Source organism: Coregonus lavaretus, assembly GCF_964263955.1.
Source record: "Coregonus lavaretus genome assembly, chromosome: 28".
NCBI classification, from domain to species: domain Eukaryota; kingdom Metazoa; phylum Chordata; class Actinopteri; order Salmoniformes; family Salmonidae; genus Coregonus; species Coregonus lavaretus.
Genome location: NC_140015.1, coordinates 23,166,213 through 23,238,301, shown reverse-complemented (window position 1 = coordinate 23,238,301; position 72,089 = coordinate 23,166,213). Strand labels below are relative to the sequence as shown.

At 43.0% G+C, this 72,089-nt stretch overlaps 3 protein-coding genes across 3 annotated transcripts; 1 reads left to right on the top strand and 2 right to left on the bottom strand.

The window, feature by feature from the left end:
• Positions 1-11,307: 11,307 nt before the first annotated feature.
• On the top strand, positions 11,308-11,976 carry LOC311103457 (noggin-3-like; the record flags this gene model as incomplete). Its single annotated transcript, XM_084145026.1, has 1 exon — positions 11,308-11,976. The coding sequence occupies one exon, from the start codon at positions 11,308-11,310 to the stop codon at positions 11,974-11,976; it is 669 nt and encodes a 222-aa protein (XP_084001152.1).
• Positions 11,977-33,654: 21,678 nt separating this feature from the next.
• On the bottom strand, positions 33,655-37,700 carry LOC311103689 (chromobox protein homolog 2-like; the record flags this gene model as incomplete). The annotated part of the gene is made up of 5 exons (XM_084145304.1): positions 33,655-35,260; positions 35,358-35,427; positions 36,217-36,282; positions 37,499-37,542; positions 37,629-37,700. The coding sequence occupies 5 exons, from the start codon at positions 37,698-37,700 to the stop codon at positions 33,806-33,808; spliced, it is 1,707 nt and encodes a 568-aa protein (XP_084001430.1). The 3' UTR covers positions 33,655-33,805.
• Positions 37,701-43,138: 5,438 nt separating this feature from the next.
• On the bottom strand, positions 43,139-49,735 carry LOC311103479 (ectonucleotide pyrophosphatase/phosphodiesterase family member 7-like; the record flags this gene model as incomplete). The annotated part of the gene is made up of 6 exons (XM_084145045.1): positions 43,139-43,196; positions 44,241-44,364; positions 44,622-44,850; positions 46,436-47,068; positions 48,859-49,004; positions 49,489-49,735. 6 exons carry the CDS (start codon positions 49,733-49,735, stop codon positions 43,139-43,141), a joined length of 1,437 nt encoding a protein of 478 aa, XP_084001171.1.
• Positions 49,736-72,089: the final 22,354 nt, after the last annotated feature.

The following is a 72,089-nucleotide window of genomic DNA, read 5'->3' as shown; positions in this document are numbered from 1 at the left end:
CAGATATTCCAATCTCCGCTGTGGAGCTTTGCAGCTCCTTCAGGGTTATCTTTGGTCTCTTTGTTGCCTTTCTGATTAATGCCCTCCTTGCCTGGTCCGTGAGTTTTGGTGGGCGGCCCTCTCTTGGCAGGTTTGTTGTGGTGCCATATTCTTTCCATTTTTTTATAATGGATTTAATGGTGCTCCGTGGGATGTTTAAAGTTTCTGATATTTTTTTATAACCTAACCCTGATCTGTACTTCTCCACAACTTTGTCCCTGACCTGTTTGGAGAGCTCCTTGGTCTTCATGGTGCCGCTTGCTTGGTGGTGCCCCTTGCTTAGTGGTGTTGCAGACTCTGGGGCCTTTCAGAACAGGTGTATATATACTGAGATCATGTGCCAGATCATGTGACACTTAGATTGCACACAGGTGGACTTTATTTAACTATTTATGTGACTTCTGAAGGTAATTGGTTGCACCAGATCTTATTTAGGGGATTCATAGCAAAGGGGGTGAATACATATGCATGCACCACTTTTCCGTTATTTATTTTTTATAATCTTTTGAAACAAGTTGTTGTTTTCATTTCACTTCACCAATTTGGACTATGTCCATTACATGAAATCCAAATAAAAATCCATTTAAATTGCAGGTTGTAATGCAACAAAATAGGAAAAGGGGGATGAATACTTTTGCAAGGCACTGTATGGTGAACAGACTGGTGAACTGTCCTGCTGATCTCTGTGTCTCTTTTGATCACTGGACCTTGATGACAATCTGTCCTTACATCTTGAATCACCACAAAACAACAGTTCATCTATCAGTCTAGATTAGCCTTTACCAAAATAACACTTTGTGCTAGTTTCGTGAGCCAGTCTTTCCGCATTGCATTAAAATATGAGCTGGTAAATGTTCAATGTTTGTATAATTTGGTCATGTATATAGTTCTGAAACGTCAGCTCTTACAGAGAGCATATTACATTACATACAAACATGATATTTGTGGGAGGGTGGGTAGAAATGTCTCCTTGGGGAGTAGTCTAATCAGACTGACTCCAGCCATTTCAAAAGGTATCCTCGTTTTTCAGACTAGAAATCCAACCTTAAAATTGCTTTAGAGTCTGACCCACAAGTCTCAGTTACAGTACATGAATCTGAAATCAATTAACCAACATTTATCTCACTAATTCACCGCCATTGTAGAGGATTCAATCCTGGTCATTATACACCCATCTTAAATGTGTTATATCACATTGGACCCATTTAAGTTATGGTCATCAATACACTGGTTTAAGTTTATTATTGTAATTGAAAATAGACCTCACCATGAAACACTTGTAAAGTTATTGCGTTTGCAGAAGAAGGTGATCAAATAGAAATATGATTCAATTCATATTACGGACTTTTAAATGATTGTATGCTTGTACAATAATACGACAGGTCTCAGTGGCCATTATTCATGTAGCTATTGCTTCAGTTCTGTCTGGAGACAGAGGTGCTGTCTCTCTGCCTGTGGTTCAGCAGGGCAGAGTGGAGCGCTTTGAGTGGCTTCTTCCTCTATACCGTGGAGACTAGCCCCATACAATCTGCTCTCCCTGGTGCGCACAGCGACACCGCCCTCCATGATAAACGCCCAAACCATGTCCAGTCTGTCTCTCAGCTCTCTACTACTGTATTCAGCAACACCAGTAGTTTATAAGAGGGGGGCGGGATAGGGGTGTGGCCTGATGTTTGCATTTAGCACTCTTGGCAGTAGCAACAAAACAGCCATTCCTCTGGCAAACACTGCCAGTCATTAAGCATAATTTGTCTGGTATCCCTGCGCTGAAAATGCACAAAGGGGGAAAGTAAGACAGCATGAGGCATTCTTCTAAGCTGTGATGTGGAGAGATGGGGGCCCCATGCGGGGTGCAGGGAGCAGACAGCGACAGGGAGGCTCGCTGTGATCTCCCCCAGGACTGCTGGGGGACAGCAACCCGAGAGGGACTCCCCTGATGGTTAAAACAACAGCCCCTGCAGCCAACCAGGCTCCATCTCCCCTGCTGGATTTACACTCGTTTCTCAACCCCTCCCCCCCTTCCTCTCTTCTCCCCTTCTGCTTCCCCCGCCAGTCCCCCTCGTCTCAGTCTTTCAGGAGCAACCTCCCCCTCCTCTCTGGGCTCTCCTGCTGCTCCAGTAAACAACTACTGTGACAGAGTGGTGAGCTGAGCTGACAGATCCACACTCCAGCAGCCAGCCAGCCCTCAGGAATGACTCTGGCATTATAAGTTTGGATTCAACCGCAATAGGAACTTGTCATAAACAGCCCTGTCTGGTGTCATTTTTAATGATGATGGGCTGAGTGAGAGAGGCCCAGCCTCCCAAGAACTCACCCTATGAAATCTGCCCTCTCTGTGTCTGTTTGTTACCGCTCTACATGACCACTATAGATCAACACCAACTCAAAGGCAAACAGAGGTGTGAGAAAGAGAGGTGTGAAGAGCCAATAGTACCAATAAAGCCATTTAGGAGTGATTATAGATTTTCTACAGTACAAACCAGAGGTGTAAGGCTTTCTCAGTTGGATTTCACAGGCAATGACGTGGAAGTCTTAGCTTTTGTCGTTAAAGGGTGCTTGTTTAAATCTCAGCCGGAGTTCCTTAGCCCCTTTCTGCAATAACTTGCTACCCGCCAGTGTCTGTTACTACAGATTTGTGTCTGGTCCTCCTCATGCCTCACCTGCTTAGGATCATCTCCCTCTCAGATGATTCCATTTTGATATCAATCACAGTGTTCAATGTTTTGAAATGAAAGATTGAGTTAGGTTTAAGGCTGTTGCTCTCATTGCCTGTGTGACGTGTTGAAGCCTTCAGAGCGTCTGCCTGCCATGGCGGATCACAGGGAGCATGACGCTAGGCTAGCGCTGGAGCTGTGGAGGTGAGGTGAGCTGGGACGCGCCTGGGTGGCAGGGCAGCACATGGGGCCTCCCTGGCTGGCGCCTGTAATTTTACCTTCCCATTCATCAGCCAGAGATATTAATAATAACAGCACATCTGGATTCACTTTACTGTCTCACTTTAACTCCTTCTGTAGCAGTCGCTGCTGCCACTGCTGCCCAAGCCCCCACTACACTCCCCCTCCTCTGCTGTCTGTCTCCCTCTCACTGCCTTCCTCTCCTTCTTCAGTTCTCTGTTCTTGAGTCTGGCCTCATCAAGAGCGGGGTCTCCTATCTCAACCTCACTACTGGAAAACCAGCCAAGGACAGCCTTAGTAGATTCTTGCTATCAAAACAAACATCATTCCATTGATACATTTGACAGTCCTAACACAACAGTCGTAAAGTCCTTATTCTTAGCTTAAGAGAGATCATTATAATTGTTGTATTTGAATACTAATGTTAACGCTTCATATGGTGACAAGAATATTGACCTCTTTAATTTTTACATGTGACCAGATGTTTAGAAATATAAAGTACAGACATTGAACTGGCTTTCATTCCACTGCCACCTTCCAATTAGCACCAACCCTCTGTACACAACTGGACATGCCACCCCTGGGCAGAGGCTGTGTAAATCACTGAGCTGGCCATCCATAGGTGGAGGCAGGGGCCTGCTGCTGGCGGGCCAGGCTGGCTCGACGCCCGCTGTCCAACCCTCCTGGCGGCGGCAGGTGAAAGAGGTCTGCTGTGTGCAGAGCTGACAGCCTGTCGCAATGCATAGAAACACTTGCTTCATTACCGAACGCCCCCCAGTGAAAGAGGGAGAGGGAGAGAGAGAGAGAGTTGCTGTACTAAACATGAGTTTGAGAAGAGGAGAGAAAAAACTGTGTGCATCACTCATCTGCTCATGAGTCAACCAACACTGATGATGTCACAGGGAGCCATGCAAGCCTCACACAAACTATACTGTATTACCGATTTTCGTATAAACTACCTTATTTATTTGCACAAAGAAAATCAAGAGCTGGTTCTTTTTTCCATGTTGTGTACTGAAAAGTACCTCCCACAGAAAGAGAACAAACGTATTTCACAAAACAACTGCTTAAAACACTTAAAATACTTATTTAGTACAGAAATAGACATTGGACTTTTACGGCTCATATTTTCTTACTATGTAGCGCCTCTCATGATATATTCAAAATATAACCAAATGGATATATGAAGCCTGGTATGGATCTTTTCATTTCTACTCAGACATGTCTCAGCTTTGATGATCAATAGATTATCTGCTACAGCTATAAAGGACCTATATCTATCAGGGAGTTAATACATCCATGAAATGAATCCTAGCACTGCTGCAATAGCACCACTATAAAGCAAAGAGAGGGATTAATTCATGTAAGGACAGGTCATCTTGATTTATGATGTGCGAATTTGGAGCTGAGAGTCTGAGAGACCAAGGGGGTAGGTGGCACACACAGCACCCTGTGTTATAGGTGGAGACATCGTGATCCCCCTCGGCTGGCTCCCCATCCCGTCTCCAACTCCCCCAGCCTGTTAGCTCATAGAGGAGGCTCCGTCCCTGCCACTGCAACTTTGTCCTGATGAACCGTGTAAATCCAGCCTGATTACTACATGGGATCGCCACGCTGGCTTTGGTGGTGCTGAAAAGCCTTCTTTGACATGTGATAAATATCTTGGGAGCTGCAGTGGATGCCCACCATCGCTCTGTGCTGTTGTTCACGCCCCATTTCTGTCACATGGTGGATTGATGAACTGCTGAATCATCAATCAAAAGCCAAAGTATTTATTTTTCATATACTAAAGGGGCTGCTATCTGAGAGCTGACCACTGCCTTCGGGCTGCATCACAGCCCAGTGCACTTGCTGTGTAACTGGCTTGTTAGAACCATCAGTCCTCTTCCGTCTCAGCTGAAAACACTGTGTCCCTGGATGACATATTAGTTCATGCTCACCTCCTGAGCATAATGGAACCTTGAGCCCTCCACCATACATGACGCTCTGATGTAATATGTTAGTTGATATGTGAGGTACTGAGCTTGCTTTGGATTATAAGTAGGCCTACAATACTGTATCATCCTTTTCCCAGGCCCATATCTTGGTCAAGGTTGCCAAATCAGAGCATCAGTTTGTTTATTTTAATGATCATTTCTAGAAATAATGACACAATTGCCTTTCTTCATTTCTTAACGATTTCATTTTACAGGCACAAACTAACTGTGTAAAAGTGCTCTATTTGCTTTGAAACCCAAATAGACATTATGTTAAGTAATTTGTTTGAATAGCTAGCGAGGGCGGTTCGGAGATTGAAATAGCCCAGTGTTTGTATTCTGGTTAATTACTCTGTTTGGATACAATGCTATTGTCTATGAAAACTTTATGGGATGAAAAGAAATGGTATGTACACACACAACAGTGTGATGCCTCGACTCCACAACCTGTGGGAAAACAAGGCTAGCTGCTAATTAAAGAGCCTGTTAAAGGGGAAGTTCACCCATCTTTACATGTGGCCTTATTTTCACTCTTTCTGTGCTTGTAGTTTATATTTTGTTTCGTTACAGTGAAAATTGGTTGTCACGTTTTGCTGAGTCATCACTTGGCATTGATTATAATGCAATATGCAAATACAGTGGGGGAAAAAAGTATTTAGTCAGCCACCAATTGTGCAAGTTCTCCCACTTAAAAAGATGAGAGAGGCCTGTAATTTTCATCATAGGTACACGTCAACTATGACAGACAAATCGAGAGAAAAAAAATCCATAAAATCACATTGTAGGATTTTTAATGAATTTATTTGCAAATTATGGTGGAAAATAAGTATTTGGTCACCTACAAACAAGCAAGATTTCTGGCTCTCACAGACCTGTAACTTCTTCTTTAAGAGGCTCCTCTGTCCTCCACTCGTTACCTGTATTAATGGCACCTGTTTGAACTTGTTATCAGTATAAAAGACACCTGTCCACAACCTCAAACAGTCACACTCCAAACTCCACTATGGCCAAGACCAAAGAGCTGTCAAAGGACACCAGAAACAAAAGTGTAGACCTGCACCAGGCTGGGAAGACTGAATCTGCAATAGGTAAGCAGCTTGGTTTGAAGAAATCAACTGTATGAGCAATTATTAGGAAATGGAAGACATACAAGACCACTGATAATCTCCCTCGATCTGGGGCTCCACGCAAGATCTCACCCCGTGGGGTCAAAATGATCACAAGAACGGTGAGCAAAAATCCCAGAACCACACGGGGGGACCTAGTGAATGACCTGCAGAGAGCTGGGACCAAAGTAACAAAGCCTACCATCAGTAACACACTACGCCGCCAGGGACTCAAATCCTGCAGTGCCAGACGTGTCCCCCTGCTTAAGCCAGTACATGTCCAGGCCCGTCTGAAGATTGCTAGAGTGCATTTGGATGATCCAGAAGAGGATTGGGAGAATGTCATATGGTCAGATGAAACCAAAATAGAACTTTTTGGTAAAAACTCAACTCGTCATGTTTGGAGGACAAAGAATGCTGAGTTGCATCCAAAGAACACCATACCTACTGTGAAGCACGGGGGTGGAAACATCATGCTTTGGGGCTGTTTTTCTGCAAAGGGACCAGGACGACTGATCCGTGTAAAGGAAAGAATGAATGGGGCCATGTATCGTGAGATTTTGAGTGAAAACCTCCTTCCATCAGCAAGGGCATTGAAGATGAAACGTGGCTGGGTCTTTCAGCATGACAATGATCCCAAACACACCGCCCGGGCAACGAAGGAGTGGCTTCGTAAGAAGCATTTCAAGGTCCTGGAGTGGCCTAGCCAGTCTCCAGATCTCAACCCCATAGAAAATCTTTGGAGGGAGTTGAAAGTCCGTGTTGCCCAGCGACAGCCCCAAAACATCACTGCTCTAGAGGAGATCTGCATGGAGGAATGGGCCAAAATACCAGCAACAGTGTGTGAAAACCTTGTGAAGACTTACAGAAAACGTTTGACCTGTGTCATTGCCAACAAAGCGTATATATTGAGTAACTTTTGTTATTGACCAAATACTTATTTTCCACCATAATTTGCAAATAAATTCATTAAAAATCCTACAATGTTATTTTCTGGATTTTTTTTTCTCCTTTTGTCTGTCATAGTTGACGTGTACCTATGATGAAAATTACAGGCCTCTCTCATCTTTTTAAGTGGGAGAACTTGCACAATTGGTGGCTGACTAAATACTTTTTTCCCCACTGTATGTCTAAAGCATATTAGAAAACACTCTAAAACACTCCACACCAAGTCATATTACATCAGAATCCCATTCGGAATGATGTCTCTACGCTAAAAACATTTTTTTATTCCACTGTGCCATAAATCCATGTTTGAATGATGCTGTTTATAACAACAACAACAAAAATATGCACATATAGATTTGTGGGACAGTGGGAAAAAATAGCAAGAATTGAGTGTGGAGACATCATTAAGAATGGGATTCTGATGTAATATGAGTTGGTTTGGAGTGGTTTCTAACACGCTTTAGACACATTTTCATGTAGTTAATGGCAAGTGATGACTCAGCAAAATGTGTCTACCAATTTTCTCTGTAATTAAACAAATTATATATTTTTTTAATGGTTCCGTGAACTACAATCACAGAAAGATTGAAAATAAGTCTACATGTAAAAATGTGTGAACAACTTCCCCTTTAAATGCCAGAGATGTTTTTCTTAATAATAGGAGATTACACTGCAATCTAAAGGTGCCTTCAAATAACAGTATTTTCCATGCATGTTAATGTGTAATGACTACATATCTGGATATTTATGATAGTAGTTTCACGGAAATAGGATTGACATTTGTATGCTATATCAAAATTGTAGTTGCGAAGATCTGACCTAGACAAATGATTGGTATTGTAAACTCTAACGGCTATGCTCGAGCAGTAGAGTGGCCTTGTTTGACGTGAAAGAACAGCATCTACGATAAGGCTTAGCAATGTGAGGAAAGATCTCACCTTGCTCTAGTGAAACCTAGCAATTCGTTGAGATAAAGCACACAGTCTTGGATCGCAGGAGGAACATGGAAAAAGTGCTAAACAAACTACCAAATTGCACACCTCCAGAGTGCCAGAGTAAACAAAATAGCACCCATTTCATGTCTGTGTTTACTCAGCGGCAATGTGGCCTCAATTAGCCTGGAGTGTGAAAATGGTATTACGCGAGATAAACCGTGTGAAAGGTGCTGTGTCGGGAGCGCGCCATGTTAAATGGACTGTTTGCTGAGACAATTTTATTTTATTGAAACCACACACTGTTTCCATCAGTTATGACAACTATCTGTGCCCCCCACCACCGCCTCCAGAGTAGACTACACTATTCCCCCCCCCCCACCGGTTGAGTGAGAGTGTCAAGAGAGTGTATTGTCTGTTGGTTGTGAGGTGCTCTGACTTAGAGCACTTCTGTGTTGAGCATACTGATCATTTTAGCTCTGGGCCCTATTCAATCAAACACAGTAAACAGTCATCAGTTAAAAAAAACAAAACATATCTTATACTATAAGAATGCACATTTTGATTCATGTACAACATGAATAACACAGTTTACTCTGTGAAACAAGAAGAAAGGGCTTCAACTTTCTCATTGTACAGAGAAGAACATTATTTTTTCTTGTCTTATGCTTTCAGTTCATCTTTGTTTTCAACAGTCAACTGAGGTAAAAGTTCAACTAATAATGCAGTAACTGGAAAAACTGTTGGCCTATGTCCATTATATTAATAACAAATCTCAATAACTTGATAGGAGAAAGTAATCATTTAATACAACATTTTACATATTTAGCAGACGCTCTTATCCAGAGCGACTTACAGTTAGTGAGTGCATACATTTTCATACTGGCCCCCCGTGGGAAATGAACCCACAACCCTGGCGTTGCAAGCGCCATGCTCTACCAACTGAGCTACAAGGGACAACCACAATAAAAGCGAAGTTGAAATGACACTGGAAAGTCTCAGTCCATTCTCCAGTCTTAATCACTCTTAGTGTGTTTTAATGGTTTACCTGAGAGGGCCTTCTCTTGGTACCTATGTTTAAGGTGCCTGCCAAGAGAGGGGTCTGGTTTGCCTCACTAAAGGAGAAACCAGCAGGGAAGGGTACAACGACCTATGCAGAACCTAAAGGTATTCATTTTGAATGCATATCCTTAAGCAAAAGTTGAAATACCTTTGTACCTTTCAAGGACCAGACCCTAAAAAATATCATTATGTTGGCTGTTTTACTAGCAAAGGAAATTGACTTTGGTTTAGCCTACTTGAATAAAAACTCTTCACTTAAGCAGGCGTCTGTCTAAAGTATTCTGTCTTTTCAAGGTGAATATATAACTATCACAATTTTCCTGTGATAAAACAGTAGGAAGGGATTAGAAGAAACAAAAACAACTCACCATGAAATGAGGGCTGGCAATAAGGCCATAATGTAATGAGAACCATATTGAAATGTCACTTTGTTGGCTCTAAAACAGCTGTATTCTCCAATGAATTTCACCGCATAGATTAAAGTATTCCATAGGTGTTACCACGTATCTAGACCATTTAATGTTATAATCATTGTAATATATTGCTTGTAGATGATTATGTATCTATTCATCAGTATTGACCTATTATCGCTGCAGCAATTCAACACCGGTATTCAGATACAGGGGGATTTGTCACAACAAGTTAAGCCTTATCAATGCCTTATTGTCAATGCCCAAGAATGCCTGAATAGTCAGATCAATTGTTGTTTTAGTCTGACATAAATCAGACCCACTTTGATTGTTATATTGGCTACTTGTATAAAGATCTAGAATTCAGATGCATGTACTGTACAGTAATGTATATCATGGAGCAAAAGTTGGATGTTATTTTCAAAGCTTTAAACATCTGTAAAACCGCAATCTTGCTTTCAAGACAAAATATAGTGGATCATAGCTTCCCTCCTCTATAGTGTAGATGTGAATGCACTGGACTGCAACAGCATGTCTGTCAAGCATTTTGAGCGATAGTTTATGGTGCATACAGGTCAGATGAAAAATATAAGCGTGACCTTTGCCAAACTTTTCACCATCATTTGACCATAAACTAAATGAGTCGTGCGCAGAGGTGCTTGTGTGAATTAGCTCATTCAAAATGAAACAGAGATGCATTTATCTAAGTGATGTAGCAGCCGGTCAGTTCTTCCATTAAATAATTTTAAACTAATGATTCTCCAAGCATTTGAGGGTAGACAGGTTTGCAAATTGTGATACTTTCCATGGCTGCTGCTTAGTGAGAGTTGTTTATATGGGAGTTATTTTGGCCAAGGTTTATTGAGAGGTTCCCTGTGGCATGGTTGCACACTGAAATATTGTCCCTGCCAACAAAGAGAACACTCTTCATTAGAAAAATAAACAGATGTTTGTTCAGTCATGTTCTTTATAAGAACTCTCCCTACATTCTACTTGCTCACAACAATTCCAAATATTTGAAGCATTTTGTGTTGGTATTATTGAGTAGAGTGTATGTGTCATGAGTGTCATTTAAGGAGGCTATTATATCGAGTATTTAACATGTTTTTCCTCATGACAAATACTATCTCTATATCCTGTTGTTTTATAACCTAGTAAGCCTTTTTTTTTTATCAGCAGCGGTATTTGTAGCCAGTAGGCTAACCTCTCAAATGAATAGTAACTGTTGGCCTAGTAATATAAATAGTAGTGGCAATGGCCTCTCACAGTCAGTTCTAATTGTTGTTCACCGCTTCTAGCAGTTGTCAATGGAAAATTAGAAAAAGTAGTCAGATATTCCGACAGAGGGCGATCAGAATCCAAATTGACGGACCCCTCCTCTCCCCAACCCATCCCCGCCTCTTGATTGAGGGAGGTGTCAGGGATCTCCTACAACAAACCCACATTCAGATGGATGTATTAATTACATCACAACCCGTGAGGATATATCAGAGGGAGCAGGTTACTCTCTCAGCGTCCTGCAAAAGAAAACGAAACACCATGCCGATCCTCAGAGGCGAGGACTTGAAACTGGAACCACGCGTCAAAGCGCACAAGAGGGAGAACCGCTGATGCCACTGATGCTGTCACAGAGCCATTTCATACAAATATTGAATTCGTGCGTAAAAGGGAAAAACTGCCTATATCTAGATTTGTCACGGAATTCTGCTGTTTTACGAAAGAGACTATTCATCTTTACCATCTTCATTCAATTATCGTTTGCTATGGAGTAAGCAGTCTGAATTTTAAGGACACCAACACTCAAGAAGTGAAGTTTGGCTGGATGTAACTCAAGCCGGTGCGCACTCCGCAAGAACCCGGCATAACTGTACCCAGCAGAGTAGCCTAGGCATACCTGTTTAGCTGTATCCTATAATACTGTCTTATTGTGCGTAACGGACATGGATCAATCACAGCATTTTGTAGCAATGTACTTGCTGTTGTTGTCCCTCGGATTTATAATAGAAGAAGGGCTATGCCAGCATTATTACCTCCTCCGTCCTATCCCGAGTGACAGTTTGCCACTTGTGGAATTAAAAGAGGACCCTGATCCTGTCTTTGACCCAAAAGAAAGGGACCTCAATGAAACCGAACTGAAAAGTGTATTGGGGGACTTTGATAGTCGCTTTATGTCTATTACACCACCACAGAATACATACACTGGCAACGATGAGCCTGACGATTTGGACATTCAACAGAAGCCCAGTGGAGCGATGCCGAATGAAATCAAAGCAATGGATTTTGACGTACAGTTTGGCAAGAAGCACAAACCCAGTAAAAAACTTAAACGGAGGCTGCAGCAGTGGCTGTGGTCATTCTCGTTTTGTCCCGTCATTTATACATGGAACGACCTCGGCAACAGATTTTGGCCACGTTATGTGAGAGTGGGAAACTGTCAAAGCAAAAGATCATGTTCGGTTCCAGAGGGGATGGCCTGCAAACCAGCAAACTCGACCCATTTTACGATATTGAGATGGCGATGTATACAGAAGAAAGGGGGCCTCAAATGTACTTGGATACCAGTTCAATACCCCATGATAACCGAATGCAAATGCGCCTGTTCGAACTGAAATGACTGTTTTCAAGTATAAATTATGATGACTTTGTAATTTTGTATGCACTACAGAGTGTAGGAATGTATTTTATGTATATGAGGTGCCATTCAATTATATAGGTTTTGTAAAAAGTCAGTATTACGTGTAACCAGAGTCTACAGTATTTGTGGAAAGTATTGGTTATATCTTTTGTATTTATATTGAAGATCAATGGCGCATAGGTGCCGTTTTATAAACATATTTTTTTCCACTATGGAAAACTCATCTATCGACCTCAGATTTCATGTGGATTATGTTATCTTGCAGCTGATATACAGCTGAATATCGGTAGCCTATTTCAACGATGTATCATGTAAATTAAGAGAACTGCTATTTATTCTTTATATTCATATAATAAAATGTCACTGAAATAATGAAATCTCTATTTTGTCTTAAAAATATGTATCTCCCCTATACCTGACAACTCAACACACCGTGAACCCATTGAACCCACTGCCCAACTGTGCCACTAGAGATCCTGGTTCGAATCCAGGCTCTGTCGCAGCCGGCCGCGACCGGGAGACTCATGGGCGGCGCACAAGTCGTCCAGGGTAGGGGAGGGAATGGCCGGCAGGGATGTAGCTCAGTTGATAGAGCATGGCGTTTGCAACGCCAGGGTTGTGGGTTCGTTTCCCACGGGGGGCCAGTATAAAAAAATATGTATTCACTAACTGTAAGTCGCTCTGGATAAGAGCGTCTGCTAAATGACTCAAATGTAATGTCACCTGTCACAATTAGGGTTTACAGTGTGCTCACTCTAACTCAGGCTCTCAGTAGTCTCGCGTAGTTTGCGCAAGTAAGCCGTCTGGCTCAAGAGACTCTCAGTAAAGGAGCGTGCACCGAAGTCATACATGGGTAATCTATGAGCGGCTCTCAGTAGATTAACAATACTTTACGCATCAGATAGTTTACTTACACAATCATACACTTTCATAGAGCTGGGGCCAAGACGTACTTGTTCATCTGTTTGTTAAACCTTGGAGTTCCCAGGAGTGGATAAGGGTTGAGGATTGCCTGAGTTTTGTGCTTTTTCTACAGTCTTACTTTTTTGCTTCACAGCAACTGAAACTAAAATATTGATGAGAACAAGATGCTTGGTGACCTTGGACAATATATCAAAGTCTCAAATTGAGTTTATATTTTCCTTCATTAATATTTGTTTTATCGACAAGTGACCAGTCCAATAATTACCCTATCATAGTAAAACCATCTGTCCTCCATCAAACCACAGTTATCAGCTTACAAACCCATTAGAAATGTACGTGCCGATAAAGTAACACTGATTTATTGATCCATAGTTTCAGCAGCTGTTGACAGTTCCAACACCCACCTCCTCATTTGGAACACAGCAGGAGTGAGCTCTAGAATGGAGCTGGAATTCCGGAATGGCAATGGAGTAAGCAGAGGCCAATATTCCACCTGAAGTTGAACAAATATAAGTTATTTCCATTTGTCATGTTTTTGTCAAATTTAAACAGGGTGCAAGGATTCATAGTATTTGGCTGCTTTAATTTAGTTCCTTATCAAGTTTACTAACTCAGGTGAAAAAGGTTTCAGCTTCTAGGAGACAAAATCAGCCCACTATTTTTGCCCTCAGTTCAGGATAAACACAGCAGTCCACCCTTATTGCTTGTTATAACGGAAATCTCATACTAGCACACATCAGGTTGACCCATTGTCTCATGTCAGATAGTGTAACGACTGTAGTCATTTGCATTTAATTTGTAATTCATTTGCGGCGCAACGCATTAGAATGATATCACCCGATGACCAGGTAGAGCACGGCGCTTGTAACGCCAAGGTAGTGGGTTCGATCCCCGGGACCACCCATACACAAAAAAATAAAAAATAATGTATGCACGCATGACTGTAAGTCGCTTTGGATAAAAGCGTCTGCTAAATGGCATATTATTATTATTATTATTATTATTATTATTATTATGATGTTTCTAAATGTACTCCTCAGATTCAAGGGGCACGTTCCATTGACCAGGCGTTGCCGACGTATGGAGAAGGGTGCAACTGCAGCCCGCAATTCGGGGTGTTACTGCATGTGGGAATTCCTACATCTGCAGGAACCTCTTTTTATACTTCTATTGGTCAATTTTTAAGCTATGATTCTAGTACATATGCGGGAGGCAGGGGCGCTCCAGTACAGTCGATGGCGGTAATGCACAATAACGTTGGATGCCAACCGCCGATAAACCCCACAGAAGAAGAAGAAGAAGAAGAGAAGGAAGGGAAGAGAAGAGAAAGAAGGTGAAACCGGTTGCTAGCTATAGCGAGTACACACCAGTAGAGTATCCTTCGCCCCCGCCTGTCGGGCACTGTTTTCTTGCAGTTCTGTTAACGACGGCAGGCGGTAGCGAAGGACACTGTGTGCTAGCATAGCCAGCTAGTCCTAAGGAGTACTCCGGTACACAGCAGGCGGAAGGCAGGGACGACACTGTGTGCTAGCTAGCTAACTAGCAAGCATACGGTGTCGCAAGCACAGGGTGTCGCCCCCGCCTGCTGTGTACTGGAGTAGCTAGCGGGTAGGCGGGGGCAATACCGGTAGACAGTGTGCCCCCATCTGTCGGGCACAGTTTTCTCCAGTACACAGCAGGCGGGAGGCAGGGGCAACACAATGTGCTAGTTAGTTAACTAGCAAACTAGCATACAGTGTCACTAACTAGCAAACTAGCAGACGGTGTTGCTAACTAGCAAGCTAGCTAGTTAGCGCATGGTGTCGCTCCAGCCTCCCGCCTGCTGTGCTAGCAGGAGGCGGAGGTGACAGTGTCCTTCACCCCCACCTGTCGGGCACTGTTTTCAGGAATGCCCACATGTAGGAACGACCCGAATTGCGGGCTGCAGTTGCACACTATGGGACGCATGCCATATCTTACAATGCCTGGGTAGGTATTTTAGGTACCAGTGATCGCAGTCCGTGGCTGCCTATCGATAGGCTATCAGATGATGTGGTGCTAGTGCTTGTAGTAGCCTAAATCTTTGCTTTAATGGTTACATGTTTTATTTGGTCATTTTTTCATGTTAAGCCTACATTTGTTTCACGAAGCTATAGGCCAACAGTGTTGCAATGCTGCTATTTAAAATGCTGGCTGGCGGCAATAATGTATTTACTTGTTCAGTAATTAAAGTGGGAAATTCAAACATTGCAGATTGTAAAATACATTTCTGATACAACAGCATACTAATCCGTAACCAATATATATTTTTTATATATACAAATGTCCTGTAGGCAATAGCCTACCTTAGCCATCCTTGCGCTCTCTCACAGCTTGGATAGAAAGTTTGTGCTGTGTAAAACCAGTCTATTAATGCAAAAAAGTAATAATACAATCAATCCACTGTCAAAACAATAGATTACTAGGGATTGTTTCATAATGCAGTCTAGCCTACTAGCCTATCGATAGCTATATACAATATTTAGCTGATAGTCTATTTATATTACACATTGGAACTCAGACTCCACACTGTCGGGGCTATCCATCTCATCACTCATAGGCTTACCAGTGTTCACAGAAGGGGGGTCGCTCTCATGAGGCCGCTTGGTCTCTGGCAGTCATCAGCTTGGTTTTCTAGAGAGGAGGAGAAGGAGGGCGGCACTCTCACTAGAGGAACTGTCACTGTTCTGGAGGGGAGGAAGAAGAGGAGGAGCAAGGCCACTGTCATTGCCGGGCTGGGCAGCGAGGTCATGGTCGGGACTGGAAGGCTGCTAGTGCTAGCTGCTGCATAAGTAGGCCTACTAGCTTCCACCTGCGATGGTGTTTCGTCAGTTGAGGATGAGGTGGTAGCTTTGCTGATGTGGTTATCATGGGTAATTTGGCACGAGCTTGATCAGATAATGATTGTATACTTATTTTTTGCGCACCGCTTGTTCTTGCCTTATGTTTATCCATCGTGAACAACTCACTCACTCTCCATCCGAGTCCCACCTGATTCACCAAACTTTTTAAAAACATGATAGCCAATTAGGTGAGGAGGCCGAGGTGGGCAGCCGCCGGCGCTGAGAAATAGGCTAATTAGATGCATGACAACTATATTGTCTGTCTGCCTCTCCTACTACCATGTAGATTGGACAACACAAACACTTCACTTGCTACATGTGGAAATTAAAAAGGAGGGTTACTGTCAAAATTATTTATTAAAAAATGTTTTAAAATGTAGACATTGGTGGGACCCCATAGTTCGTGGGCCCCTCCGCCTTGTGGGGGCTGCGGGGGGTTCCGCTACGCCAGTGCATATGTTATAGCAATCTGGTGCCTGATGGCACAGTCGATGACGTGGCTTGCAACCATTGGTTGATGTGTGCAACGTCTGAGGAGGGGAACGCTACCATACTTTTTTGCCCAATTTCTGTTGGTCTCCGAGGTTTACTTATGAGTGAATAGAATCCAGTCAAGGGTTCTCATATCTACACAATCTGGGCTGAATCAACATGGCGATAGAGCTCCAGATGCATGATCATATACAGTATATTGTCATTGAACAATTAAGATTTTGACTGACACTGACCCAATTGACTTTTCCATGGAACTTAATCTCATGTGGTTATAATGCCTATGACTGTCAAGCCTCAGTTTACAAGATATGTAAAGTGAACACCTATTTCAGGTTTTGTGTGTCATTGTGGGGTATTTAAGTAGACAGGGTATTACAGTGTCTACTCGGTAACAGCTGGCCTGGAACAGTTGTTAAATATGAATAAACTCATTTTACTTTTACTCAGATAGTAGATTTCAAATATACTTATTTGTTTCTATTATATTCCAACACTTTATAATGAATATAGATTTAATATGGATAGGGTCAGTGTAAGACATTGTCAAGCAAGATACACAGCGACAGAACAAAGCAAACAAATCAAGTCTAAACAGCCTTTGCAGTCTTTCTATTTTGCTACACATTTACAGATGTAGGATCTTAATTTAAGCCAGTCTCCTACAGCAGGAAAATAATCCTGCAGCAACAGGAAATGTGAATTATTATGTGGATTATAATTAAAGGACATTTTTGTAGGGGTTGATACATTTTTTGTTAGGGCAAATCAAGTCTGAAATTTCTAAGTAGAAATTATAAACTTTAGAAGCCTAACTAAACTACACTACAAGTTTGTATTTCCTGCCTTGCAGGAAAACTCTCATCAACAAAAGTGTGATCAAATGAAGGTCCTACATTTGTAATGACAAGTGTAAAATGTCATTTTATATTTTCTCCCGAAATATTTCCTCATTGTGTAATATAGACCATTTCCTTTTAAAATGTGATTTCACTTTGATTCATTTGACCAACCACGTCATCACTTTGGGGTAAGATTTTTATATTAAACTTCATATATTTTTATTTCCTCTGGTTGTGTCTTAGAGCTGTAGGAAAGTGCTGATGCCAGTCAGAAGGTTTGTATGTGGAGTAATAGGTGTTGACAGAGCGCTTGATGCCTGCTAATACCAGCTGCAGACTGGAGGTTGCAGGGCAACTAATGCCCCCCGTCACCGTGAGCTGGCTTTTAGTGCTCCCTCAACACAGCATGCTTTGCCTCAAAAGACCCAGGCTCCATGGCCAGAGATCTCTGAAGTCTGAGATACACAACAATGTAATGCTTTTAGCCACTAGCAATCCATAAACATAATGATATTTTTAGCTATGGGTTGTTTCTATTGCTTTTCTTTCTTTGTTTCTTTTTTTTTGCTTAATCAACTTATTTTTTGTTGTTGCAAGGCTTCGTGCAGACACGTTTGAGCCAAGATTTGTGGCTGATTAAATTCCCCTAAAGGTTTCAGATAGTTGCCTAATCAAAGCAGCGTCTCCTAGATAATTATGCCAACCATAATAAAATGATGATTAACAGACTCAACTCGTTTATGCCTGATGTATAGGAAAACTAGATAGATAATTCATTGAGTGGCTCACTAATTGAGCAAAGATTACGCTAACTTCTAGCTATATCATTAAAATGAAGGTTGGCTGGTCCATAAATTATTATCATTTTGACATCAACATTTCTTATCTTTTTGATAGGTGTATAAGAGCAATAAGGTGAATTATGCTTTTGTTTTATTACTTTTCACATAGGAGGACTATGCTTTCAGTCAAATAGTTTCCTTTTCCAACATGGGATGACATACGTTCTTGGTTCAAGTTTAAATTATCACTAACTCACAACAAATGTATTTAATAACTGCCACAAAGTTCAAAGCTTTGTTGATCTACACTTTGACCTTTTTTGAGGACATAAAAGGAGTTGTATTGCTTTGATTTATATGCATGAGCAGTATATCATTCTCCTGTAATGAAAAATTCTGAGCCAAGATTCGCTTTACATACAATACTATTACTAGTATCAGATGAATGATGGAAGTTAGAGATCAGTTGTAAGGACTCAAATGTTGGCAAAGCCTATGTTTCTTGACATCTTTCCGAACTTTGTGGAAGAAGGTGTTGGAGCTGGCCTCAGAAATCATCATAGGGTTTACACATCTCTGAAATGCTTTGGCCTTGATACAAAATTACACTTGTATATTCAACCGTCCATCACCTTCAAGGTATCAGAGAGAGCTTTTTGAAATAGGATACCTGAAACATATGTTTCAGCTTATCAGAATAAAAGGCATCCATGTACATTTATTTAAACCTGTGGTCGGGAGGTGATATGCTGGCAGCTACTTTCTTTTGTCATCCAATATGTCATAACTATGGAATTCATGTACGAAGTGAATTATTCAGAACATGTCATAGTTGTAAATGTATTCTAGTCAGTCTAGGGCTTGGTCTACGTCCTTGACATCATTTCATAATGCATTGTAGTCATATCACTCTCAGCTCAGCATATACTGTAGTCTATATTGTAGTCATGTACTAGTTAAACCGCACAGGATGATAGGTTTGTACTAAATACATCTTATTTGACCTATCCTGTCTCAGATGCAGCTCATCTCCAGTCTGTCAGTGTAGGACAACCCTCCTTTTAATGACCTGACAGATGCTCTTGCACACATCTGTCAATATGGTGAAATATTAAGGCCTTGCTCAATGGCAGCCCAGACGCCCAGCTGAGCTAGTAGAGCTAGTATTAAAGGCCTCTGGAAATCAAACCTACTCTGTATAAAGACAGGTGTTCACTGGCGGATGAGAACAGTTGGATGCCTGCTTACCGTACAGCAGGGCAAGTTCATCAATTTGAATCTGGTTCCCTGTTTTTGACTTGTACCCACATGCAATTGGTGATTAAAACCAACAAACGTGTAGTTTGTCATTAACACACCTTAACTTAAAATGGTCTTTAATTGACTGCAATGGGCATTTGAACCTTAGGAATTATGATGAGCTGCATTTTGCAGCGGAATGCTTTGAAAGGCTGACATGTCCTGTCAAACGTTTTATTTGTTTGGTAAAGGATGCCGTTTGGCCTATGGCCCAGTTCATTGTACGCTCCCACACATCATATAATTGGAGGCTTTTGAAATATCCTCTCTTGTTGCTTAGCCCTGTCCTGTTTGGATGAGACACAAGGATAGGTTGATGTTGATTTTTTTTTTTAATTTTCCTCTGTGAATGTCTTTGACTGGGTTTTGATGGTTCGTGGGGGTGATGTGGTGGTTTGATATCCCAAGCCCATTAATCCAAACCTCATCTGGTATGCAAGGTCAGCTCTACTTTGATGTGCTAGGAATAGCATAGCCAAGTCTGAGGCGAGAGGGCACTGCTCGTTTACGAAATATCAGGAACCGTAGCAACCCTGACAAATTTTGGCCTTTGTCCATCAACCACTGTGAAGATGAGGTTTGTTAATGGGGCCCCCTAGCCCTCCAGCTATTGAAAACATATACAGCAGCAACATTTCTGTGAACTTATGAATCAAATAGAAAGGATTTTCCATTATCACAGTATAATCTGAGGAATGTATGGAGTATGAATGTTTTCCCCAAGGAGCCACTGCTGATTAGTATCAAACCTAAAACGTTCAACACATGCCAAACACATTCATGAAATGGAAACTTCAATTAGTTGTTTGTTTCCCTATCCTTTTTTTAATTTATTTTTATTCCTTCCAAATCCATTCTCCAAATCTTGTTATGCTGTATTATAAGCATGGTTTTCAGCACACTTTTTATATTCTCCACTGAATCACAACACATTTTTCACAATTTGAGTGATTAATTATAAGGTTGTTTTTTTTGCCTTGGGTGCATTATATCGAAGTTACAATCAAGCTCTCTTGAATACCAAGTGCTCAAATACACTTTTGCATTTTTTCTTTCAGGGAGCCTTGGAAGCAGAAAAGGGTGCTTAGAAACAACGTGTTTGTTATGTAAAATAAAACACAACAGCCCCCACTTTGCACCCAGTGCAGGAATTCACTGCAATTAACTCTTCAGCATCACATGTAAATATGAACGTTTGAGGCTCTGTGGGCAGGCCGGCGCTCACTCACACACAGGGATCCTGGGCCTTTGTTCTCCCGGGCCTTTGGCCAGCCGCCACGCTGCCTCAGTTGGCGGCACCTCGCTATAATTTTCTCACAATGGCTGGCGTGTGAGCCGTCCATCATTCCTCTCCTGTGTCTCCCTGTTCCCCCTAACCACCCCCTCCGTGGCACGTCCCGAACCCCACCACATTCAAGTTTACCCACTCCTGTGTGCGTGCCAAGTCTCTGCAGCAAGCTATCATTCTGCCACCCTGCATTACGAAGCCAACCGGCACTCTCAGGTTTATTTATCGATTTGCCACACTGTTGAATAGTGCATTGAGAGAGGCCTTGCTGACTTTGATCAGATACGAAAGTTGGACTGGATTTTCTTTGAGAGTCAGTCTGGTCGGTCATTGACTTTCAGGACGAAACTTTGTGAACACTGTTCTCATGTGGTTAAGATCAACCAGTCCTTGAAATAGGTCACATTACCTCAGAAAAGGCTTGATTCTCATGAAGGATGACAGATCGTTCTGAAAAGAAGTTCATCGTTTTATCTCGAGCTTTCATAAGCATACTCCCATTGATCTGTTCAATTGGTTTGGGGAACTCATCACATTTTTATGTACCATTACATTCGTACCAAGTCAGATTTAGGACCAAATGGGTTTCTTGCTCAGTGAAAGAGAAGCCTGTGGGGTTCCTGCTTGACCAATAGACAGCGTTCAAGGTTTGCACTAATCCAATAGAAAATCTGCATGGCTCCCACTGTTGTCATGCCAATCAGGGTCCTGTTCGTTACCTATTTCCAATTTGTAAGTCATTGTGACACTTGGGGCTTATTCATGTGCATAGAACTGCAAGATAATAAATCAGCGTGCATTGACTTAGCTGACATCGTTATAAATGGCACTGCTGTCCTGGACCGAACTCATTTAGCGTTAATTAACAATGGAGGGAGTTTGTCAGTCATGCCACTCATTTACATCTTATGTCAAGTTATAGATTAATGAGGGTTTCGGTGCATGATTAGATCATTGGCACAAACAATTTGTCACCAGCCAATCTCTGTCTGGTTTTCTTTAGCATAATAAGAATGAAGAGGTCATTCAGGGCAGTAGGCCTGCTTCTGAAAGAGAGAATAGTGAGGATACGTTGGAAAAAGGTGTTCTTCATCATCACAGTTATCGTTGCAGTAAATGCTTGAACAGGGAGAAGTAAAAGGCTTATAAAAAGAGAGGAGCAAGAGAAGCAGGGGGCTTTAGATTTATCACCCAGGCCTGGAGTGGAAAGAAGCACCCCTCTCTCCGAAGAGTGGGTTTTCACTTCAATCTAATTCAGTGTGAAGTGTTTAAGACAGCAGCGTGGCTTTGTGAGGTGGATGTGAAATCCAGCCAGACTTTTCCCCATTAAGACTGAACAGTCCCAGTGTTCTGATCTATAGCTTCTCAGATTTAGCCCAGTAGTTTTTGCTATAGTTGAAAGTCAGTACTAGACCCAATGGTATTTCTCTGCAAAATAGTATGTGAGATGTCTTCTAATCAGCTGGACGATATGATAGAAGGATTATTTTATTGTATCTTTAGTCAGTAAGGGTGCTGTCCTGGTCAGATCATCAGAAATAAGTTCATTATCAGGATTTCTGCATCATTAATGAGGCAATCTTACACAATGCTCTTTCTTACTTCTCTGAAGTGCTCATTATTTCAATGCATATATGCCATCTAGTGGCATAAATCAAAGCAGACGTTATTCCCACAGCTCCTCATCTCAGAATGTTCCTCATTTAAACCTGACATTCAGGTTTAAAAGTATAACTTTTATACTCACACGTATCATACTTTTATACACATTACAACATTTTTATTTTAAAAGAACTACACCTTTTACCCATTGGCAACAGTGCATAATTATGCAACAGTTCCACTTTTATAGGTGTATTGAAAGTTAGGATTTGGCGCTATGGTAAGGCCCATTTTTTAAGAGACATGTTAAAATGCTTTAGTAGGTTATCACAACTATGGGCCACATGACCAATACTATAGTGTATTGAGGAAGTTATGTCATATAGCAAAGACTAGTACAGAGGATAATGTGCCCTCATTTTAGTGAATTATCTGTTTCTCTCTGATGGTAGACAAAACCCCGTTAGCTCACTCCATCAGCATCCCTAGTGAGGGCTCAGTAGGGGCACATTAATTTAGTGTTTCCAGGAGGGATTTAATGCACACCTCACACTCCCCAACAATGTCGGCTACTGGCCCAATCAACAGGACAGGACAGGATGTGTGTGTGTGGCAGTCATAGATCCCCTGCATGGCGTCAGAGACTTTCATTAGTCTGTCTTTAGTGTTGTGTTTGCGCCCAGGTTTAGGAACTCCAGACTGAGTGGCTTGTTTGAGGAGAGCTGAATGAGGTGGATCTCACACTCTCAGGTCAGTGTGCCGAGCGTATTTGTAGATTTACACCGGCCGCTTTATTATGCTGGAATGTTAACTTGAAGCCCAGTGTGTGTGTGTGTGTGTGGGGGGGGGGGTGTGGGTGTGTGTGTGTGTGTGTGTGTGTGCATTCTGGAGGGAGAATGATGAGCTGCATGAAAATTATTACACTGCAATTATATCAGCGCTTCCACCAGCCTCCTAGCTGCCTGCCTGCCCACTGCCAAGACATGGATTGGTCTCATTGCTGCTCGAACAAGTCTGTTAGAATGACAGCATGAGGCCAAATAAACTAACGAGGACCACAGATAAGGAGATAAAAATAGATAAAGGTTGTCAAACTCCAGTGTCTCCCCTCAGTGTGAGAGCGTGCCAGTGATATTCTCATGATCCTTGACTAAGAGAAATGAGTGGTAATGAGAATCAGTTGACTTGTGCCAGCAACACCATCCAAGCTGTCCAGAGGTTTCACATAGGACACCATCAAACAGAGAATGTTTTCCCCCTTGAAGGCAGGAGTAAAACCCAGGGGGTAATAAAAGTGGGACAGCCCATGTCAGTCCTGTAAACGCAATCTGCAAAGTGTTAATTACAACCTGGCGCCTCTGTGAAGCTGTGTGTTCTCAGGTCCGCTGAGTCGTCACGTCCTGATCTCCTTTCCTAAACGTCTTTGCACAAGCCATGGCGACAGCCTTGGAAACAAGGTTTTCTCCCGTTGGGGTTCGTGTTTGATCGACCAGCTTGAAGCTAATTAAGACTATGTTGTCTGAAGTTGTTTGTATTACCATTCCTCCTCTAAAGTAGTCCACACCGTGATTGCCACACACAAGTCTTCAAGATTGCCCTGAGACTGTAGCCTAACTGGACTAATGTAGGCCATTTTATTTCAGCTGTGTAAGAAAGGGTCCGTTGCTGATGAGTTTTACTCCTCCGCCATCAGCTCAGGCTCGAAGCCTGAGCCTCCGTCATTGCATGCTAAGCAGTGTTTATGTGCTCATTAGGGCTTTGGTGGAATCATTTCCCTCTCTTTGGTCAAAGCGGCCACTGTTACTTCCCCCCTAACAGTAGTGCAACTCTTCCGACTCTGTCTATTGAATTGTGACTGGAACATAATGTGGATAACTCTGGGAGATACTCCTCCTTCCTCTGTTCTCCCTCCTGCACTGGAAAGTAGAGATCAGTGGGCCCTCCTTTCCATTTTGTTATTTTGTTATTTTGTAATGGCCTCCAAAGGTTGATGGATGGCTCCTCTACAGGTCTCCCTAAGGAGCGGGCCCTCTATCTACACATTAATCTACCACTGTGAGACAGACACGCTTGTTTAGCCAGCACAAAGCCCAGTAAGCTGTTGTCTCTGAGAAAAAGCTGGCCGTCTCCAGAGCCACTGGAGGCTGCGATGGCTGGAGCCAGAGTAATGACCTGTGAAATTCACAGATAGAGATGTCCTGTTGCACACAGGTCTGCCGGCACCGGCCCTTGTTCTTGGCGCGCCGCTGATTTATCGGAGCGGGCCTCTCCCGGTGCCAGTGGGTTTGTGAGTTTTTATGTGCATTGGCCAAGGGATCCTGTTTTAAAAAATGTTTTTCATGAACACATTTTCTACACAGGCTGCCCATGCACGAAAGGTTTGGCAAAATCACTTGTTGCCCAGGGTGAGAGTAGTTTAACCTCCGGTATTCTTAACAAATATCAAGACAGAGTGAAATGCCCTGGCAAAAATCTCTTCAGCCCCTGTTATTGACAATGCTACAACAAGACAGGTCTTGGTCTTTCTGGTCTTTTTTTTTAAAGCGGTGTGAAACATAGTGAAAACATGCTGTGTTATAAGGTTGCAGTGTAAGATACTGTGTTCTCAGCTAATATCATAGCAGTACCTGTTTGATGCAGTATGTAGACTCTAATGCCCTGAGAGTCTGTCAACAGTTGCTCTCCCTCTTAACCTAATTAGACTGGGACCTAAGAGTCAGAGTTTAAGAAGAGTTATACTTATACAAATTATGGGCAGATCTGAAAGACGAGCACCCCCCTGGCACCTTCTGTCTGCTGTCTTTACTTTAATTAGATACAGTTGGACTTTGTCAACTCAGTTTGACAGTAGAGGGAAATCCCTCCCTGTGGGTGGTAGCAGCTCATGACCAGCAAGGTCTTCCCTGTCATAAGACAGTGGATTGTATGGACCGATTTCACTGTCCAATTTATATCAGATTGTGGGACTAACCTGTTTGTCTGACTGTCTGTATATCTATTTATCTTGTCTGTTTATCTTGTCAATCAACCAATCTATGTGTACATCCACCTTAATGACTATCTATTCATGTATCAATACATGATATCAGATAGCTGTGGAGTTGTCATAGCTCCTAGTTTGTTGCATGTTGTGGCTGTAGAATCCCAGTTTCAGGACAATTCATACTCCTCCCTAGACAGTTACATGCTTGCCTTTGTCTCACAGTTCAGTTCATACACTCTTAGAAAAAAGGGTTCCAATTAGAACCCTTTTTGGTTCCAGGTAGAACTATTTGGGCTTCCATTCTACCTGGAACCAAAAAGGGTTCTTCAAAGGGCTCCCCTATGGGGACAGCCAAAGAACCCTTTTAGGTACTAGATACCACCTTTTTTTCTAAGAGTGTACAGGTAGCTGACACAGCAGTTGAAGAAGTGTTTATGGAACCAAGATGACATCAGATACTGAGACTAATCAATATGTGTTCTCTCTGCTTGCTTGCCCTTCAGGTGTCCGTGAATGCAGAGGGGGGGTGGGGGGGGGTTCATCTGGTGTAATAAAGTAAGCCTGGAGGAAAATGTGACAGATGTGGAGGCCTGTGCCAGTTAGAACAGTGAGAGTGGGACTGTCAGACATGTCGACTCCGGCGCAGTGATGGATGGCGAGTGAGGTAAGACGGATGACATCGTCTGTCTGAGGCCGTGTTGTCATAGTGGAGGACTGCCGCTTGTCTTGCCTCTCAATATCAGAGGGCAAACTGACGTTTGTTTACACTGCTTCAGCAGAGTGATTTAGAAACAGACCATAGGAGATGTGGGTGAAAAAGGTAGGCTTTGCTGGAGGGTTATATCAGATTTCTAAACAGTCCTTTGAAATCGAGTACCAACCATCGTTAAAGTTGGAGAGCAGTTTAAACACAACCAGCCCCTGGGTGTGATCCCAAAGTTTTGGAAAAACAAAACAAAAATACAAACATTATTGCCAACTATTTCATTACATTATTAGAATACTGTGTGTAAATGTATAAAATAGACAATGTAGCTGATCACAGCTTTCTTCAACTAGTGTCACTGGAACAATAACCTGTAGTGGAAAAAGTCCCCCGAGACAAACCTGCCGTGGAGTCTCCAAAACAACACCAATTTGGGCAGGGTGTTATTGCCATGTAAAATGGATTGGAGTCTGGCTTATTTTTTTTGGGGGGGGGGGGTGGTAGGGGGGGGGGGATTACACTGTGTCACACTGTTCATACTGTTTATGCATACCAAGCAACTGTGAGTGCCTCTGTCGCTAAAGTGTTTACATTAATTTATTTTGGGAAAATTCCACAGGACCAGGATGGGGATCTCTATAAATTAAGGAATCTAGCGCTTTGTAATGATAACTTCTGTCAGTTAGTCATTCTTTGTGACAGTGTTTTTAAGAGTGTCTAAATATATGGGTGGTGAGAGAAAGGGGTGTCTGTGTGTTGAAAGGTGGCAGGGGGGCTAGCCGAGGGCTGGGGGCATGTGATGAACGCCCAATGAGCAGTCTCCTTTTATTACAGACAAACAATGCTTAAAGGCCCAGTGCAGTCAAAGATGTGATTTTCCTGTGTTTTATATATATTTCCACACGGGTTGAGGTTGGTACACTACATTACCAGAAGTATGTGGACACCTGCTTGTCGAGTTGGTCCCCCCTTTGCTGCAACAACAGCCTCCACTCTTCTGGGAAGGCTTTCCACTAGATGTTGGAACATTGCTGCGGGGGACTTGCTTCCATTCAGCCACAAGAGCATTAGTGAGGTCGGGCACTGATGTTGGGCGATTAGGCCTGCCTCGCAGTCGGCGTTCCAATTCATCCCAAAGGTGTTCGATGGGGTTGAGGTCAGGGCTCTGTGCAGGCCAGTCACGTTCTTCCACACTGATCTCGACTAACCATTTCTGTATGATTCATCACTCCAGAGAACACGTTTCCACTGCTCCAGAGTCCAATGGCGGCAAGCTTAACACCACTCCAGCCGATGCTTGGCATTGCGCATGGGGATTTTAGGCTTGTGTGCGGCTGCTCGGCCATGGAAACCCATTTCATGAAACTCCCAACAAACAGTTATTGTGCTGACGTTGCTTCCAGAGGCAGTTTGGAACTTGGTATTGAGTGTTGCAACCGAGGACAGAAGATTTTTACGTGCTACGTGCTTCAGCACTCGGCGGTCCCGTTCTGTGAGCTTGTGTGGCCTACCACTTCGTGGCTGAGCCTTTGTTGCTCCTAGACAGTTCCACTTCACAACAGCAGTTACAGTTGATGGCGGCAGCTCTAGCAGGGCAGAAATGTGACGAACTGACTTATTGGAAAGGTGGCATCCTATGACGATGCCACGTTGAAAGTCACTGAGCTCTTCAGTAAGGCCATTCTACTGCCAATGTTTGTCTATGGAGATTGCATGGCTGTGTGCTCGATTTTATACACCTGTCAGAAACAGGTGTGGCTGAAATAGCCGAATCCACTAATTTGAAGGGGTGACACATACTTTTGTATATATAATGTATAATATTGTGAAAATGATGATAATGCCCTTTTTAGTGTTAGAAAAGACCGCCTGAAATGTTTGACTGTTTTGGTGGAATGGAGTTTTGGACTGCCTGGTGGCATCACCAGGTGGTAAATTAATTAATAGACCAATAAGAAAGAGAGTTCCAAACCTCTCTGCCAAATTACAGCTACTTTTCCGTTTTCCCCTCCCCACTCAGACAACTCCCAGAAAGTCCTAGCAAAATTCTTGCTTGAGAAATTGCGCTTTGCTAGGAAGCTATTTTTGTTTCTTTTTGACCATTTTAATTGAAAACAATCACAGTAAGTTACTTAATTGTTACCCAGAAATTATATGATATTGAGATAAAAATGGCTGCATTGGACCTTTAACGTGGACCTTTTGACTGTCCATAACTCACTCATAATAGATTTAAGCACAATGGGTTGGGAATGTTCTACAGATTTAGACACTAGTTTTAAAAGTGCAGCCAAACAAAACTATGAAGTATAGGGTGTAATCCTCTTGGTTAGGGAGGGCCAAAGTAACAATCCCTGCATTAGCCAGTCATACACTGGTATGCATGCAGACCAATGAGCACTGTATGTTAGCCTAGTATTACACCCTAAGCCCAATACTCAAAGGGAACTGACCAGCGTTGACCTCCCTAAGACTTAAACCCAAGTCATCTTAATGTAGTCACCATGATGTATGAGCCATAAAGCCGTTGTGACTCCTGATATACTGACTTATGTCTCTGTGTGGTGTGAAAGGCGACTCTCCAGGAAGAGCAACTCCGTGTGACCTCCCCATCCATATCTGTAGTGGAACAGAGAACACAGAACACTCTGCTTATCAGTCACGGCTACAGGTCACATGCCACCCGCGGGTCAAGTGTGACACTGTCCACTCAGTGTTAATAGACCTAAGCAGCAAGGAGACTGGGGTGACACTCCACTGGAGATACGTAACGTAACATTACACTCCTGGCTTCATGGTAGAGGAGCTAATACTGCCTCAAGTGTCTGCTCCTCCCGTGAGCGTGACCCAGGGCCTTCAGCTTGAATTGAATTAGATAAGCCAATGGGACACGGCAACATCCAAAATATTCTATTTTTTCATTTGAGGACCAGTGTTGTTCAGTTTGCTCACGTGTGCTCATGAAATGATTCTGGCATGCAAACAAGTTGTAGGAGAGCAAGTAAAGTTAATACTGAATAAATTATGCCTTTGTGTTTTGACATTTCGGATAAAAGTCATAGGCTAGTGATTTTGAAGATGTTTTTTCTTGTAGCATTTAGATGCATTCAGACAGTTTGATAATCAGCTGTTTGATCATTTCTGGCCAAACCTGGTTCACTTCATCCTTTATACAATCAATAGTTGTATCAGGTTCTTTGTGACCTCTGTCGTGAATAAAGAGTTGTCTCAGTCCTGGAAACTGGAGAGGTAGTGGAGTCTGCTGTTGGAAACTGTCAGGAATGTCTAAGTTAGAATCAATCCTGTCTTTGATAGGAAACCAGTGCTGTTGTAGGTGTGATATGGGTCCAGGATTGGGGATTTGGCTCAGCTCTGAGCTTGAGCTCTGAGCTGGAGTTCTGAACCAGCTTAAGTGTGTGCATGGATCTGGAACTAATGACACATAATAGTGGTAACAGTTCAGTCAGCTTGTCACAAAGGTGTGTATCCGTTTTCCTTCGTCAGGTTGGGTAAGGGCAATGGAAAAAGGAGACCATCTCAATGTTCTTGATGGGACACTCAGATGAGAGAGTGGGGTCAAAGGTAACGGCAAGGTTTCAGGCCTGGGGGCATGGAGAGACCGTGACACTCTCAATCATGTTGAAATCACCCAGCTATTTCAGCACATACATTTTACTCTTTGGCTTTGAGAAGCCAGCTTTTATTGTGAGGGGTGGGCAGAGGAGATAGACATGTGATGTCAACATAGGTATTTGTGTTGTTGTAGTGGAAGTTCAAACTAAAGCCTGGGAATATGTGACCAGGGTGAGCAGGCACATAGAGGGGGAGGGGGGCTGTAGATTAGAACACCCTTAATGACAGTACTATAACTAGCTCAGCCAGACACACATCCCCATGAAGATAAATTATATATTTCCAATTGGATCAATTAGGAGCTAAACCTGATAGTGATTTAATCTGTCAGAGGGAACAATGTGAGTATGTGGTTTTCAAATGGAACAGCAAGTCTCACAACTTCATGAGTGTGATTGCCCATCCATCTGTTACACCTACAGGGGGAGAAACATTGTAACCCATTCTGAATGGGCCTCGTTTGAAAGGCAACAGCAGCATCTAGTGGCTGAACGAATAACTGCATTAAATTCAGGAGGCACCTTCAAATAGTATTTTTGTAACACATGCACCTACTCATTTAATTCAGACTCTTATTGGCAATTTCAATTCAGCAGAATTTCTAACACTAAGGCCAATTAACAGAAAATGTATGACTTGCATTGCCATTATGAGTTGAGGGTTAAGGGACACCCCTAACATGATTAGTGAAAACAGAAATGATGACCAGACTTATTAAGAAAGTACTATTTATTAAGGTTAATATCACGACAACATGCACAATACAAAGATTGGTGACATTGCCCTATCCTGACGACCTCGTTTAAATAAATAGTTAGAAGAATACAGCCTTCAGTTGAAATGGTTAGTATATCAAAAGAAGATTACAAACATATAAAGACCACAGCCCAACAATAGTATTTTCTTGTACGCCTTCACTCAGTCCCTCACTTGACAGTTTGAGAAATGGAGTGAGGAAAACATAAAACCACTGTTACAGGAGTCTGTAGCCTGGCTCCAGCTAATGTCAAATGTGAGATACAATTAATTATCAAAGCAATCCAGTTGTAATTGCCCCATCCTCCCGCCCCTCCTTGCTCCCCAAGGAATTTGAATCCCATAAATTGTCAAATGAAACCCTGTGGATGAGGGTAATTTCTCACCTATCAAGGCACAATGCCTTGTCTTCCTTCATGGCTTCATTCTCAGTTCTTCTGCCATCACTTTGGCTTTCGATTAATCCTGTCAATAATGTCTGCATATGAACATATTTGAGCTAACATTTTTCCAAATCCAGGGTCCAGAAAGCCTCAAATAGTGTTTAAGCTTATAGAAACCATCAACATAAACAACTGAATACAAGCACCTAAAAGGTTGCTGGTCCTAGTCTAGTCAGTTTGACCGTAAATCTGTATGTATTGTAAATCTAGTTGAAGAATAAACATGTCTGGACAATGCCTAGCTACTCTGATCTGTATGAGGGGCAAATCACACTAAAATCTTGTGAAGTCTCTCCAGAATTCTCACTAAAAATATATATTGTTGTATTTGTTAAAACAATACACTACCATATAAGCAACATCATATTACAACACAACTGCACTTTCAGACACACAGTGAATCTGTGTGGTAAGATTTAAACAAGTAGGGAGCAATGATTACCACATATGTGTATAATTAACAGATGCACTAGAATAACCACCCTTCTCTGCAAACCTGACACGTTAGCTTTCTTTGGGGTAACACCTTTTTGATTCATTTTAGTAAAACATTTAAAGCATGGTATGCAGAGTATGATTAGAGTGGGGAGTTCAGTTGAAGTGCTGTGTAGCTAAACTCCTCTCTAGGGAGCAGAAAGACAGTAGACGTTGTGGTTTCTTTTCAGTTACATCAGATAAACACATTTTCCTTCTGCGGGTAGCATAGCCTAACTCCTGAGCCCATGCCGGCGAGTAAAATGAGATTGTGTGTGTGCACATTGCATGTAACAAAGGAAAATATCTAGCATTTCATCTTAGGCCTACACTTTGAACACCAGCTGCTAAAAACTCAATCTGTTGTTTTTTTGTGGTCAGGGAAAAACAATACCAGGCAGTTAGTTCATTGTTGGGTTTCCTTTGCCTCCACCCTTCCCACAGTAGTGAAATCCCTGAGTGCTTGCCCTCAGCACTCACAAAGGCACAAAGAGGCCCCTCGGGGGACTCTGGCTGGGGTAGGGGAGGAGTCACGTCAGGTGTGCTGTCCATCATCATCCTGCCATATCTATACCGGCAATTATTCACTGGGCTCGTCCATAATAACCACCAGTTTTGACTGTACAGCCGCCAGTGAATGCCCCAGTGGGGTTGTGGGAGCACAGAACTGAAGGGAGAGGAGGAGTAGCCTCGGCCAGTAACCGGTCTTATCTGAGCACTAGGGGAGAACAGAGATAGTGTATCTTCTTCCCTTGTACTCCAGCCTGGGTGGAATACTTCACTGATAGACTGGCTGCACTGAGGAATGAAACGTATTTTCAACTGATGAGATAACTTGGTCCTCAATGCAACACCGGGTTTGCCTTGCAAACTTCTTTGTTAATGTTATAGCTTCGAGAGACAGAGCTCTTCCAGTAATTACAACATTTTCATAATGGAAGATGTTGCTATTATTTGTCCTTTCATTTGAATTTTAAACTTCATAAGACTACGGTGCTTTACACTAATGTGAATTGGCAAATTGATTGTAATGGTCATGACATCATATACTCGAGGGAGAAAAGACAGTACTTCCAAGCTTGCCGTTCCAGAAGAACTTTGCAAAAATATTGAATACACAATGAGGGCTGGATTAAACTAGAGGTAGCTACATTATAATGACATCCCTAAGAGTTGCATTACTACTTTGTAATCAAACTAGCGACCAATCTAGTTTACACCTGGCCTGAATAGTTCCCATAGGACAACCCTTTACTCCAGTTGATTAGCTTGTTTTGTTGCATGTGTACAATATATCAAAAGTATATTGTCTTACTAACAGAGCAAAGCAAAAGAAGAGTAAAGCTGTGTTCGAATACTCATACTAATGGTACTAGTTGTGACATAAATTGAGTATGTAGTACGCTAATTGGTCATAGTATGGATATAGTTAGTATGCCAAAAGTTCCCGGATGTCGTACTAAATTCGCCAAAATACCAAGTATACAAGCAGTGGACACTATTTCCGTGCTTTTAGGGCCCATAATACAATTCTTCAGAAAATGGGCATGGCTTCACAACGTTTTCAGATTTCAAGAAAATGGCGGAAAATATGCAGCCAAAGTCCGACGAGAGCGGATACAATTTCATTGCTTAAACTAATTATGACAAATGTTAAGTAAATGTTGAGCAATTTAATAAAGTAATGACTTTTCAAATAAGTTACGTTACACATTATGTTGGCTGACAATTTGTTAGCTACGCTATCCTTACGAACCGCAGCATTATAGCAGTAAGTACCGGTATGTTAGCTAGCTACCCAACGTTAGTTGGCTACTAATACATCAAACTTGCCAGTACATTAACTACATGTCATTCTTAGCTTAGCTAAGTGGTATAGTCGTTGTGCGTTCTCAATTGTCATTGTTAATTCGCTCTGGCTATCTACTCCGATTTCAGAGCACTCTTGTCTGAGTGTGCCAGTAAACGTCGGCAAAAAAGCATAATTAAATTGTTGCCAGCAGCACAGTTACAGTCACCAACGCTTTGGATAACATAAAAACAGCCTAACCAGCATTGCTAGTGCGAGTAAAAAGGTCAGAGTGAGGTGTTCTCTCATTTGTGTCTGGAAGTAGCTAGCAAGCTAGCAAACGTTAGCCAGTTAGCTTGGGTGCTTGACTGCCGTTGTGAGGTCAGAACGCTCAGATCAACCCTACTCCTCGGCCAGAGCGTCCAGTGTGCACTCTGAACACTCCGAATTTACAAACGGACAATCTGACAACGCTCTGAATTTATGAACGCCCAGAGCGCACTCCAGATTGAATTTACGAACACACCCGAAGTCGTAAAATGTCTAGCTTGTAATTTATGCTAACAAGCTAGCAAGAGGTTGCATAGCAACAGCATCAACTTCCGGTAGACAGGCGAAGCGCTAGTACGCTCAACTGAAAGGATACCATTCGTTTACAGTATACTAAAATGAACTAATAGTATATAGTATGTAGTATATACTCATTAAGTATGTAGTATACAGTATGTTAGTATGGATATTCGAACACAGTTTAAGTCCGCAGATTTCAGATTAATACATTGTAGAGAAGGGGAAATTTCGCATCACTGCAGCAAACCTATGTGCATTAACACTGCTCTAACTTATATACTTCATTCAATACCCCACTTAAGGCCTCTGCTGTCTACTTTGCAGCCCCTTTGCTAGGCAGCTCAATTACCGGCATTCAGTCAATAATTCTGTATGTTGAAGAAGCCCACACTGGTTGGGGACTCCTTGACTGTGACAGTGACCAGGTTGGCAGTGACGTCAGTGACAAACACATGCTCGATCAGGCTGTGAGTGGGCTTCCAGTCCTGGCCGGTCTGGACTGAGATGGCCAAGTCCTGACCGTTACTTGGGTAGGGGGAATCCTGGTCAGAGTCTGAGGTGCTCTCCTCGCCAGTGCTCATCTCACTCAGGAGGACCTTGGCCTGCTTGCCACGGTCTTTGGAGGCAGATCTCTCCCGCTTGCCCTGGATGTCTCTGGCCTCTGCGGAGGGGTTCTGGACACTGCTCTTCTCAACCCTCCCTTGTGCCCTTGTTGTAGGCAGCCTCTCAGGCCTTTCTGTCTTGGCACCCACTTCACTGGTCTCCTCAGCTTTGATCTTATCAACTCCAGGCTGGCTCTTTCTGGGCTGTTGTCCACCAGGCGTGGCAGGACTCTGCACAAGATTTTGCTCTTGACCACACTGACCAACTGTGGCTTTCCGTGCTGGGTTGGCGGTGCTTCGCAGGTTGGACACTGGCGCGATGCCATTGCCAGGAGTACCTTTGCCTTGTGTTGATTTGTTCACACTCTGCAGGTTTAGTGCCTGAAGGCTTGCAGCTTGGTTGGCAGGGCCTTTAGGAGTGGAGAAAGGGGCAGCAGCTTTGTTATTGGGTACCTGCTGCAGTGGTGTTTGCCCAGGGGCATCTGGTTTCTTCTGCCCGTTGGGGGAGCCCAGTGGTGGCGGAGAAGCTCCTTGCGGGTTGCCATTGCTGGTTAAGAGTTTGGAGTTATGCAAATTCAACGCTGCTACTCCAGGAGATTTGCTTGCAGTTGTTTTTAAGTCCAAACCTGCTCCACTGCCCACATCAGAGACCGACAGTTTGAAGTCAGAAGCTTGACTCTTGCTCTGGTTGGATCTCTGGTTGATAGAGGGAGAAGCTGAGGTATTTGACCGGCCAGAGCCTGCAGTGTTCATGGAGTTTTTAGTAGTCCCACCCTGGGCCAGGGAACATCTGCCCTGGACACTCAGAGGGCCTCTGCTGTTCAACCCCATGAAGGTGAAGCTGGGTGGGTGAAAGGGTTTCTTGATTCCACCTCGGAGGTCTGCAGGGGAGTCTTTGGCAACTGTCTTTATGATCTTGCGCTGGCCCTTGTTCTGTTGGATGGCCTTCATCTCTGCAGGCAGTGCTTTCCTGCCTCGCTTCTTCCTCGGGGGCTCCGGCTTGGCCACAATAATCTGTGCTTTCTTCTGAGGGACAGGGTGGAGCTCTCGTGTTCTGGGACCTGGCTTTGCCTTTCTATCGTTGTTGTCATCATCGTCGTCATCATCTGATGAGGAGGAAGAGGATGAAGAGGAAGATGACGATGATGAGCCAGACGAAGATGACGACGATGAAGAAGAGCTGCTTGACTTTGACACTTCAGGCACAGTTTCCTGAAATGAGGACGAGAGAAGTGATATTACATTACATTTATGACATATTTGGTAGAAAATATTATCAATATTTGTAAAGGTCTTGAGGAAAGCATACCACAACTTTTCGAGGTCTCCCCCTTGGCCTTTTCCCTCTCTTGCAGATCAGAATGTCCTTTTCTTGTTCACTGTAAAAACAAAAAATAGGAAACAGTCTTCAGCAGTAGTTATGGGAGAAGTAGAGAGCAGGAATCAAGGATACAAAACGAGCGCTGTTGAGGTTTTTACAACCATCCGAGGAGAGGGTATTCTATCACCAAACATATACACTGTGAACCTTAGACTTGTAGCCGTCTTCTTGACAGAGACATCTGAGGACTGTGTGCTCATGGCAAGTCAGCAACATCTCATGAAGTATTGTCTGGTCTTGAAACGCCCAATGCTTGGCAAAAACAAATCAGAGGTTGGCAATAAAATTCCCCAGATGCTCATCTGAAAACATTACATACACTTTCACTTTTGGAAATTCGGTTCCTGTTTTTGTTCCACCCCTTCACTTCCTGCTGTATATTCTTTTATAGCATTGTGTCCTTCTACAAATGGATGTACCATCTGAAATGAAATATTCTCCCTGCTTCAGTTAAGATTAACTGGCACTTATGGCTTTTTTAATTTTTTTACAAATGCATTATTTTACCCCTTACCAATACAAAATGTTTCATGTATTTTTATATCAAATGTATATTGAACAGAACGCCCGTTAAATAAAACTTGAAGGGTTGGGAAAACCTAAACTCATATCCTAAATAGGCTTATCGATGTGCTTACAGCCTGAAAACACAGATCGTATGCATATCTGTGGGCTCCACATTGGCTTGAATGGTGCACTATTAATGCCTGCTGGAGCATTTCAGTGGGCATTGTTTAGATATAGGGGATAGCTCACTCAGTGAGGTCCTGGGCAAAGAGAAACTCACCTCTTGTTAAATGCAGCCAATAATCTTGGGTCAAGGATGTTCGCTTGGGGCTCCCAGCTATTGTGCCTGAAGCAAAAGGAAAATATGTTCATCAACACACTAAAATCACTTAATGTCTACATTGCAGGTGGCACTTACTTCTTGGTGAAAGAAAACCTAGTATAACCTATACCCTAGTGACTGTGTAGAGATGGGAGGCCCAGTGTAACCAACATAGTGATTAGAGAAAGGAGGCCTAGTGTAACCTAGTGTAGAGATAGGAGGCATATGCAAAGAGCTGTGAGTGGGAGGCTTAACCACATAGCAAAGGGGGAAGATAAGAAGGAGAGAAGTTTATTTAAAGCCAAGTGTGTAGGATCTGCCGCCTTCACATGATTCAGTGAATCTCAAGAGGGCCAATACTGAGTTAATGTAGAAAGAGATCGCGAATTGGCAAACATTATCATTTCCACCGGCCAATTTTACGTGTTTATATCACAAGTAAATAACATTTGACCAAGTCGACGGCGCTGGCAGAATCCGACAGCAATGTGAGGATTTGGGTTAAGAACGGGGTGTGAGTGACAGGCAGAATGCCCATTGATGATGGGATTAATTGCAACAATGAAACAGAAGGGACAAGGGAAAGGGCAACCGTGGCAAGGACGCGCAGGCAGCTGGAGCGCTCGAAAGGGGAGAAAGACTGATTCACGGAAATTCAATGTATACTACCGATTCACGTTAGGCATGAAATAAACTATCATATAATCATATACATTTAAACAACCATCTCAAAGAGTAGGAAAGTGTAGCAAATTTACACTTTATTTGTGGGATGTGTGAGAGACTCGGCATGCGTTTCTCACCCCAAACTTCTACCAACTCCTACTTGTAATTTCTTTATCAATAAAGCATATAATATAAAGCTAGATTGATAAACCATTAGCTAGAGATCCAGTAAGCGACTGATCAAATATGAGAGTTTCTATAGCCTAGTTTGTGTAGCCTAATTACTGAGAAAATGTAAAACAGACAAACCAGCATATATTTAATACGGGAGACCCTAAACGATCTGTTTGTTTTGCATAACTAACAAGGTTAATTTCCAAAAGTTAAAACCAACAACAATAGCAGGAGGCAAGCGTAAAACCAGAATTTCTCGGTTTCACGGGCAGCATGTTTTTGAGCGAAGTTAGGGACTGTATGAATCATTTTACTACAACAGTGAAGCAAAAAACGACACGTTGTTGTTGTTTTCATTGTTTGAGGCTGCCCTCGCAGCTGCAGCACCACTTGTACTTACTTGGATGACCATCCCCTCCACTTTACAAGAAACTCCAACTTTCCCTGCGAAAATAGAACGGCAAAACGTTACCAAACTGTGAGCAGCAAATATTTTGGATATGAGAAAATAATATTTCACAACATCTAACCTTTCTTAGTCGTTTGTTGAGGATGCATTCAGCATCGAAAACCTGTTCTCCTACGGCGCTCAATTCCTCCATGTTCGCTATTGCCTACTCTAAAGTGTTTTATGAATAGAATGGAAAAGAGGGCGGAAAGAAAACGCATTCTTGAAGCTTGTCCCATGGCAGATACCGTCCCTGTAAACGTCACACCTCGACGTGTGACCAATCAAATCGTTTTCACATATTGTGGTCAAAGATTTTCTATTATACTGACAAGATAGTCGAGTGATCGCTCAAACAATGGAAATACATGTCCTCAAAGATCGAAGGCAGGCGGGAGGAGGGCGGAGGCGAGATCAGGTGGGACCATTCTAGCCAATGGGAGGGCAGATACGTGTCTGAACAACACTATGAAGTCGTTTTATTTTGTTGTTGTTTCTGAAATGCCAGGTGCGTCCATTTATATCAGTGAATTCCTAACAACCTAACCATTATGAAACTTCTATTATATCAAATAAGTCTCATGTAGCAAATTAGCAATTACATTTTTTGTTGACCAAATTGGACACTCTCATTGACCCCCCTCATTGACCCCCATGCAAAAATTCCTCACTTCGTGGCCTATTTTCGTGGACAGATTTTGGGTGGAATAAACTCTCTCCCTTCAGTCTTCCTCTCTGTTGTGGTTTATTGATAGAGCCCCACAGTGGAGGTGTCATAATACCCATAAAACCTAGCGGTCAAACAGGGAAATGGTTCCAATCATTTCCCCACCATTCATTTTTCCCATAGGGGATTTTAGAAACACTTAAAATAAGGGCTGTGTTTTGTGTAGGCTTACCTTGGCGTTACATTTTGATAACCATATAAATCTCTCTTGGACAAGGTGACTTTTATCAATATATTCGGCTCTATTTACTTTCAGATTCGAAAATGCTAATTAGCATCAAAGTAGACATCATGCAAGACAACATAGCCCTTCAAGCTCATGCACATCATCTCTAGCTGACACCTTCGCTAACAGGTATTGTGTCAATTTAAAACTTGCATAAGACAGTTCACAGAATTGTCCATTTAAAGAAATGTAGGCAATTTATTAATTACTACATTTAGTTAAAATTAGATAGTTAATCCAGAGATTCTTACCTTTGCCTCAATCCGGCAGTCTCGTCCAGATCATCATGGCATTTGTAGTTCTTTATGATAGCCACATTAGCAGCTAATTAGCATTTCATATTTTATTTTTTTTGGGGGGGGGATACAGGCGAATATATTGATAAAAGTCACCTTGTCCTAGAGAGAGTTACACGTTTATCAAAACGTCACGCCAGGGTAAGCCTACACAAAACACAACCCTTATTTCAAGTGTTTCTAAAAAATAAAAACTATGGGAAAAATGAATGGTGGAAAACGATTGGAACCATTTCCTTGTTTGACCGCTAGGTTTTATGGGTATTATGACACCTCCACTGTGGGGCTCTATCAATAAACCACAACAGAGAGGAAGACTGAAGGGAGAGAGTTTATTCCGTTATGGTGCATTACCGCCACCTACTTCCCTTATATATATATATATATATATATATATATATATATATATATACAGTGGGGAGAACAAGTATTTGATACACTGCCGATTTTGCAGGTTTTCCTACTTACAAAGCATGTAGAGGTCTGTAATTTTTTATCATAGGTACACTTCAACTGTGAGAGATGGAATCTAAAACAAAAATCCTGAAAATCACATTGTATGATTTTTAACTAATTAATTTGCATTTTATTGCATGACATAAGTATTTGATCACCTACCAACCAGTAAGAATTCCGGCTCTCACAGACCTGTTAGTTTTTCTTTAAGAAGTCCTCCTGTTCTCCACACATTACCTGTATTAACTGCACCTGTTTGAACTCGTTACCTGTATAAAATACACCTGTCCACACACTCAATCAAACAGACTCCAACCTCTCTACAATGGCCAAGACCAGAGAGCTGTGTAAGGACATCAGGGATAAAATTGTAGACCTGCACAAGGCTGGGATGGGCTACAGGACAATAGGCGAGAAGGCAACAACTGTTGGCGCAATTATTAGAAAATGGAAGAAGTTCAAGATGACGGTCAATCACCCTCAGTCTGGGGTTCCATGCAAGATCTCACCTCGTGGGGCATCAATGATCATGAGGAAGGTGAGGGATCAGCCCAGAACTACACGGCAGGACCTGGTCAATGACCTGAAGAGAGCTGGGACCACAGTCTCAAAGAAAACCATTAGTAACACACTACGCCGTCATGGATTAAAATCCTGCAGCGCACGCAAGGTCCCCCTGCTCAAGCCAGCGCATGTCCAGGCCCGTCTGAAGTTTGCCAATGACCATCTGGATGATCCAGAGGAGGAATGGGAGAAGGTCATGTGGTCTGATGAGACAAAAATAGAGCTTTTTGGTCTAAACTCCACTCGCCGTGTTTGGAGGAAGAAGAAGGATGAGTACAACCCCAAGAACACCATCCCAACCGTGAAGCATGGAGGTGGAAACATCATTCTTTGGGGATGCTTTTCTGCAAAGGGGACAGGACGACTGCACCGTATTGAGGGGAGGATGGATGGGGCCATGTATCGCGAGATCTTGGGTGGGTCTTCCAGCATGACAACGACCCGAAACACACAGCCAGTACACTTCAACTGTGAGAGACGGAATCTAAAACAAAAATCCAGAAAATCACATTGTATGATTTGTAAGTAATTAATTAGCATTTTATTGCATGACATAAGTATTTGATACATCAGAAAAGCAGAACTTAATATTTGGTACAGAAACCTTTGTTTGCAATTAGAGATCATACGTTTCCTGTAGGTCTTGACCAGGTTTGCACACACTGCAGCAGGGATTTTGGCCCACTCCTCCATACAGACCTTCTCCAGATCCTTCAGGTTTCGGGGCTGTCGCTGGGCAATACGGACTTTCAGCTCCCTCCAAAGATTTTCTATTGGGTTCAAGTCTGGAGACTGGCTAGGCCACTCCAGGACCTTGAGATGCTTCTTACGGAGCCACTCCTTAGTTGCCCTAGCTGTGTGTTTCGGGTCGTTGTCATGCTGGAAGACCCAGCCACGACCCATCTTCAATGCTCTTACTGAGGGAAGGAGGTTGTTGGCCAAGATCTCGCGATACATGGCCCCATCCATCCTCCCCTCAATACGGTGCAGTCGTCCTGTCCCCTTTGCAGAAATGCATCCCCAAAGAATGATGTTTCCACCTCCATGCTTCACGGTTGGGATGGTGTTCTTGGGGTTGTACTCATCCTTCTTCTTCCTCCAAACACGGCGAGTGGAGTTTAGACCAAAAAGCTCTATTTTTGTCTCATCAGACCACATGACCTTCTCCCATTCCTCCTCTGGATCATCCAGATGGTCATTGGCAAACTTCAGACGGGCCTGGACATGCGCTGGCTTGAGCAGGGGGACCTTGCGTGCGCTGCAGGATTTTAATCCATGACGGCGTAGTGTGTTACTAATGGTTTTCTTTGAGACTGTGGTCCCAGCTCTCTTCAGGTCATTGACCAGGTCCTGCCGTGTAGTTCTGGGCTGATCCCTCACCTTCCTCATGATCATTGATGCCCCACGAGGTGAGATCTTGCATGGAGCCCCAGACCGAGGGTGATTGACCGTCATCTTGAACTTCTTCCATTTTCTAATAATTGCGCCAACAGTTGTTGCCTTCTCACCATGCTGCTTGCCTATTGTCCTGTAGCCCATCCCAGCCTTGTGCAGGTCTACAATTTTATCCCTGATGTCCTTACACAGCTCTCTGGTCTTGGCCATTGTGGAGAGGTTGGAGTCTGTTTGATTGAGTGTGTGGACAGGTGTCTTTTATACAGGTAACAAGTTCAAACAGGTGCAGTTAATAAAGGTAATGAGTGGAGAACAGGAGGGCTTCTTAAAGAAAAACTAACAGGTCTGTGAGAGCCGGAATTCTTACTTGTTGGTAGGTGATCAAATACTTATGTCATGCAATAAAATGCAAATTAATTACTTAAAAATCATACAATGTGATTTTCTGGATTTTTGTTTTAGATTCCGTCTCTCACAGTTGAAGTGTACCTATGATAAAAATTACAGACCTCTACATGCTTTGTAAGTAGGAAAACCTGCAAAATTGGCAGTGTATCAAATACTTGTTCTCCCCACTGTATGTATATATATATATATTTTTTTGTCATTTAGCTGACGCTCTTATCCAGAACGACTTACATGAGCAATTAAGGTTAAGTGCCTTGCTCAAGGGCACATCGACAGATTTTTCACCTAGTCGGCTCGGGGATTAGAACCAGCAACCTTTCGGTTACTGGCACAACGCTCTTAACCACTAAGCTACCTGCCGCCCTATATATTTGCGAGAAAAAAAAACATATGGGGGATTGGAAGTGATGCAGACAATTACATTGATGGAAGTTACTATCTATCTGAAATATTAAAGCTGATCTACCCCCTAAATAAAAAATAAAAAAATAAAAATAAACACTTGAGTGGTTTAAGGGGAAACATTTAAATGTCTTGGAATGGCCTAGTCAAAGCCCAGACCTCAATCAAATTGAGAATCTGTGGTATGACTTAAAGATTGCTGTACACCAGCGGAACCTATCCAACTTGAAGGAGCTGGAGCTGGGGTGAATAGTTACACACGCTCAAGTTTTCTTTTTTTTGGTCTTATTTCTTGTTTGTTTCACAATAAAAAATATTTGGCATCTTCAAAGTGGTAGGCATGTTGTGTAAATCAAATGATACAAACCCCCCAAAAATCAGGTTGTAAGGTACCAAAATAGGAAAAATGCCAAGGGGGGTGAATACTTTCGCAAGCCACTGTATGTGTTAATGAACAGGACGTTTTCCTAAACAGAATGTTGAAAGGTATTTCCATTCCTTTATTTATATAACTTATTCATACACAAACCTGGAATAGGTCCATTCACTCACTCACTCACTCACTCACTCACTCACTCACTCACTCACTCACTGCCATCCAGAACAAAACCACAAACAATTATTTTGTTCATGGTCAGGATTTCAAAAAAGATAACTTGTAAATCAGATAAATAGATTTATAATTAAACACAACTTTCATAAAATGCATGTCTGCACTGCTGTCACACAGAGTATACAATTTGTCAAGTTTTTGAACTGGTGTTTTGTCCAGAGATTTAGTTTCAGATTAGCTGTGTATTATTTTACTGTAGCTGTAGTCTACTGATCTCATCAGTGTATCATGACACCAATCAGTTGTTTAGAGAATACATCCTTTTAGCAAATTGCTAAAGCATAAGTTGTCCCAGGTGGCATGGTGACTGTATGGGCTTACATTCACAAGGAAAAAAACATATCTGATCAGTCTGCATGGTGTCAGTCTCAACATGGAGAGGGCGCACTAGTCTGTGATAAGGTTGTTTTTAGAGAGTATGTCCATAATAATGTCATAAGTAGTGATGTCCCTTTGTTTATCCATTTCAGATGTAAGTGGCAAATGATTTCACTTGGGGTTCAGTTTAAAGGGCAGTTTGGTGTGTCTCTTCCTTTCCTCCTGGAGGCAGTGACTTCTCAGAGCTGAAACATAGGAAAGAATGATACGTTCTGGACAATTGGGAATAAGTTAGGAATCCTCAATGCAGGCAGGCAGGCAGGCACAGAAATACAGCCCTTTCTTGATATATCATTCACTACCATGCAATAAGCTAGACTTTGATTATGTTGACTAAAATGTAAATTTCACATTCAGTGTGAGGACTAAACCAGTGGCATGACTTAAAAGTATGAGATGTTTAAACCATGAATACCCAAACATTCAGGTTTACAGAACTATAACTTTATGTAGCCTATCTGCACCATGTTATCCAATTAGGCCTCTGCAGAGTCAGTATCCCGCTGGTTACAATCAGCAACAGGACTTGAACAGATTGAGATCAATCCGGAGCTCAGCCAGCATGCAAAACATCTGAGTCTCTGTCCCTAATTGACAGCCCATATCTAGCCTGACCATCAAGTGTATTAACATACAGATAGAGCACTTGACATGTCCTTTTTATTTTTACCCCTTACAGATTGTTTCCACTGCTCGAATCGTTCAGTTTGTTTACCTGTCTCTAGGGATTACACCTTGACTATAGAACGCTTCCAATCAGTCCATTATTGTCTTGAGTTATGGCAGAGGAAGAAACAGTGTCAGAAGCTGAGAGACTGACGGAATCCAACATTGGCAGTAAACAAAATAAATAAAGCATTTATAGCAACATTTTTTGGAACACTATTTACTCGCCAGTGGGCAAATATCCTTCTGCTTGTTTATTTTAATACTGTATGTTTGAGGTATCAGTTGCCCTTAACTACAGAACTAGGATCAAGCATCCCAAAAACACATTTACTTGTTTTGCCCTTTAACCATTAGGAGAATAAAACAAATATCTGAGCCTGTATCAGTGGTTAGGGTCAATTTCTACCTTTTTCTCTTATTACATGCTCGCAAATTGGTATCCAAGGGGAAAACACCCCTTAGGTACATTACACACATTTCTATATATCAGATTGTTCAGGCAAGTCTTCTTCACATTTTCCAATTCCCATTGATTTGTGTACATATGCAGACATACATACCTTCTATTATTTGTCTCCTTCTTGAATGCATTAAATGACACAAGCGCTATGAAGACCACAACAAGAAATCCAGCCACTGCTGCCAATCCAATAAAGATATTTGATTTTATGTCCTGACGGAGGTCTGAAATACAAGCCGTAATGCAAATGTAATATCGTTTGATTTGTGTACATGGATGTGTCTGAAAGACAATACAGACATTATTCATCTAATTTTTATCCAATTTTATAATTTCTGTTATGTGTTGCATATTTGTACATTCTATATACATTACGTTAGACCATAGATTACTTTGGCTGTGTAATGAAGGAGCAGGTGTTGGAGGAACACACTTTGTGGGCCATAGGGAGTGCAGAGTCATTAGCCTGATATAAACTCACCCTCTGTGGTAGAGATCAGCATGTGTTTTGTGGCATCCAGGTGGCCATCGTTGGGATCAGGCTTGATGCCCAGTATGTGACACATCAAGGGGTATATGTTCACTGTCTCAAAGGGGCCCACCTCCAGGTTCTTTTGGAACACCGGCCCCACAGCCCTGAAGAAGGGCTTCATGTCCATTTCTTCGTTGTCAAAGCCATGCTCCCCTGTGTTGAACTGCACTGGGAGGAACTGTAGAGACAAATAGCCAAGAAGAGTCAGGGTGATCAAATCTGTAGGACTCCATTTAGAGTAAGAGAAGTGAAATCATGAATGATCAGAATGTTGAAATTCATATTGATCATCATAATGGGAAGCCTGAAGTCCAACTTGTCTTTCTATGATGTACTCTCAACTGGACAGCAGAGGGAGATGTTGACCAACTGAAGGAAAGTGTTGCTTGAGCAACCATGAAATCTGCTCAGTGCTTATAAGAACAGAGACGGGAGAATTTCCCTGTTCTCCATTATTAGACGCATACTGTTAAAATGACTGTTGTTAACCAGGTTAAGAGGGAATCCTTTCATAAACTAAAGAGGCCTAAACATCACATAGTTCCTTTGGTCATTCAGGATGACTACTTTGATCATGAAATTGATATTACGATGGATTGTATGAATAGCAAGCGATACAGTTACACAGACACATTTTTAATCTTCACTTTGTTCACAGAAAATACACTGATATATTTAGATACACAGGGAGAAGGTAGGCTAATTATCATAGATGTTACGTAACCCTTCTCTGAACATGCATAACATTTGCTTTGATAAAACTGAGAGGAGCATCTTTTGAAATTTCTAAACAAAGGGTCCATAAACAGGAGATAACACAAGAGGGTCAAATACCCTGAACTTGTGTATTTTGATAATCAGATATTACACTGAAGGTCAACTGAACTCCACCAGATACCCTCACTGTAACCACAGCCTTCAATGAGTTTATATGCGTTCATGTGTAATCAGTACCTCTGGTGGGTTACTGTCAGTATAGCATTTGAAGACATTTGTAATTTAGCCATTTTGCTATTTCTGTTTTACAGTATGTTGATGTGTAGTGGCCATCTCTCGTATGCAAAATTGAGAATCAAATTTAGTATCACTCAATGGAGTGATGTAGCACTTTCAGTGGTAAAGTTGCAGGCAGCAGGGTTGAGCCAAATGTAAATGCTAATGTTGAATTTTGTGGCATGAATAGCTTCATGAAGAATTAGAGAGCTCTGCATGCCATCAGCCAAACCTGGATTATCCTGGGAAGGTGGTAATGCACTTGATTAAAATTGTAATGTATTAAGATTAGAGTTTTCCGGTCTAAAATATTCCATTTTCTCCATCGCTACAAGCCAAATTCACTTGGTAATTCCTTCAATGTTTGTAGTCCATTGAAATATGGCATGTTATCAGAATACTCATAATGCATGCAGGAGGATGCATGAGGATGTGCCATACTGTACTGTATATTATAGAAGTGATAGAATATTCTAGATGCCTGAAGATATACTGTATAGGCTGCATGGTTATTTTTAAACCAGCTTCTTTGCTCATACTATGTTCACTGAGGCCAATCCTCTAATCAGTAATTCACAGTAAAGCATGGAATTGGAAAGTCTACAACAATATGCATGTTTAGTCTCACAAAAGTTAAAGTATGCCTTCATTTCACTTTTTGTGTGCATGAAATTGGTTCTGTGCGTGACGGAAACCCTTAACAAAAACGTCTTAATTTGTTTAAGCAAACAACTATTACAAAATACTATAGAGACATGCTATGAACCCACCCCGTTGATGACATATCCAGGGTCAGAGAAGAGAATGATGGGTAGGATGCGGTTGTTATTAGCAAAATGAAGACGCTCAGGCATCTCCTCCTTCTTGAAGACATGAAGGTGAGGGTTCGCCCCCTTCAGGGCGTTGTAGACCTTATCCAGCATGCCCTCCTTGGGAAGCAGCATCCCAGAGGGCCCAAAGTCCACCAGGTGAAATGCTATATCTCTGAAGGAGAATCCGGGGATCCTGGAAAGGGTGATCTCCTTCACCAGGCCGTTGCGGTACACATTGCTCATGCCGTGGTCAGCGGTGATGATGATGTTGAGACTATCGGCAAGTCCGTTTCGTTCAGCCAAGCTGCGGATGAAGCCCACTGTTCTGTCCACCTGCTTGACCATCTCCCTCCGCTCAGGGGAATCAGGCCCGTATTTGTGGCCTGTGCCATCAGGCTCCCCGAAATACAGTGACACAAAGTCCAGGTCCATCTCACTGAACCAGGTGCCCATCACCTTCTCTACGTTCTCTCTCCATTTAGTCTCATTTTTGTAGTCATAAAACCGTGGTTCCACATCCTTCACCGTCTGGGTCTCTCCCTGGTAGGTGGATTGCGTGCCAGGAAAGTGAAGAGAGCCAGCCCTCAGGCCCTGTACGGACAAAATTAGGATGAAGAGAGGTCTCACACACACACACACACACACACACACAGACACAGACACACAGACACACACAGTCTTGCACAGCTAACCTTGTGGGGACATACAATTCAGTCCCATTCAAAATCCTATTTTCCCTAACCCCTAACCCTAACCCTAACCGTAACCCAAAAACCTAACCTTAACCCTAACCCTAGCTCCTAACCCTATCTCCTAACCCTAACCCTAACCCTAATTCTAACCCTAACTCTAATTCTAACCTTTACCCTAAACCCCCTAGAAATAGCATTTGACCTTATGGGGACCAACAAAATGTCCCCAGTTGGTCAAATTTCTCTTGGTTTACTATTCTTGTGGGGACTTCTGGTCCCACAAGTATAGTTAAACACGTCCACACACACACACACACAGTACATGCATACAGTTGAAGTCGGAAGTTTACATACACCTTAGCCAAATACATTTAAACTTAGTATTTCACAATTCCTGACATTTAATCCTAGTAAAAATGCCCTGTCTTAGGTCAGTTAGGATCACCACTTTATTTTAAGAATGTGAAATGTCAGAATAATAGTAGAGAGAATGATTTATTTCAGCATTCCCAGTGGGTCAGAAGTTTACATACACTCAATTAGTATTTGGTAGCATTGCCTTTAAATTGTTTTAACTTGGGTCAAACGTTTCGGGTAGCCTTCCACAAGCTTCCCGCAATAAGTTGGGTGAATTTTGGCCCATTCCTCCTGACAGAGCTGGTGTAACTGAGTCAGGTTTGTAGGCCTCCTTGCTCGCACACTTTTTTTCCTCCAAACATAACGATGGTCATTATGGCCAAACAGTTCTATTTTTGTTTCATCAGACCAGAGGACATTTCTCCAAAAAGTACAATCTTTGTCCCCATGTGCAGTTGCAAACCATAGTCTGGCTTTTTTTATGGCAGTTTTGGAGCAGTGGCTTCTTCCTTGCTGAGCGGCCTTTCAGGTTATGTCGATATAGGACTCATTTTACTGTGGATATAGATACTTTTGTACCTGTTTTCTCCAGCATCTTCACAAGGTCTTTTGCTGTTGTTCTGGGATTGATTTGCACTTTTCGCACCAAAGTACGTTCATCTCTAGGAGACAGAACGCATCTCCTTCCTGAGCGGTATGACGGCTGCGTGGTCCCATGGTGTTTGTACTTGCGTACTATTGTTTGTACAGATGAATGTGGTACCTTCAGGCGTTTGGAAATTGCTCCCAATGATGAACCAGACTTGTGGAGGTCTACAATATTTTTCTGAGGTCTTGGCTGATTTCTTTTGATTTTCCCATGATGTCAAGCAAAGAGGCACTGAGTTTGAAGGTAGGCCTTGAAATAAATCCACAGGTACACCTCCAATTGAGTCAAATGATGTATATTAGCCTATCAGAAGCTTTTAAAGCCATGACATCATTTTCTGGAATTTTCCAAGCTGTTTAAAGGCACAGTCAACTTAGTGTATGTAAACTTCTGACCCACTGGAATTGTGATACAGTGAATTATAAGTGAAATAATCTGTCTGTAAAGAATTGTTGGAAAAATTACTTGTGTTATGCACAAAGTAGATGTCCTAACCGACTTGCCAAAACTATAGTTTGTTAACAAGAAATTTGTGGAGTGGTTGAAAAACAAGTTTTAATGACTCCAACCTAAGTGTATGTAAACTTCCGACTTCAACTGTATATGCACAGACATTTGTATTACTGTAAAGCAAATGCAGGAATGATTTAGGATGAAGGTCCATCTAGTGCTGCTGTTCTGACCTGTCTCTGGGCTGTGATCCAGATGGGTAGAGTGCCGTTGTCCCACCACTCATTCTTAAACTGGGTAGCATAGTAAGGCAGTTTCTCACTGGTGGTGATGTTGAACCACATGTTGTGGATCACCCCATGGTTCTCAATGTAGCGCCCTGAAAAGAGTCACTGTCAATCTCTCAATATTCATAGTCTGCCACATTCACATTACAAATTCTATCAACTTTATAGCCTGTGAGTGCCATGACGCTTCTTGGACAAGGTCTTAAGACCAACACTGGAGATTAAAGGAATTTAATTTCAAGGAAGTTACATTTCTTTTTAACTGGCACTGATGATTCAAAAGTCAAAAATGAGTATTTCTGTCAAGGAAAATAGAAATTCCTCCTTCAGCCTTCCCAACATAATCATCTTACTCAACTCTGAAAGCTGCTGGACCCTGGGACGTTGAATTACAGTTAATTCCTTTTTTCCAGTCGCATTCACAATTCTTATAAACTACACTGGGAATGACTTGTGATCCAATAATTGGAGAGAAAAAAGGACCACCGTGACATGAACATGAACCTCCACAGAATCACTGCTCTCTTGGAGCCTGTAGAAAAGGGTTGTGCCTGGGTATCGATCTACAGTAGGTACCTGTTAGGAGGGTGAAGTGTGTGGGACTGGTGATGGTGAGGTAAGGTGGGGTCACATATCTGGCCTTGACCCCGTCCTTGGCCATTCTGTCCAGATTCGGCGTGTCCACATCGCGGTCGTAGTCCCACCTGAAGCCATCGAAGGAGATGAGCAGTACTTTATGCTGGCCTTTGGTGCTGTATCTATCCAGCGGTACTCCTGAAGAGGACACGGCCAACAGCAGGCAGAGACTCACTGTCCACAACATAGTGGGTACGACACAGAGCTGAGTCTTTCACTTTACTCCTATCCTTGGGTATGCAGGCTGTTGCTATACACTGACTCCAGCACCGTTACAGCCCTAAAGACTCCCCCCCTTCCCATTACACCTGAGCACATTTCCCTTCCCTGTGCCAGCAGCATGATAGCAAAGTTTCATCATTTTATCTGATCATACAGTATCTAGTTGATTAGATGGACGTTTGCTCAGCACATTTCTGCATGGTGTTTGATTATGTTTTTATGTTCTGTGTAATTACCAGCCAATTTTTCATCCTGTGCTTGTATATGAACTCTCTTTTATTGTGATTGCAAGATATTCAATCAGTTCCAGAATGTTGTAAACAAGACTGTCTGCTTGGCCGTTATGTTCATGGACTTTGTCTGCCTGTCCGTCCGTCCGTCCGTTTTGTCTGTCCGTCCATCTGTCCATCCATCTCTCTGAGTTTCTAGTGAATAATTGACAAAGGGGAATGACAAGTATGGATTTCACCTTGAGTGTGGATGGTACATGATCAATCTGAAACCTAGAAGATGGAGAAGAAAATGAGAGGATATACTTTTTCATCAGTGAACTCCAGTCTCTAGGGAGACCATACCCTGATAGTATTTACTATTTTATTAGCATCCCCATTAGCTACTGCAAAAGCAGCAGCTACTCTTCCTGGGGTCCACACAAAACATAAAGCATGACATAATACATAACATTGATAGACAAGAACAGCACAAGGACATAACTATCCTAATCTCATAGCAACCTCGAATCCTGATATCCTAATCTCACAGCACCAGAGGGTATACTAGGTACCTGGTTTGAGGAGTTAGCGAGGTAACTTTGTTCAACTAGGGACACCTGATACCACGAAAGTGCCTAATTTTTTAGCCAGGTACATTTCTATGGCAACGAATGCTTCAGAACTAACCTGCTTCGGGCAGGATAATGCTGCGTTTAGATGGTACGAAATAGACGGTAGACGGCAAACCGGATGTCATTGTTTTCAATGAGAGCACGACGGTAAACGCCGTCCATCGTCTAAATGCAGCATAACTCAAGGCTAATGTTGCGTTTAGACAAGGGACGCAAAAACCATCATACCAGTCCGCATACCCGGAGAAGAAAGCAAGAAAGATGGTGACGGCAAAAGCAAGCCAGCACCGTATGCGTTGCTATGGTGATTCCACAAAACAAACAGTGCAAATCAACATCTGGTAGAAAACAGCGCTACATTAGACTGCACAAGTGTGAATTTTGGCGGCAAGTCCCGTCTACAGGTGGCGGCTGACGGCATTCACCGCCAGGCTCTCATTGAAAACAATGACATTCGGTTTGCCGTCTACCTCATACCATGTACACCTCGCCATAACTCCATTTATCCAGAAATCAGATTCCCAACCTCTTGCAAACATTGTGTAGTCATTACCTTCATTTGACAATGACGACCGATTCAATATTTTATTAATCAAATGTTTTTTTGTGTGTTAAAAATAGTTATATTAAATAACTATCACATTACATACTTAGTAATGACAGGATGCATTTGAAAGTTCACACACACTAAAACTATTGTATGACATTATACAATTATTTTATAGATAGGAGTGGGGAAAAAGGTGCTGTGTGCATTGATAAGCACACCAAAGCACATCAAAGACGGCATTAACGATAGGTAATGAAAGAAAGACAACACTTCTAATAGCCTATTTCACAGCATAGCCTGCTGATTTTGCAAGATAACTTTTCTTTCATGATTTCGGCAACAAATACAAATGTGGCAGTCGGCAACAAATAAAAATGTGGCACTGACTAATGTTTCAGTATTGTCTCAATGAAGAGTTCAGCGTTCGACTAGCCACGTGCGGCTGCTGCAGGCTGCAACGAGACATGCACGCGCAGTTACAAGCCTGCTAGAGTTAGCGTCAGGCGGATGAGCAATATCCACTGTCATAGTACGGATGAAGCCTGAGCTGGAATCTGAAGCTAGATAATTTCAGAAAAGCATGGGTACATCTAGCTATGTAGGTAGTATACCCCTCAGTTGTTCTGTAAACACCAGAGAGAATCCCACAACATCAAGGAACCATCCGTGTCCTTGGTTCTTCCATTTGCATAGGCTAATCATGCAACACAAGGAAATAGAAATGCAATAATCATGTGGAGTTTCACCAAAGTCGTTAACTCCTGCTCAGTTCACCAGGCGTAAACAGAGCCACATATCATATCGTATGGAGTTGCACCTACATTTAAATCCTGCTATATTCCCCTATCGTGAATGCAGCAACCTTGAATCTTAGGGAGTTGCACCGAAGTATCACTTTCGCTACGTTCCCCTAATGTCAACGCAGCAACAATCGTGTGGAGTTGCACCGAACTATCACTCCCACTACGTTCCAATAACGTAAACACAGCAACCTTGAATCATATTGAGTAGCACCAAAGGATCACTCCTGCTTCGTTCCCCTAACGTAAACGCAGCAACCTTGAATCATATGGAGTAGCACCGAAGTATCGCTCCCGCTACGTTCCTCTAATATAGACATAGTAATTTGAATAACTCACTCCTCAATGTGTTTTTGGTTTCGGGCTAGTGCTAAATATCCTTTTAGATTTGGAATTTTCCACCATGACCATGGACAAACAACCAGCTAAACTATTGTCTGTGGCCTCTGTCTTTCTAGCGCTTCACTTCAAATCATGTACCCTTCCAGACACTATACTGTATATCACTCACTGGTTTATGATGCTACCTTATCAATGTCAATCAAATTCCCTGACAAGCTAGCACTTCAAATTTGTTCTTTTTTTTTTTGTCCTTGGCGGGACTTCAAGGGAAATATCTAATCTTCACGGAGATAAGGGATAACATTCATCAGCTCTCTCACCTCATTCATATTCAGTAGCTGTTTCATATTAACTCCATCCCTAGTCCAACGTCAGCAAGATTTGGTGGAGCATTTAGGACCAAGGGAGACACTCAGATCTCTGCCATGAGAACTTTATAAAAAAAACACACACACTGAACTTCAGGGGCAGGGAAACTTTATATGACCCTCACAATTCTGTTGATAATTTCCACAGGGAATCTCTTTTTTTTTTTTTTTTATCTTGTGGAAAAGTGAATTATTTGTCTTTAGCACTCCCTGCTGCCCATTTAATACTATTGCACGACATAGAGATTACAACTAAGGATACAATCACATTATAATAATATGCCATTTAGCAGACGCTTTTATCCAAAGCGACTTACAGTCATGCATGCATACATTTTTTGTGTGTGTGTATGGGTGGTCCCGGGGATCGAACCCACTACCTTGGTGTTACAAGCACCGTGCTCTACCAGCTGAGCTACAGAGGACCACAATACAATTTAACTCTCTCAAATTGTATGTAACTTATTTCCAGTCTGTCCACCCATCTGGTAGTTGGAGCTCTCTGTCTTCTACAAGAGATAAACAGTACATGTTATTGATTGAAACATTCCATTAGATTAAATGCGGTATTCCTTGTCTTGAACCTACTTTGTTCAGTCTTTAACTGAACAATTTCCCCCAGGTTTCATTTCCAAGTACTCATCGATAAGGTTTAAATGACTAGCATGCTGTTTGTTTGAGCATGCACTGTTTGGTGGCTGATAATCATGGGGTCAAGTACAGGCCAATGTTCAGAGAGCCCACTCGCTGTGTTTTGAATTGTAAGTAAACAGACATTTGATGCATGAATGGCCCTCTCTATCAGGTTACACACAAATAAGCATTTAGCTCAGTATCCACTGTGCCAGACCGGTGGCCACTAGTATAATTCTGTTTATGGTTAATTCTGTTGTGATTACGTGTCATATTCATATAGCTCATGCTGATACAGTGTCAAATGTGGTCTCTGTGTACTAAACAATAGATGCATCACTTGTATGTTTTTGCATATTTGATATTATTATGGTTTGGAGCAGGGGAGGTGGAGATGTCGAATGTAGGATTTTTGTCCACTAACATAGCTCAATTAGTTCTCATACTTATTCCTCCCTGCCGGCATTGCTCAGCAAAAGAGCCAGCATAGCAGACCCCCTCCCTGCCTCTCCTCCCTCTCCCTTGTCGATGTTTGGCACTATCTGATGGGGTGTGATCCACAGTGGGCCAGGCCCACAGCAGCTGACAACCTCTCTCATGGTGTTGTCATGTCAAGGGGAGGCTTTGTTGAAATTGACAACATTTTCACCAGGGGAGCCCCCACTGAAACAGGAAAATAGCAGAGATGTTCACACCTGTCAAACACCCTGGCCAAAACAGAGGGACGCTGTTGTTGCTCAGCTGTTGGGAGGCCTTACACTCGGGAACCTACAGTAACAGTACAGACTCACCATGGCCAGTTAACTGCCAATGGCAGCACGTTGCTCAGGGAAGTGCCCAAGGCTAAAGTTCAGGAGGATGTACACACTCGAGGACTAGTCGCTCAGCTTTGATTTAATGTTTCATGCACGTGACACGTTCCACTCTGCCCAGGCTCTCGGCTGCTATTACTGTATTACTGTAATGTTACCGTTGTAAGGGTTGAAAGTACATGTCAGCACTTCTTAATTTACATTTACATTTACGTCATTTAGCAGACGCTCTTATCCAGAGCGACTTACAAATTGGTGCATTCAACGTATGATAGCCAGTGGGACAACCACTTCTTTTTTTTATGGGGGGGTGGGGGAGGGGGGTAGAAGGATTACTTTTATACTATTCCAGGTATTCCTTAAAGAGGTAGGGTTTCAAGTGTCTCCGGAAGGTGGTCAGTGACTCCGCTGTCTTGGCGTCGTGGGGGAGCTTGTTCCACCATTGGGGTGCCAGAGCAGCGAATAGCTTTGACTGGGCTGAGTGGGAACTGTGCTTCCGTAGAGGTAGGGGGGCTAGCAGGCCAGAGGTGGATGAACGTAGTGCCTTCGTTTGGGTGTAGGGTCTGATCAGAACCTGAAGGTAAGGAGGTGCCGTTCCCCTCACAGCTCCGTAGGCAATCACCATGGTCTTGTAGTAGATGCGAGCCACAACTGGAAGCCAGTGGAGTGTGCGGAGGAGCGGGGTGACATGAGAGAACTTGGGAAGGTTGAACACCAAACGGGCTGCAGCGTTCTGGATAAGTTGTAGGGGTTTAATGGCACAGGCAGGGAGCCCAGCCAACAGCGAGTTGCAGTAATCCAGACGGGAGATGACAAGTGCCTGGATTAGGACCTGTGCCGCTTTCTGTGTAAGGTAGGGTCGTACTCTGCGAATGTTGTATTCATCAATCTGAATATATACCCAAACTACAAGGCTATGACCTTCACTGTATGGTTATGCCATTGCATTGTATTAGCTGTTTGCTTGTTGTCAGTGCTTCATGACACTGATTTGATAACAATGAGATTAACATTTAAGGAAGGCCGCATTCTGTTTCCCCTAAACAGCGTTGTACAGACCAGCAGTATACTGAGTTAGGATGGAACGATTCATCTGAGGACTGATGACCATTTCTTAGATAAAGATGGACTGTGGATGAATTTCTACTCATTGTGCTGGTGGTGTTTCACATGAGATTTCTTCATTATTCTCTAAACGTCATTCCTTGAACCGTATATCTACCATTGTCTGTACTTTGTGTAGCTGTATGGGATATTATTAGCTGGTTATTTGTCCGTAGTGTATTAGCTTTGGGGAAGAATATGTGTCATATCACTATGTGTTCTACATGGATAGCTTCTGCCTCGGATGCTTAAGTAACAGGCCTGATGTAAGAGTGAGTGAGGTGTATGTGAGCTAGCAGCAGAGTGGAGGCAAGGCTTTAGGAGGCAGCAGCCAGGGCTGATTTGCAGCTCCATTCCAGCGCGTGGGCCCTTTCAGGCTCTGCTGCCTGTAACAGGTTGACGTGATAAACACTCCAGCAGCAGCAGCTCTAGTCAGATGTGGCATGGTACCCCCCCTCCTCTCCCCTCCCCCCTGTTCTCCTCTCTTCTCGGCCTGGTGTCTCTCTGTGGCACTGGGTGGCTCCAGCACTCTGGCTTTACACCTTCACAAGGAAGTAATTGATTTCTTTAATTTGCTTCAAGAGAAGCCGTTGTCAGCCGACCAGGCAGCCATTTTTCAAGCCACTTTAATTAAATGCCAGGTCTTTAGGTGTGATATGAAATTCGTTTGGCTCCTCTGATCTTCTACTCCACAGACAATTCATTAACATTTCTTATGTGCCTTTATGTTTTACACAAAGCTTCAAAAAGGAGCTCAACTGTGACATTTTGGTTTCTGTACCATATATTTAATAATTTATTTACGTGCATTTAGACTACAAAGATAAAGTGTGTCTGTTCCACATAAGATAAAGCAGCCTCTGTAGAGTCTCAGTCTGAAAAGGAATTTAGAGAAAGAATTACCTGAAATATCCATCCAGGAACACTTACAGTTTTATATCATTGTTATAGTATTAGTATTATTGTAGAAGGTATTAAAATATGCCTTAGGCTGTAGTACAGCTTTGATCATGTTATTATGTGTGACCACTACTATCTCCTGGCTTTATTAACCAAAATAAAATGCTCATACTCATAGAAGATAACTTGTCTTGCTGCATTTAGCAGTTCAAATCATTCTAAATGATTGCAAGCTGGTTTATAGTTGATGGTTCTGTTTCGTTTCCACCAAATCCTTCTTTAGTGTTTCTCTAACCCTGTACTGTATATTACATTTGTCTGTTGAGTGATGCTATATGAGACAGGACAGCTGATGATAATTATCTGGTAACCGGTAGATACTCTATTCTCGCCCACAGAACAGGGTTGCACACACACCTCCATCCTCATAATATCCTCCTGCCTGCCTGCCTGCCTGCCTGCCTGCCTGCCTGCCTGCCTGCCTGCCACCCCACTCGTTCTGACTCAGAGCTTCTCCATAATGCTCCTCTCCACAGATCCTCTCACAATGGCGCTCTCTCCCTCTCATGGAGATTCACAGCAGCTGCCTCCTCCTGCCTGCCTCCCACCACCCATCCACACTGCACTCCCCAGCTTCAAAGAGGCAGAAACATGCTGAGACTCACTAAACAAAAAGGGAAACCTGCTCCAGGACACAACATTACCTCTTTGTAAGAGGGTGAAACATTTCTTAAAATATATTTTTTTTACACAAATGAACTGGAATGGGAAGTGCAGCTTGTGAAACAAGCAAGGCCAGAATTTCACAAGGATAAAAAAAAAAAGGCCTGAGCATGAAATGGCAGAGAACGCGTCGTAAATGGTACATTAAAAGGAGTCCCAGATCAATTTCCCCAGCCAAATGCTGCATTACAGGAGTCATTTTGACAAAGTAGCCGTGTGATTATTTTGTATTTCCATTTCAAAGCAATTAGCTAGCGGCCGGGTCTTTCCCTTGAGTTTCTGTGGCAGAATGTAAGGAATGACTCAGGATAATTGCTGTGAAATGAACAGAGCGCGAAGTGAAGGGAAGCAGCAAAACGTCAGGGTTCCCTCTCCAAGGAAACGCCCTCTGCCTTTGTCGATGCACCAGGAAATTAGGCAGCAAGCGATAACAGAGCTTGAATGAGTAAACGCCGGGGCCGAGTGATATTTACTCCATTTCAGGCTATTACAGAAATTGAGTGTTTCCCTGGGTCTCACGCTGTGCCGCCAGAGTGGCTGGGTACAGGAGGAGGAGGTTTGACACACATGGCAGCACTGCAGCCTCCGCTGCTATGAAGAAAAATCAAGTTGAACAGCAAAACAACAACGATTGAATAACAGCACGCACTGCATCCGAACACATGAAGTAGCTTAACTTAGCCACAGTTTGGCACTATGTCTCTTCACTGAACCCTGAAAGGACACAAAGAAGTTTGAAGAAATGGAAGGGACTGACCTGGTGTTTTCTCCTTGTCTAATGTATCTTAGCCGGAAGCTGCCTCCTCAGCTCCTGCACTAATTACTGGCTTGCTCAGAGGCAGCTCTCCCTTGGTATGCCTTTCATGCCTCTCTTAATTATCTTGGCCGGGAGAGAATGTGATTGTTATTGTCGTTACTCTCGTTAGTAATTAAGCAGCTATTGACTCCATCCTACATTCAGTCGGTTTGATTAGGCCTGAGGTCTGGAGATATGGATTAGTCTCTCCCAGCGTCACACAGCCAGGCAGGCAGACATAGCCGTGGAGCACCACCACACAGCACCACACACCACAGCCTTCCACTGGGTGGTTGAGACTCAGGTTTACAGAGGAGGAAGAAGAGGAGGAGGAAGAGGAGTTGAACTGCAGCTTTTCTCCCCCTGTGACAGAGATAACCTTCAGCCCGCACTCAGGATGGAGGTGGTGAACGAGGGGAGTCTCTCTCCCCTTCACGCTGTGTCTCTGTCAGTGATGCTGAAGCAGTGACTGGCTCTCCCGGAGGTGGCATGGCAGCCATGGAGATTACTGAGGCAGGAATGTCAAGAACCTGCTAAATCCTCAACCAGAGGTGGAGGTGGGTTGGCCGACGGGAGAGAAGGGTGAGTGGTGGCGCGGGGGAGAAAAATATGACTTGAAACACCAGGGATTCCCTCCCATAGGGAAAGTGGCAGAGGAGGGTAGAATAATAGTCTCGGGGATGGGGGTTCAATAATCGTCCAGGAGTGACAAGGACCCAAAAGCAATTCCTGACTGAGCACTAATCCCCACTTTTCTGCGGGGCGAGGAGAGAGGGAGATAAGCTTGGAGGTTAATGCAGAGGCGGCTTTCCTCTGTCCTCCTCGGTGACAGCCCCTGACAGGCGGACCCTAGCAGCACGGCTTGTTTATGTTAATGTTGGTGGCCGAGCCAGCTCCCACGCTGCGCTCCACCAATAGAGACGTCAGAGGCTCGTCAGAGTGGCATGGCAACCTCTCACTCGGGCACCCAGGAACTCTGCCTCCACAGACGGGGACACGCTGGGGCTCTATCAGTCAACCATGATTCATCCATCTACTTCTGTGCACTTGATATGAACAACAGCCAAAGTTGGCTTTCGAGGGCGCCATGCTCAACTGTTATGCCCTTTCTTTTCATGAATCTCAGAAACTATGAAAAGACAGTTTGAAAGTACAGTATGCTCAGTATCCTGATGTGTATTTTTCAAAACATTCTGCACAGTTAGAGAAATGATGCAATTATTTTCAGCCCACTTTATGAAACAGGAACACATGCAGTATTTCACACATTATACTGTAAGTGTGTTGTAACAGTAGATAACATACTGTATCTTTAAAGATGATGGGATGATTAATGAAGACCCTCCTGCCAGTTTGTATTTCGTCAATAACAACAATATGGCTGCCCATCCTCTGTATGCATCCTCTGTATGTTCTTCATCTCCATGTTCATCTTGTTGAAACTCTGGGCTATCTTCTTCATCATCAGCCCTGTCTCTAACTGATGAATGGGTCTGCCTCTCTGACCTGGAGTCTCCTTGTTTGTGTCAATGTGATGTAGGAGCTGACCTATGGAGGTGGCACCCAGATGAGGCGGGAGCAAGGTGGGGATGTGGAAACAGATGAGGGGTCAGAGGCGTGTGAGAGATGCCTCTCCCCTGGCTTCTCCTTTGGGTCTCCTTCACCCCGCCTCATACTACCTGCGCCAGCCTTTCATTTTAATCTGATGATAATGATATTTGCTCAGGACGACCTCTGCGTGCACAGTGTAATTACCCCTCCAGCTCTCTATGATCTCGCCTATTGGAAATCGATGGGCCATAAGAGGACCCCATCAGAGCTTATTATTATCACTGCTCGGTTTTCGTTACAACGCGATCAGATTTAATATGTTGTGTAGTTTTTTACATCATGTTTTTTTCATCAGCTGGGGTGGTTAAGCAGGTGTCTGGCCACTGTCAGAACAACATCCCCAAAAACCCTCAACATGATGCAACGCTTAGTTGCTTACCCTTCACTTCACACTGAAGCCATTACCACAGAGTCTGTCATCTAAGTATAATCCTTTCCCTTAATGACACCTTGGTCTTAGTGGTACTCAGCAGTTCAACGTCTGTCCATGCGTTCGAGGACTCACTTCCATTAGATACTCATCCATGGTCAAGAACCCTTAGAATCAGTTTCTTCTCCCTGTTGATTGAGACACTTCAGTAGGGCCTCACCTCCATAATCGTCTCAACCTAGCTCCTACAGACTGTTTTCTGTGGCTGCCAAGGGCATACGTATGGCCCACTGATCTGGAGATTATTGCCATTATTGCAGCTTTATGAGATCCAAACGTATTATTTCAGGAGTCACAAATGTATTTTCGGTGACCTTCCATCTCTTCCACCTTCCCTATCTGTTAGTTTCAGTGTTGTCAAGGAGATAAGAGGATCATCAGTGAGATTCCATCAATGGGGAAAATGGGCACTGCTGAGATATATTATTGGAACAATGGGGATGACCATGACTATGCAATAAAACTGTCATTCTGGACATACATCTGGTATCGGGTCCATAGAATATGTCCTTGAAGTACTACCTTTAGTTTAAGCATTGCTTTCGGTGGGTTGTATGTTTTGAGTCATACTATGGACTCACCAGCTTTCCAGCAATTTCCTTTTATTGACCCCTGTAAAAGGTCAACAACTTGGAGCTGTCATGTTTTTATGAGAGAAATTAACCTTATAACACAACTATCAGCATTTATTGTGCACAAGTGTTCCAGGGATTCCAGAATGCCTGTGACTTTAGAAACACATCCGTGAGTGTCACGATCGTCATACATAGAGGAGGACCAAGGCGCAGCGTTGAAGGCGAACATATTTATTTATAGAATGATCACACGATCAAAACAACAAAACGATGACGTGACAGTCAATGGTAATACACAAACCAAATACGAACAAGAAACCACACCAAATGAATGCCTAACGGCTACCTAAGTATGACTCCCAATCAGAGACAACGAGCTACAGCCGTCTCTGATTGGGAGCCACCCTGGCCAACATAGATATACCAAACCAGAAAGTGAAACCTAGAACACACATAGACTATACACACCCTGGCTCAACATATTAGAGTCCCCAGAGCCAGGGCGTGACAGTACCCCCCCCTAAAGGCGCGGACTCCGACCGCGCCCACCAAATACCACAGGGGAGGGACCGGGTGGGCACTCCGCTTAGGCGGCGGATCCGGCTCCGGGCCTGATCCCCGCTCCCTCTCCAACCCCCCAAAGTACCCCTGGTCCGGTCTGGCCCCGCTGGCCGGAGCTGGACTGCACACTGGTGGAGCGGATTGCTCTAGCTCCGGCGTGAAGCATCTGACCGGTGCCGGACCAGCCACCGGTGGAACAGGCACGGGCCGTGCCGGACTGACGACGCACACCACTGGCTTGGTGTGGGGAGCAGGAGCGGGCCGAGCCGGGCTGTCGAAGCGCACCCCTGACTTGGTGCGGGGAGCAGGAGCGGGCCAAACCGGGCTGACGAAACGCACCACTGACTTGGTGCGGGGAGCAGGAACGGGCCGAGCCGGGCTGACGAAGCGCACCACTGACTTGGTGCGGGGAGCAGGAACGGGCCGAGCCGGGCTGACGAAGCGCACCACTGACTTGGTGCGGGGAGCAGGAACGGGCCGAGCCGGGCTGACGAAGCGCACCACTGACTTGGTGCGGGGAGCAGGAACGGGCCGAGCCGGGCTGACGAAGCGCACCACTGACTTGGTGCGGGGAGCAGGAACGGGCCGAGCCGGGCTGACAAAGCGCACCACTGACTTGGTGCGGGGAGCAGGAACAGGCCAAGCCGGGCTGACGAAGCGCACCACTGACTTGATGCGGGGAGCAGGAACAGGCCGGACCGTACTGGGGACACACACCACTGGTCCTACGCAGGGATCTGGAATGGGCCGGACCGGACTGGTAACACACCCCAGTACCTCTCGCCGTGCCTCTACACCTTCCACCCCCTCTTCGACCAGTGGCCCCCGTAACCTGGCGGCCTCCTCTGCCAACCCGCTGGGCCGCTCTGCCGCGGTCTCCTGCTGGCCCGTCGTCCACGGCGTTAGCCCCCCCCTAAAAAATTTCTGGGTGTCTCTCCTACCCGTGGACAAGGTCTCCATGTCCCTCGCCAGCCTTTCGCCCTTCTGCCTCAATGTCAAGCCCTTCTCTTCCTCACCCGGCTTGACCCAGTCGAGGAGGCGAAGGAGATCTGCTAGAGATCTCCCTGGCGATGGCTCCTGGACACGCTGCTTGGTCAAGTCTTGGTGGTTTCTTCTGTCACGATCGTCATACATAGAGGAGGACCAAGGCGCAGCGTTGAAGGCGAACATATTTATTTATAGAATGATCACACGATCAAAACAACAAAACGATGACGTGACAGTCAATGGTAATACACAAACCAAATACGAACAAGAAACCACACCAAATGAATACCTAACGGCTACCTAAGTATGACTCCCAATCAGAGACAACGAGCTACAGCCGTCTCTGATTGGGAGCCACCCTGGCCAACATAGATATACCAAACCAGAAAGTGAAACCTAGAACACACATAGACTATACACACCCTGGCTCAACATATTAGAGTCCCCAGAGCCAGGGCGTGACAGTGAGTGATCAGCAGGGCCACTGACCCCTGAGCTGTGGTGATAGTGTCTGGGGGTCACAATTTCTGGTCGGTAGAGGTCACAAGTCAGAGTTCGAAGGAACAAACATGGAGGCAGAAATATGAAGAAGGATTAAGTTTAAGGAGAGGGGTCAAAGGAGGAAGGTGAGAGGATTGGATGTGGTCGGTGGCAACAATGAATTGAGTGTGAAAAGTATTTTTAGCTGAGGACAGAAAAGGTGACAAAAATGAGAGGTGGAAGTGATCGATCTGTTTGTGCAAAGGGCAGAGGACTGCCGAGACACAACAGTGGGAGCCATGAGTGAAGCAGTCTCAAGAGGATAGGAGTGGACGACCAATGCGGATTGGCAAAGGAGAGGCACAGTTAATGAGGAAAGGGTAACCAAGACATGGGTGATGAAGAGACTGGAAGGACAGAGGCTGCAAATTAGAAGGCTATACTGACAGAAAGGATGGGATACGGACATCTACTGTAGACATACAGTACATCACATGACGTTGGCACAAATTGAGTAGACAGAGGAAGGAGACTAGTGATGAAGAATAAAGCAAAGTTAATTGAATTCCAGACCTGGGTTGGTGGACAAGGGACAGATGAGACACAAATACATTTTTTGCTTTTGGTCACAAATTCTCTGAAAGGACTACAAGGAAAATGCCATCTCCCAATGAGTATTTCATTCAGCCAAGGCTTTGTGACTTCAAGTGATGAGTGAAGTGAGAATGAAAAAGAAAGAGAATGAACAGTCCCATCTGCAGCTGGGCACCAAGGACACGGAAAACACTGCTCCATAATCTCTGAGGGATCTGATGCCATTGTGCCCACTGTCCTCACTGTCACATCATGCCCTACAAGGACACATCATCATACAGCAAATAGGCCTCAAGTGCAATCTGTGGTAAAGCCACACCCAATGGTTGATCACCAAACTATAATTTGGATCCTGCTTACCAGAGAAAAAAAACGTTTAATGGTGCTCTGACATTGTTCCATGGTAAGGAAAATATACTGAACAACAATATAAACGCAACATGCAACAACTTCAAAGATTTTACTGAGTTACAGTTTATAGAAGGAAATAAGTCAATTGAAATAAATGTATTAGGCCCAAATCTATGGATATCACATGACTGGACAGGGGCCACTCACTGGGGAGCCAGGCCCAGCCAATCAGAAATCAGAATGAGTTTCCCCCACATAAGGGCTTTATTAAAGACAGAAATACTCTTCAGGTTTTGTGTGTGTATGGAACATTTCTGGGATCTTTTATTTCAGCTCATGAAACATGGGACCAACACTTTACATGTTGCGTTTATATTTTTGTTCAGTATAGATCAATAAAGTATTCGTCATTCTTCTTCATTGACAACCCTTTTACAGAGAGATCTGGTGCAGCATTTGGTTAGCGTTGTGTTATTGGTGAAAGGGAGTTTAGGTGTGAATGCAGTACAACCACCTCCATTATGGTTCAAGGGCTAATGTCTTGCTTTGTTGAAATCATTTTTAAAGCTTTGCTGGCTTGTATACTCATCAGATTGGTAATAGATAATACCTTTCTAAGCCGTGTTGGCATTCCCCCAGACAGTGTGAAAGATTCAGAGGGCCAGTTGGCAGATTTAGTATATTTTCTGTTATTTTAACACCTACTGTGTGTAAAAGCACAACACTTCCATTCAATAATTTGCAGATAAAGGAGAACAGCACTGTGAGTTCACTCAAAGAGACAGAACCTGTATATTAGAGGTAAAAATTACTATATATTAGAGGTAAAACATGACTATATATTAGAGGTAAAACTCATGCTCCTCCTAATCTTTTCACCTCTTGATTAAAAGCTGCAGCCACATTTTCATCCCCTTTTAGTTGAGACTGTTTGAGAGCCATATGGAAGAAGATCATATTATAGCTCTGAAAACAAACCACTGTTCAACATTGACAGAGCTTTCCCACAATCATTCCCCATTGGGATAGACCGAAACAAGAACAATAACTATTTAAATGACAGATCCCTATGGGCAGCTCTTCAGATCCATCTAACAGAGAATAACATTGAAGCTAACCTTGAATCTCTGCTGTGAAAAGTACAGTGAGGGAAAAAAGTATTTGATCCCCTGCTGATTTTGTACGTTTGCCCACTGACAAAGAAATGATCAGTCTATAATTTTAATGGTAGGTTTATTTGAACAGTGAGAGACAGAATAACAACAAAAAAATCCAGAAAAACGCATGTCAAAAATGTTATAAATTGATTTGCATTTTAATGAGGGAAATAAGTATTTGACCCCTCTGCAAAACATGACTTAGTACTTGGTGGCAAAACCCTTGTTGGCAATCACAGAGGTCAGACGTTTCTTGTAGTTGGCCACCAGGTTTGCACACATCTCAGGAGGGATTTTGTCCCACTCCTCTTTGCAGATCTTCTCCAAGTCATTAAGGTTTCGAGGCTGACGTTTGGCAACTCAAACCTTCAGCTCCCTCCAGATTTTCTATGGGATTAAGGTCTGGAGACTGGCTAGGCCACTCCAGGACCTTAATGTGCTCCTTCTTGAGCCACTCCTTTGTTGCCTTGGCCGTGTGTTTTGGGTCATTGTCATGCTGGAATACCCATCCATGACCCATTTTCAATGCCCTGGCTGAGGGAAGGAGGTTCTCACCCAAGATTTGACAGTACATGGCCCCGTCCATCGTCCCTTTGATGCGGTGAAGTTGTCCTGTCCCCTTAGCAGAAAAACACCCCCAAAGCATAATGTTTCCACCTCCATGTTTGACGGTGGGGATGGTGTTCTTGGGGTCATAGGCAGCATTCCTCCTCCTCCAAACACGGCGAGTTGAGTTGATGCCAAAGAGCTCGATTTTGGTCTCATCTGACCACAACACTTTCACCCAGTTCTCCTCTGAATCATTCAGATGTTCATTGGCAAACTTCAGACGGGCCTCTATATGTGCTTTCTTGAGCAGGGGGACCTTGCGGGCGCTGCAGGATTTCAGTCCTTCACGGCATAGTGTGTTACCAATTGTTTTCTTGGTGACTATGGTCCCAGCTGCCTTGAGATCATTGACAATATCCTCCCGTGTAGTTCTGGGCTGATTCCTCACCGTTCTCATGATCATTGCAACTCCACGAGGTGAGATCTTGCATGGAGCCCCAGGCCGAGGGAGATTGACAGTTATTTTGTGTTTCTTCCATTTGCGAATAATCGCACCAACTGTTGTCACCTTCTCACCAAGCTGCTTGGCGATGGTCTTGTAGCCCATTCCAGCCTTGTGTAGGTCTTCAATCTTGTCCCTGACATCCTTGGAGAGCTCTTTGGTCTTGGCCATGATGGAGAGTTTGGAATCTGATTGATTGATTGCTTCTGTGGACAGGTGTCTTTTATACAGGTAACAAGCTGAGATTAGGAGCACTCCCTTTAAGAGTGTGCTCCTAATCTCAGCTCGTTACCTGTATAAAAGACACCTGGGAGCCAGAAATCTTTCTGATTGAGAGGGGGTCAAATACTTATTTCCCTCATTAAAATGCAAATCAATTTATAACATTTTTGACATGCGTTTTTCTGGATTTTTTTGTTGTTATTCTGTCTCTCACTGTTCAAATAAACCTACCATTAAAATTATAGACTGATCATTTCTTTGTCAGTGGGCAAACGTACAAAATCAGCAGGGGATCAAATACTTTTTTCCCTCACTGTAGCATTTTATCTCAAATTTGTTTGAAAGGACTTATGGTTTTTGCACTTTGGGGAATGGGTATTGGACGGTCAAGATCTGATATATTTTGCACTAAGTTCCATACAGCACCTATAACGATGTAAGTGAGGGGTTGTTTAGAGTGTTTCATGTCTCTTTTTTCGATGGTGGATGGTCTGTATAGCTTTACCAGGCATAGAGTAGATGCTGCTGAGTGGTTCATTACCTATTCCTAAAGCCACTACTGAGGTAAAATGCAATGAGCAATAATTATTGGAGATCTTGGAATGCTTGCAAGGACTGCTTGCAAAACAAAGTTGTTGAAGAACACACATAACTTTCCTAGACTTAAAAAAAAAAAAATCCTGCATACAGTAATTGCTTTTTACCTCTTTCAGAAAAAGTTTTATTAGCCAATAAATAATAGCTAATGGCTGATTGAATGGTCCTTGTTCTTGGGAGAAAATCAGGTAATAATTAGAACTCTGAAATACTGAATTTATTTTGTACTATTCTTGATGGCTCTTTATTAAATACATTTGCCTAGAGAGAGGATCCATATATACAGTGCATTTGGAAAGTATTCAGACCCCTTGACTTTTTCCACATTTTGTTAAGTTACAGCCTTATTCTAAAATGGATTAAATTGTTGTTTTTCCTCTTCAATCTACGCACAATACCCCATAATGACAAAGCAAAAACAGGTTTTTAGAATTTTTAGTCTTATTGGGTATGACGCTACAAGCTTGGCACACCTGTATTTGGGGAGTTTCTCCCATTCTCTGCAGATCCTCTCAAGCTCCGTCAGGTTGGATGGGGAGGGCTGCTGCACAGCTATTTTCAGGTCTCTCCAGAGATGTTAGATCGGGTTCAAGTCCGGGCTCTGGCTGGGCCACTCAAGGACATTCTTGGCATTCAGGCCAAAGAGTTCAATCTTGATTTCATCAGACCAGAGAATCTGTTTCTCTACCATAAAGGCCTGATTGGTTGAGTGCTGCAGAGATGGTTGTCCTTCTGGAAGTTTTTCCCATCTCCACAGAGGAACTCTAGAGCTCTGTCAGAGTGAACATCGGGTTCTTGGTCACCTCCCTGATCAAGGCCCTTCTCCCCCGATTGCTCAGTTTGGCCGGGCGGCCAGCTCTAGGAAGAGTCTTGGTGGTTCCAAATTTCTTCCATTTAAGAATGATGGAGGCCACTGTGTTCTTGGGGACCTTCAATGCTAAATACATTTTTTGGTACAATTCCCCAGACCTGTGCCTCGACACAATCCTGTCTCGGAGCTCTACGGAAAATTCCTTCGACCTCATGGCTTAGTTTTTGCTCTGACATACATTGTCAACTGTGGGACCTTATATAGACAGATGTGTGCCTTTCCAAATCATGTCCAATCAATTGAATTTACCACAGGTGGACTCCAATCCAGTTGTAGAAACATCTCAAGGATGATCAATGGAAACAGGATGCACCTGAGCTCAATTTCGAGTCTCATAGCAAAGAGTCTGAATACTTTTGTAAATAAGGTATTTCTGTTTTTAATGTTTAATACATTTGCAAGAATTTCTAAAAACCTGTTTTCGCTTTGTGGGGTATTGTGTGTAGTTTGATGAGGACAATGTTTTATCTAATCCATTTTAGAATATGGCTGTAATGTAACAAAATGTGGAAAAAGTCGAGGGGTCTGAATACCTTCAGAATGCACTGTATGTCTTTCTCAGTTGTGACTGGCTAAATGATTTCTTGAAGCAGCTGTAGACTGGTCTTTTCATTTTGGCACCTAATAACAGTCAGGTCACAGTGTGCCACGACTGATCCTCTTTGATATGGTCCTCACACTTGCCCAAGCCCTCTTTCACAGGTGCCAATCATTACCTAGCTAGCACATTTGGTTCCTTGGAAGTTGTGGGAACGTATGTTTTGGGTTTCACATTGGTTTTGGGAACGAAGCCATAAGTTTCCTGACCGGTAGAATTGAACATTTTAGTAAAGATTTCACCTGTTCTGGAAACGTTTATTTGTAGGTTGCAGGGAGGTTCTGAGAACATTTTATTTTGGTTCCTTGAAAGTTGTCCTGGAAGGTTTTTATTAACGCTTTTTTTGTTAACGGAAATTATAGGTTATGTGAAAGTAATTAAATAACATTTTGAGAATGTTTTCTAAACGTTACTAAAGTTCTCCTGTGGTTTTTATTGAACATTTTCTTAACACTCTACGAACGAAATGTAAAGCTTATTTGGAGGTTTTTGAATAACTTCCTTAAAATTTTCACTGAATGTTTCGATAAGACTTTAATAACACTGCTATCTTATTTTGGGTTAACTTTTTTGAACTCCAAGCACAGATACAGTAGGAAACATGGACATTCATTTGCTTAGGCATTAGTCTTGCAAAACATTTATTTACTTAATTATTTATTGTGACACAGCATCAGTGAGATTCGAACCTACAGTGCCTTCAGAAAGTATTCACACCACTTGACTTTTTCCACATTTTGTTGTGTTACAAAGTGGGATTAAAATACATTTATTTGTCATTTTTTCTCAACGATCTACACAAGACACTCTGTAATGTCAAAGTGGAAGAAAAATTCTAACATTTGTAAACAATTAATGGAAAAAAAACACTAATATATCTTAATTACATAAGTATTCAACCCCCTGAGTCAATACATGTTAGAATCACCTTTGGCAGCTGTGAGTCTTTCTGGGTAAGTCTCTAAGAGCTTTGCACACCTGGATTGTACAATATTTGCACATTATTCTTCAAGCTCTGTCAAGTTGGTTGTTGATCATTGCTAAACAGCCATTTTCAAGTCTTGCCATAGTTTTTCAAGCTGATTGAAGTCAAAACTGTAACTAGGCCACTCAGGAACATTAAAATCAAATCAAATTTTATTTGCCACATGCGCCGAATACAACAGGTGTAGACCTTACAGTGAAATGCTTACTTACAAGCCCTTAACCAACAATGCCATTTTAAGAAATAGCATTGTATAGTAAAAAACAGATAAGTAAAAAATAAAATGTTGTCTTGGTAAGCAACTCCAGTGTATATTTGGCCTTGTGTTTTAGGTTATTGTCCTGCTGAAAAGTGAATTAATCTCCCAGTGTCTGGTTGAAAGCAGACTGAACCAGGTTTTCGTCTAGGTTTTTGCCTGTGCTTAGTTCCATTCCGTTTATTTTTTATCCTGAAAAGCTTCCCAGTCCTTAACGATTACAAACATCCATAACATGATGCAGCCACCACTATGCTTGAAAATATGGAGAGTGGTATTCAGTATTGTGTTGTATTAGATTTGCCCCAAACATAACACTGTATTCAGGACAAAAAGTTAATTACTTTGCCCCATTTTTGGCAGTATTACTTTAGTGCCTTGTTGCAGACAGGATGAGTGTTTTGGAATATTTTTTATTCTGTACAGGCTTCCCTCTTTTCACTCTGTCATTTAGGTTAGTATTGTGGAGTAACTACACTGTCTGTCTCAGTAGCCTACTCTCTGTAAAGCAAAGGTATTATGAGAACTTAGAAGCCTATTTTTTGCTCCTGCTGAGGTAGGCTATGTTTAACGTTAGCTTCTTACTTCCTCCTTCTAGCTGGCTAAGTAGTGCTAGCCAGAGCCTTCAACATTACTGCAATAAAAGTCTCTGCCGGCAGCTAGAACAAAAGAATGTGGACACCCCTTCAAATTAGTGGCTATTTCAGCCACACCTGTTACTGACAGGTGTATAAAATTGAGCACACAGCCATGCACTCTTCATAGACAAACATTTGCAGTAGAATGGCCTTACTGAAGAGCTCAGTGACTTTCAACATGGCACCATCATAGGATGCCACCTTTCCAACAAGTCAGTTCGTCAAATTTCTGCTCTAGGAGCAACAACCGCTCAGCTGCGAAGTGGTAGGCCACACAAGCTGTAAGTGCTGTTATTGTGAAGTGGAAACGTCTAGGAACAACAACGGCTCAGCCGCGAAGTGGTAGGCCACACAAGCTCACAGAAAGGGGCTGCCAAGTGTAGAAGCACGTAGCGCGTAAAAATCGCCTGTCCTCAGTTGCAACACTCACTGCCGAGTTCCAAACTGCCTCTGGAAGCAACGTCGGGCACAATAACTGTTAGTCGGGAGCTTCATAAAATGGGTTTCCATGGCCGAGCAGCCGCACACAAGCCTAAGATCACCATGCGCAATGCCAAGTGTCGGCTGTAGTGGCGTAAAACTCACCACCATTGGACACTGGAGCAGTGGAAACGCGTTCTCTGGAGTGATGAATCATGCTTCACCATCTGGCAGTCCGACGGACGAATCTGGGTTTGGCGGATGCCAGGAGAACGCTACCTGCCCGAATGCATATTGCCAACTATAAAGTTTGGTGGAGTAGGAATAATTGTCTGGGGCTGTTTTTATGGTTCGGGCTAGGCCCCTTAGTTCCAGTGAAGGGAAATCTTAACGCTACAGCATGCAATGACATTCTAGACGATACTGTGCTTCCAACTTTGTGGCAACAGTTTTGGGAAGGCACTTTCCTGTTTCAGCATGACAATGCCCCCGTGCACAAAGCGAGGTCCATACAGAAATGGTTTGCAGAGATCGGTGTGGAAGACCTTGACTGGCCTGCACAGAGCCCTGACCTCAACCCCATCGAACACATTTGGGATGAATTCGAATGCCGACTGCGAGCCAGGCCTAATCGCCCAACATCAGTGCCCAACCTCACTAATGCTCTTTTGGCTGAATAGATGCAAGTCCCCGCAGAAATGTTCCAACATCTAGAGGAAAGCCTTCCCAGAAGAGTGGAGGCTGTTATAGCATCAAAGGGGAGACCAACTCCATATTAATGCCCATGATTTTGGAATGAGATGTTCGACGAGAAGGTGTCGACATACTTCTGGTCTCGTGACTATTCTATGCACACCAATGTACTCGTAACTCTATTCTATGAACACCAAAATTACGATCTGCTTCTCTGAATTGCCTTGTGAAAGCCAAACACTGTAAGATTGTATTTTGTAACTTACCTAGCCATGTTTGCAATATAACACGCTTTCAAATGATGCCCACCTGACCAGATTGCGATTTATAGTATGCGTAAACAACAACAGCAATTGTGTGATGGCAGGATGCAGGGCTGTGTTCCAAACAAAACAACTACAACTTTGCTTGCTATACTTCCTTAACAGCACAGCCTGGAGAGCTCAAAAAAGCACCTTATAGAGTCATAGAAGTGCATTGAAATTACATAGGAACTGTGCACACTTTGGAGAGGTGTGTGGCCACTTGGATACACCAGTTAGACCTCTCACTCAGACCCTTGTCATTTTTTAAATCATGTTACTGAATGTATCCAGAGTATTTGCAGATTTTGTTATCATAAAATGTGGCGAAAAGTACAGTTAATTTAAAATGCACTTAAAATCATCAGTGTAATGTTTGGATTTAGTCTTGTGTCAGATTAACTGTTTTGTCCTCACCTTTAGTCTAATCATTTTCCCATAATCTCCAAACTGTTCCCTTTTAATCGCTACCATGGTTATGCATTTTCATATTTCTTCTGTAAAAAAACATTTGTATCCATATAGGCCAATTCCCATGAGTGTAAATTGTTAAATTAATGAAATACGAAGAAAATACAGTTTATTTTGTCAAATTCCTTAAACGTGATAAGAATGTTCCAAAGCCAAGCAACTATCCTGCACCATTCCCAGAAACCACGCTCTCACCAAGCTCTAAGAAACATATGGTTCTCAGAACGTTATGTGCTAGCTGGGTATAATCAAGCTTCCTTGGGCCTTTACCCCTAAGCCCCCTCTGGCTCCAGAGCAGTCGGGTTGCAGGAGAAGAGTGTTAAATCTGCCCTCATTCAGGGGAAGGAGCTGTTCTCTGACCTTGTGTTCATACCAGGGGCAATCATATCTCCTCTCTGTGTATCATTTCAAAATACATTCACCTCAAAGTGCTCTCACTGTCAGACATTTGACTCCTGTCTATAGGCTGAACCAAGACGGTCACTCACAGCTGGCCGGCCGAAATGGTTCCAACATCTGAATGAAAAATGCAGGATACAATATAGGGATTGCTTTTAGTGTACCTATAATTTAGGATGCTACAGAATGCTTTCTAGT